The 72089-nt window shown below is 43.9% G+C and overlaps 1 long non-coding RNA gene across 2 annotated transcripts; it reads left to right on the top strand.

The window, feature by feature from the left end:
• Positions 1-24350: 24350 nt before the first annotated feature.
• On the top strand, positions 24351-62541 carry LOC137423122 (uncharacterized). Of its 2 annotated transcripts, none has more exons than XR_010983641.2 (3): positions 24351-24383; positions 60164-60215; positions 61037-62541. It is a non-coding gene; the product is annotated as an uncharacterized LOC137423122 (long non-coding RNA). The 2 variants fall into 2 exon arrangements; XR_010983640.2 differs by lacking the exon at positions 24351-24383 and adding an exon at positions 54202-54315.
• The last annotated feature ends 9548 nt before the right edge of the window (positions 62542-72089 follow it).

The raw sequence follows: 72089 nt of genomic DNA, 5'->3' as shown, positions 1-72089 counted from the left end.
TCTGCAGAGAGTGAGGAGGCTGCAGACTGCCGATCTGAGGGAGGAGGAATGGAGCGGCAGAGAGTGGAGTCATCAGCAAAGAGATAGAGAGGATTTTCAAGAGAGTCAGATAGATCATTGATGAAGACCAGAAAAAGCACGGGGCCCAGAACACTGCCTTGGGGAACTCCAGCCTGAACAGGAAGAGGAGATGAGAGAAACCCATTCAGGGCCACACGTTGACGACGACTAGAGAGGAAGTCCGCCAGCCATGCGTGGAGATTTCCATGGATACCAAAGGAGGAGAGTTTGGTGAGCAGAGCGGGGTGCCAGACCGTGTCGAAGGCACGTGATATGTCGAGGGAGACAGCTCTAATTTCCTGTTTGGCATTGAGGACCTCCATCCATTGTTGAGACAGCAGAAGCAGCATGTCCAGAGTCGAGTGACCTGGTCTGAAACCAAATTGATGATCAGAGATCAAGCCATTGGAGAAGAGGAAAGATTTCATATCCGAAGCAATGATGGATTCCATGACTTTGCTGATAATTGGGAGAAGGCTGATTGGTCTGTAGTTGCTAGGATCTGTTTTTGCACCTTTTTGTGCAAAGCGGTGATGTTGGCTGATTTCCAAGCAGATGGCAGTTGACCTTGAGCAAAAGAGAGGGTGAAGAGAACAGAGAGAGGGTGAGATAGAGCGGCAGAGCAGGATTTTAGGACCCGTAGGCTGATGCCGTCGGGTCCAGTTGCAGAATCAGAGTCGAGGGTTGACAGAAACTTTTCCACCTTGTCAGGAGGAAAGGACACGGAGTCCAGGAGCAGCAGGGTACGACTGGGTATGGTGGGTACAGAGAGGGATGGGTTTGGGACACAAGATTTAGAGGCAAACACAGAGTTGAGGCATTCAGCTTTTTCACGTGCGGAGTCAGCTGTGTAGCCGTTTGAGGTAAGGGAGGGGATGGAGGGGGAACAAACACCAGAAACGGATTTGACCAGACGCCACCAGGATTTGGAAGAGGGAGACAGATAAGAGAGTTCGGTCTTGAGAACGGAGAGATATTGTTTCCTGGCTCTCCTGAGGGTGGATACACACTTGTTTCGGGCTTTGTGAAAGGAAATGAGATTTCCTTCCATTGGATTTGCTTTCCAGGAGACGAAGGCAAGTTGTTTCTGGGCAACAGCCTCACCACAAGATTCCGTGTACCATGGACGGGAGGAAGGGTATGACAACTGAAGACGAGATGGGATAAATCTGTGCATGAGAGAGAGCAATTTACTTTGGATGAATTCCCAGGATGAGTTGATGTCAGAGGTGGTAGAGATGGGAGACCAGTCCAGATGATTGATGGCTGCTTGAAGACCGTGCCAGTTGGCCTGAGTGAAATGCCAGACTCGTCGATGCTGAGCAGGCTTCCTGAGGATGGTCAGAGAGATGTCCACTTTAACAAGGACATGATCAGATGATCCGATTGGAGCAGAAGAAGTGCAGCAGACATTTTCAGGGAAGTTAGTCATAACCAAGTCCAGAAGAGAAGATGTTCCGTTGACTGAGATCCGGGTCGGGAAATTAACAGATTGTGTCAGTCCCAGTGAGTCGCAGAAGTCCTTTGCTGAGGAGCCATGGCTGGTGAGAGAGGTACCCACACCCAGCCAACTGGCATGATGACAGTTGAAATCACCACATATGAGGAAGAGAGAGTTGGGATGAGTAGATAGAAGTTGGTCCACATTATCAGACAGCGAGATGTAGATGGAGTCATCACTGTTTGGTGGACGGTACAACACACATATGAACAAGAGGTGGGAGCGAAGGGGAAGCCGTAGCCAGAGGTATTCCTGGGGGTGAGGTGGAGAGAGTGCAGTGCAGGGCGAGTGAGGAAGAGAGTTTTTGATAAAGATAGCAACCCCGCCTCCAGGACGAGGCTCAGGTCTATCATACCGGAGGAGGGAGTAGCCCGGGAGAGATACTAAGGAATCAGCGACATCATAAAGGAGGAAAGTTTCTGTTAAGCAGATCACGTCTGGTTTGACAGAAGCAACCTGTATGGAGAGATCAGTTAAGTTTGAACGAAGGCCCCGGATGTTTGAGGTCCATACCGTTAATGAAGAGGAAGGGGGAGCATCAGATACAGAACAGGGGGGAGGAGGGGTAGGGTAAGATGTGGAAGAGGTGGAAGAGGTAGGGAGAGCTGTTGAAGGTGTGTCAGAGATTTCAGAATAGCTCGGAGAAAGGGAAGGATGGGGCGGACAAAAGGTTTGATGGTGATTGGGTGAGGCACAATGAGGTGTTATTTGAGGAGGGGGAAGAGCGAGGCAGAAGGTTTGGGGAGATGGAGGTGAGAGTTGGAAGGGGGAAGAAGCGGGGAAGACGCTTTGAGGAGGGGGAGTGAGAGGGGGGAAATTGAGAAGCAATGAGGGTGGGGAGATTTGAAGGGGAGGGGTGAGGGGGGAGTTTGGGAGGGAAGGGACAAGGGGAGGGATTTGAAAGGGATGGGATATGGGGGATATTTGGAGGGGAGGGGTGAGGGAGGAGTCTAGGAGGGGAGGGGCGAGGGGGCGTCTTGGCAGGGAGGGGTGAGGGGGTAGTTTAGGAGGGAGGGGGCAAGGGGGGAGATTTGAAAGGGATGGGTGATGGGGAAGATTTGGAGGGGAGGGGTGATGGGGAAGATTTGGAGGGGAGGGGTTATGGGGAAGATTTGGAGGGGAGGGGTGAGATTGGATTTTAGAAAGTGTACGATTTATGGGAAACGAACATTTATTGCAAAATGAGTTTCTTGTGACCTTCGAGTTAAAAATACGTTTAAGGACGCTGGATGGAGGATGGAGTGCAGGAGAGTTTAGGGAATGTAGAAAAAAGGCACTATAGGAGATGGATATTTTTTTTGGGATGAATTGATTTGGTGAGCAAGTCGAAAACAGCCTTTTAAAGAAGAAGAAGAAAAAGGTGTTATAAAATATGACGGAATACATAACTTGAGGGGAAAGTGTAAACATTGAAGGTTAATAACAGTGAAAACTATCTGGGGAAATGGGGGAGAAACACGTGGTCGAAGAACGAACGAACGAATACTTGTGTGCTTCCCTGTTGTTGTACCTAAAGGTGGTACTTGCGTGCTTCCCTCTCTCTCCCCATATTGTCTCCCACTCCCTTTATTATATGTTTTATGCGTCCGTTTATGTTTTTTGTGTTTAATGTGTTAGCTCTTACACGAGCCTCGATCTTGTATACAAAAAAAATACAAATAAAATAATAACCTAGAGAGGGCATTGAATCAACAGCACGGCCATGTTCTCAGCCAATGATGCTATCCCGCAGCCTTGTGCCACACGCGAAAGAAGTTGACAGGTGTGTGTTTTGAGTGAGGGGGTGTAACATCATGGAGTGTACACGACGTTCACCAAGCTTATATTTAAGATTGTTACATTTACAGGACAGCAATCTCGCCATGTAGTAAGGGCATTTTATGAGATATTTCACAAATCTGTTAACTAAATTGTTACCAAAAAATTTCTTCACCAATATGTTTGTAAAGGTGTGTAATAACATGTGTTAAAATGGTGAAGTTCAACTCCCGTGGGAAACCCAGAAAAAAAGCTGTTGAATTCGGGTACCGAAAAATTATTGTCGAGAATTTTTATTTTTTTAAATCGGCCCTTAAGTAACTTATGAGGGGTCAAATAAGGGTTTTTCATGATTCTGAGTTGATTGTTAACATTTATATTTTCACTTTTACATTTACACACAAAGTAGCTTTTATTTCACATACATATATAATACTCAAGAGTTATTTCTCATTTACAATGTCAGAAGTTTCAACAGTCATTGTCTATGTCTTCTTCAGACTCAACAACATCATGACTGCAGTTTCTGCATGTAATGCCATTACAGACTCCACAGGCCGAGATGCACGTGACCCCATTCTTCTTGCAGCTGCATCGCCGGTTGCTGCAATCTCCATGACAATTACAGCTCGTGAACTGCAATAGCTCCTCAGGAGCCGTGGGGTCCAGTGTTGGAACTGGCTCATACCCATGCACACAATGGTGTCAAGAGTGCCAGAAGTATCTGGAACATCATCTCCACTCCTACTATTAAGGAAGCAGTATTTGTAGTTTTGTGTCTCCGTGTAAGACTCAGTGTATCCCAGCCGGTGGAACTTGTTGAGCATCCATTTTGACCCAAATCTATGATCAAGTTGTATGGCAAGCCCCATTTGGTGTGGCAATACTCCAGACCGAGGTCGACAGGCCTTAATAAAATTCTGCCCCCAAACGGCAACTCTTTCGTCTGTCTTGACAATCGGTCTCAAGAACATCTGAAGGCTTGCAGGAACAAGTGTCAGCTGACTATCGATGTCAGTCATACTGTGTGTGGTGGGGTATGACTTTGGACCTAAATCAATCAAGGCAATATCATTGGATATGAACTTGAGTGCCGTCTTTATGATCTGAGTCTTCTCATCTCCATGGTCAAGATTAGCATGATGCACTCGCAGAATATTGTCGGTGCCATCTTTGAGACAGAGTACATCTGCCCTTCTTTCCTGTGTTGTGAAATACAAGGTGTCTTCGTATTTCTCTAGAAGTTTTATCTTTAGCCAATGCTTTGAATAAGAAAGGCTCTTCTCTGGTGACTGATCAAACTCCTGCAGCTTTTCATGGACTTGGTCCATGTTCATTACCCCATGCTCTAATTCTGAGTCTAACCATTCGCAGAATTCAATAAAAACTGCCTCTCGCTCCTCATCAATACTCCTCTGTCCTCTCTTCCTTTTTCCTTCCTCATCAGTCTTGGACAAACTGTCACCTCTCGCAAACATAAGTTTGCATCGCAAATGGTACAGTGTTTCTTCTGCTACCAAGTCGTTGATCCCTTCCAGGCGTCCAGTGACTTCAGTGCCCCAGTCATCCCCGCGACTCCGTGCTGTCTTCAGCAAGCTTGCCTTCAGTGTATCTGCAGTCAAATTATCTGGCACTCTGTATTTCTTTCTAGCTTGTGCTGGATTATTTTTGTAGAGCTGGGCTGGTTGGTTGCAAAGAATGCATACATCCTTATACAGGAGGTCAACTGACTGTGATCTTCTAGAACTGCAGCCAGTTGATGAACTGAACTCACAAGTAGTGCGTCTTCTCTTCAACTTTGATGACTCTTTCTCTGCCTTTGATGCTTGAGCTGACTTCTTGGTGGTTGCAACAAAGTTGTTGTACAGATCATTTTTACACTTCTGGTGGTACCTCAGTTTTCCTTCCTTTTGAGCCTCCTTCATATGTTCCACAACAGTAACATTTTCGACAGTTTCTGCTTGTTTCAATAAAGTTGAGTATCCCTTTGGAGTTGCCTGTATGAGCCTTTCAGCTGGTGTATCCGAGCGTGCACAGATGAAGCAATTGAGCACAGGTGGAGTAACGTCTTCATCCATATTGCTAGACTCCATGTCCTGCAAAGTAGAAAATGAGATATATTTAGAAATTATTTTTCCACAAAGGAGTGTCTGTGGTGAAATATAAATGTTAACAATCAACTCAGAATCATGAAAAACCCTTATTTGACCCCTCATAAGTTACTTAAGGGCCGATTAAAAAAATAAAAATTCTCGAAAATAATTTTTCGGTACCCGAATTCAACAGCTTTTTTTCTGGGTTTCCCACGGGAGTTGAACTTCAACATTTTAACACATGTTATTACACACCTTTACAAACATATTGGTGAAGAAATTTTTTGGTAACAATTTAGTTTACAGATTTTCATATGTTTCCCTTACTAATGCTGCTTCAGTGTTGAATCTCTATCTCTTTTTGCCGTATTTCCCGTTAAAGCCTTTAATTTAAGAGTAGAACTCTACCATATTTACCTCCACCAGCGAAGGTGGAATAAGGTTATGTTTTCACCCCTGTCTGTTTGTCTGTTTGTTACTTTCAAAATCGAAGATTTTTCAAGTATATTGGTTGGTCTTGTGCATTATTCTGTCTGTCTGTTTGTCTGTCTGTTTGTCTGTTGTTTGTCTGTCAATCACCTACAGATCACAATTTTAATCCGATCTTCACCAGATGGTACAGTTCGTCATAAGGAAGAAGAAGAAGGCTATTGATTTTGAGGTCAAGGGGCAGGTCGTCTTGAGGTCGCATTTCTAAAATTGTAGTTTTTCATCTGATTGTCTTGCGAAATTGAACAGTATTTGCATATTGAGGCACTAAATTGGAAAATCAACTATTCCTGAGGTCAAAATGTCAAAGGTCAACTGAAGGTCTAACTTCTAAAATCATGAATTTTCATCTGAAAAATAATCACTTGTCATTTTAACTTGAGAATTAAACAGCAACTACATAGTGCATCACTGATTTGGGAAAGGAACTATTTTAAGGTGAAAAGGCCAAAGGTCAACTTAAGGTCAAACTTCTAATATCATCAATTTTCATATTATATAAAAAATCATCATTTTTAATCCGATTGACCCGAGCTTTGATTAAGATCGTCAATTATAATCCTAATGAAATGGGCAATTGGATGTATCCATGGCAACCTTTTTTGTGGGGAGGGGTGAACTTTGCAAGTATCATACTCTGCATGACGTCTTCTTGTTTGTTTGTCTGTTTGTATGTCTCCTTGTCTGTTTGTCTGTTTGTTTGTCTGTTTGTCTGTTTATCTGTTTGGCTGTTTGTATGTCTGTTTGACTGTTTATCCGTTTGTCTGTTTGTATGTCTATCTGTCTGTCTGTCTGTTTGTATGTCTGTTTGGCTGTTTGGCTGTTTGTCTGTTTATATGTCTGTTTGTCTGTTTGTCTGTTTGTATGTCTGTTTGACTGTTTATCCGTTTGTCTGTTTGTATGTCTGTTTGGCTGTTTGTATGTCTGTTTGGCTGTTTGTCTGTTTGGCTGTTTGTATGTCTGTTTGGCTGTTTGTATGTCTGTTTGGCTGTTTGTATGTCTGTTTGGCTGTTTGTATGTCTGTTTGGCTGTTTCTCTGTTTGGCTGTTTATCCGTTTGTCTGTTTGTATGTCTATTTGGCTGTTTGTATGTCTGTTTGGCTATTTGTCTGTTTATCTGTTTGTCTGTTTGTATGTCTGTATGGCTGTTTGTATGCCTGTTTGGCGTTTTTTTCAGTTTGTATGTCTGTATGGCTGTTTGTCTGTTTGGCTGTTTATCCGTTTGTCTGTTTGTATGTCTGTTTGGCTGTTTGTCTGTTTGTATGTCTGTACAGCTGTTTGTATGTCTGTTTGGCGTTTTTTTCAGTTTGTATGTCTGTTTGGCTGTTTGTCTGTTTGGCTGTTTGTCTGTTTGTATGTCTGTTTGGCTGTTTGCCTGTTTGTATGTCTGTTTGGCTGTTTGTCTGTTTATCTGTTTGTATGTCTGTATGGCTGTTTGTATGTCTGTTTGGCGTTTTTTTCAGTTTGTATGTCTGTATGGCTGTTTGTCTGTTTGTCTATTTATCCCTTTGTCTGTTTGTATGTCTGTTTGGCTGTTTGTATGTCTGTTTGGCTGTTTGTATGTCTGTTTGGCTGTTTGTATGTCTGTTTGGCTGTTTATCCGTTTGTCTGTTTGTATGTCTGTTTGGCTGTTTGTCTGTTTGTATGTCTGTACGACTGTTTGTATGTCTGTTTGGCGTTTTTTTCAGTTTGTATGTCTGTTTGGCTGTTTGTCTCTTTGGCTGTTTGTCTGTTTGTATGTCTGTTTGGCTGTTTGTCTGTTTGTATGTCTGTTTGGCTGTTTGTCTGTTTATCTGTTTGTATGTCTGTATGGCTGTTTGAATGTCTGTTTGGCGTTTTTTTCAGTTTGTTTGTCTGTTTGTCTGTTTATCTGTTTGGCTGTTTGTATGTGTGTTTGTCTGTTTGGCTGTTTGTATGTTTGTCTGTCTGTTTGTCTGTTTGACTGTTTATCCATTTGTCTGTTTCTATGTCTGTTTGGCTGTTTATCCGTTTGTCTGTTTGTCTGCTTGTTTGTCTGTTTGTCTGTTTGTTTGTCTGTTTGTCTTTTTCTATGTCTGTTTGGCTGTTTATCCGTTTGTCTGTTTGGCTGTTTGTATATCTGTTTGGCTGTTTCTATGTATGTTTGGCTGTTTATCCATTTGTCTGTATGTCTGTTTGTCTGTTTCTATGTCTGTTTGACTGTTTATCCGTTTGGCTGTTTGTATGTCTGTTTGTTTATCCGTTTGTCTGTTTGTATGTTTGTTTGTCTGTTTGTATGTCTGTGTGGCTGTTTGTATGTCTGTTTGTCTGTTTGTATGTCTGTTTGTCTGTTTGTATGTCTGTTTGGCTGTTTGGCTGTTTGAATGTCTGTTTGTCTGTTTGTATGTCTGTTTGTCTGTTTGTTTGTCTGTTTGGCTGTTTGAATGTCTGTTTGGTTGTTTGTCTGTTTGTATGTCTGTTTGTCTGTTTGTATGTCTGTTTGGCTGTTTGAATGTCTGTTTGTCTGTTTGTATGTCTGTTTGGCTGTTTGGCTGTTTGTATGTCTGTTTGGCTGTTTGAATGTCTGTTTGGTTGTTTGTATGTCTGTTTGGCTGTTTGTATGTCTGTTTGGCTGTTTGTATGTCTGTTTGGCAGTTTCTATGTCTGTTTGGCTGTTTATCCGTTTGTCTGTTTGTCTGTTTGTATGTCTGTTTGTATGTCTGTTTGTCTGTTTGTATGTCTGTTTGGCTGTTTGTATGTCTGTTTGAATGTTTGTATGTCTGTTTGGCTGTTTGTATGTCTGTTTGGCTGTTTGTATGTCTGTTTGGCAGTTTCTATGTCTGTTTGGCTGTTTGTCCGTTTGTCTGTTTGTATGTCTGTTTGTCTGTTTGGCTGTTTGTCTGTTTGTCTGTTTGTATGTCTGTTTGTCTGTTTGTATGTCTGTTTGGCTGTTTGTATGTTTGTTTGTCTGTTTCAATGTCTGTTTGGCTGTTTGTATGTCTGTTTGGCTGTTTGTATGTCTGTTTGGCAGTTTCTATGTCTGTTTGGCTGTTTATCCGTTTGTCTGTTTGTATGTCTGTTTGTCTGTTTGGCTGTTTGTCTGTTTGTCTGTTTGTATGTCTGTTTGTCTGTTTGTCTGTTTGTATGTCTGTTTGGCTGTTTGTATGTTTGTTTGTCTGTTTGAATGTCTGTTTGGCTGTTTGTATGTCTGTTTGGCTGTTTGTGTGTCTGTTTGGCAGATTCTATGTCTGTTTGGCTGTTTATCCATTTGTCTGTTTGTCTGTTTGTCTGTTTGAATGTCTGTTTGTCTGTTTGTATGTCGTTTTGTCTGTTTGTATGTCTGTTTGGCTGTTTGAATGTCTGTTTGGCAGTTTCTATGTCTGTTTGGCTGTTTGTCTGTTTGTCTGTTTGTATGTCTGTTTGTCTGTTTGGCTGTTTGTGTGTTTGTCTGTTTGTATGTCTGTTTGTCTGTTTGTCTGTTTGTATGTGTGTTTGGCTGTTTGGCTGTTTGTATGTTTGTTTGTCTGTTTGAATGTCTGTTTGGCTGTTTGTATGTCTGTTTGGCTGTTTGTGTGTCTGTTTGGCAGATTCTATGTCTGTTTGGCTGTTTATCCATTTGTCTGTTTGTCTGTTTGTCTGTTTGAATGTCTGTTTGTCTGTTTGTATGTCGTTTTGTCTGTTTGTATGTCTGTTTGGCTGTTTGAATGTCTGTTTGTCTGTTTGTATGTCTGTTTGGCTGTTTCTTTGTCCGTTTGGCTGTTTATCCGTTTGTCTGTTTGTCTGTTTGTATGTCTGTTTGGCTGTTTGGCCAAATCTTTAAAAAAGTCATTCTTCACCATTGGGAGATATAAGGCTAAAAACGATATATATCGTGATATTTCAATAACCTGTGGATGGATGATGACAAAACTAGGTGGATGAGTTGGTTATATGATGAGAACAAGCCGATTAGCTGTTGGTTCTGGTTCGAATCCATATCTGGTCTATCAGTAGAATCCAAAATTTAAACTGTTCACTGTTCAACCTGGTGGAGGTATGCTTTATACCGAGTGCCATTCTCGTTTTCGATGTAATAGCAAAGCAACTTGCGAGGATTTCTGCACAATTTGCTGTAATCGAAGCCTTTCGACATCTGAGCGGAATTGGGCAAGGAGAGACTTGCACCAAATATATCCGTGCACTCATTAGTGACCCTAAATGTAAAGGAGGGGGGTGACCTTCAAAGTTGCTATTATGCCACCGAGGAGCCGCGCAAGAATGCTGGGACATTGAGGTCATGATGTAAGAATTAATTCTGCCACGTCGCGGCATACCCTAACAATAGATAAAGCTCATTGGCTAGGTCAATGACCAAATGGGTGAAGCCACTGATTAACCTGTGCTATATGAGCTGATGCACAGTCTCACTGATTGGTTTGGAGAGCTACGTATTAAAGGTTACACAGCAAAGAGTCGAGCAGTCAGAGTGGATGGACGCGCAGGTAAACAATGCGCTGCTTGTGGGGACGTGATGTGATATCGTGATCATAATGCTCTTGGAGGGTGACTGTTGTGCTCGGGCTTTGCCTGAGCTATTTTACATCGAAATTGTGCTCTCCTAGTTCACTGATATTCCTGCCTGCAGGGTGCTGTGGGTGTGCTGATTTGTGTGGTCGCACATTGCTAATGCTGCTGCACCTGCTCCCGAGCTTGTACGTAATAAGGTTTATGTTTTAGCTGAATATTAATTTTCCTTTTTGAGGTCAACATAGGCCAAAAGGTCACCATCGGCCAAAGGTCAACCAACATGTTAAGGCGGAATTTATAAAATCCTTAATTTTCAGCCGATTGACTTGTAATTTGAACTGGATTTGCATATCCGGTCACTTAATTCAACCACCAATTATTTTTGAGGTTTAAAGGTGAAAAGGTCACCATAGGCCAAATTTCTAAATCGTCAATTTTCATCTAATTCACTTGAAATTTGAAGACGATTTGCAGACTTGATCATTGAATTCAACCACCAATTATTTTTGAGGTTTAAAGGTGAAAAAGTCACCATAGGCCAAATTTCTAAATCGTCAATTTTCATCTAATTCACTTGAAATTTGAAGACGATTTGCAGACTTGATCATTGAATTCAACCACCAATTATTTTTGAGGTTTAAAGGTGAAAAAGTCACCATAGGCCAAATTTCTAAATCGTCAATTTTCATCTAATTCACTTGAAATTTGAAGACGATTTGCAGACTTGATCATTGAATTCAACTACCAATTATTTTTAAGTCAACATTTGCCAAAACGTCAATATACGCCAAAGGTCAACAACTTAGGTGAGATTTCTAAAATCCTCAATTTTCATCCAATTGTCTTGAAATTTGAAGAGGATTTGCATACTTGATCATTTAATTCAACCACCAAAATTTTTAAGTCAACATATGCCAAAAGGTTAACACAAGCCAAAGATCAACAACTTAGGTGAGATTTCTAAAATCCTCAATTTTCATCCAATTGTCTTGAAATTTGAAGAGGATTTGCATATCACTTCACTGAATCCAACCACCAATTATTTTGAGGTCTAATGGTGAAAAGGTCAACATAGGCTAGCCAAATTTCTAAAATCATCAATTTCCATCTGTTTGACTTGAAATCTGAAGAGGATTTGCATACTTGATCATTTAATTCAACCACCAAAATTTTTAAGCCAACATATGTCAAAAGGTCAATATACGCCAACGGTCAACAACTTAGGTGAGATTTCTAAAATCCTCAATTTTCATCCAATTGTCTTGAAATTTGAAGAGGATTTGCATATCAGATCACTGAATTCAACCACCAATTATTTTTGAGGCCTAAAGGTCAACATAGGCCAAAGGTCAACAACTTATTTCAGGGATTTCGCAAGTATTGTACTATGCACGACATATTTCTTGTTTGATTATACTTGTTTCTATGCTATCTGAATTTAAATGCATCATTGCTGTTCATTAGATTCTATCTAATTTGACATGAATGTCAGACTAACTTTTTGTATGTAGTTACATTAGCTAAGTTTAAAAAGGTAATGGAAAAAGAAACTTGTGATTTCTATCTTTTGTATAACTGTCTCAACTTCTGCTCTTTAACGCTGTTGATCACCATGGAAGCACCGTTGGCTTATTTTAGTAACAAAGGTTTTTTAGTCAGTATAATGACTCAGCAGTCTTTGTGTTTAGTTCAAAGGTTAGTCATATGCACTTAAGGCAAGTGGTGGAAAGTCCTTCAGCTCTTGAGAGGTAGTCTGGGTTTTGCATTAACAGTATCACAGATATTGCAACGGATTGCAAATAGATGAGGCACTTCACTTGAGATAGCAGTGTATTCTCAACCTGAAGGATTAGGAAGATGTGGATGACTGCACAGAGACATTGAAGATAAATGAATGGATGACCATAAGTAGATTGAACTTATAAAGCTAGATAGATCAAGTTGGTCAATGAATGTGCAAAACCTTGTGAAGCTGGAGAAGGGCAGATGGCAAAAAATAGCAGGAGCTGTGAGGCGAGGAAATAGGTGGTCGAAAACTAATAGGCCACCACTGTCTGCGATGAGAATGTAGCAGGCCCTGTGCAATATGGTGTTATTTTCTGTGTGTTGAGTCTGAATCCTTGTGATTGGTTCACTCATTCACCATCATTATATGCAGGGATTGTAAAATACATATCATTGCTGACAATTACTTTCTGATTTATATTTCTCCTCTGGACATTATTTATTTATTTTTTCATTGCTTTTATTTTCACCTTTTCTTCTTGTTCGTTTTAACAATTTTGGTTTTCATATTTTCAGCACCCTGCATGGTCCTTTGGCTTAAGTCTGGGATTTATCACAAGTTTTGAGTTGAGCATTTTGTCTTGCTGGTTATGACTGAAAACAAAAACATCAGCCTCTTGTGTGACCTTTCATTTTGACACAATATGCAAATTCTTAACATTTCAAGTCAATTGGATGAAAATTGACGATGTGTGCAACCTTGACCTTTGACCTTTTGATCTAAAAAAAAACAATGGCCTCTTACCTTTTGATTAGTGAACCAATTCAGTGACCCGACATGGAAATTCTTTAAATTTCAGGTTAATCAGGTGAAAATTGGTGATTTTATGCAACCTTGACCTTTGACTTTTTTATCTATAAAAAACACTTGGCTTGTAGCTTTTCATTGGTGAACCAATTGAGTGACCCGATATGCAAATTCATTTAAATTTCAGATCAATCAGATGAAAATTTACGATTTTATGTGACGCTGACCTTTTTATTTTTATTTTTTATTTTTTTTGTTTTGTTTTGTTTTGTGTAGAGAATCGAGGCTCGTGAAAGAGCTAACATCTATCACACAAACAAATCAAACAGACAAACAAAGTCTATAAAAAGGGGAGCGGTAGACAAGATGGGGAGAGAAGGGGAAGCACATAAACACCACATTTGTGAGCAGGGACATCGGGAATGTGTGGGAGGGAGAGGGCTTGGGGGGAGGCGGCGTGGGAAGGGGAGTGGGGGGATGGGAGAAGTGGAGAACACAAGGACACCAAGGACTTCCAGGAAAGAAGTTGGTATTTCAAAAAAGTGTATTTGGGGTGAAATTAGCAGGGGTAGAAAAGATCAAGGTGGGGGATGGGGGAAGATAAGAGATGATGGTGAACAGCTGTTTTAAAGACCTGCAGGGAGGAGTGGGATTGAAGAGAGTGAGGGAGTTTGTTCCAGAGGTGGGAGAAAAGAGGAATGAAGGAGTGAAGGTGAGCAGAGAGTCTTGATTTTGGCAGTTTAACCATAAGAGTGTTGCAGGCAGATCTTGTGCGACCTGTAAGAATATTTGGGGGACAGAGCCCAGAGAGCTGGAGGAGCAAGGCCGGAGAGGAGTCGGTAGAAGACAGAAAGACCACCAACCTGCCTGCAATGAGTAAGTGAAAGGCCCTCGGAGGTAGCTTCATCGCGGGAGATTCCAATGATTCTGAACGCTTTGGTTTCAACAGCGTGAAGATGAGCTAGGTGTGGGGCAGGAGCACCAGTCCAGAAGGGAGAGCAGTATTCCATTGAGCTATGGATGAAAGCCTTGTATGTGGTGAGGAGCTCAGGTGTGCCAAGGAAGGACTTCGCATGACGGAGGATGCCCAGGCGGCGACTGGCTTTGGAGGAAAGATTTGAAATGTGGGTTTCCCAGGAAAGGTCATGGCAAATAGTGAGACCCAAAAGCTTGAGTGACAGAATTTCGTGGAGAGGATTATTCAGAAAGAGGATGGGAGGGTTGTCCAGTCGGTCTTTTCGGAGAGACATCGTAGGAGTGTGAGATTTGTCAGGATTGAAAGACATGTTCCACTTGTTTGCCCAGTCTGTGATTTTGTCCAGGTCTGCAGAGAGTGAGGAGGCTGCAGACTGCCGATCTGAGGGACGAGGAATGGAGCGGCAGAGAGTGGAGTCATCAGCAAAGAGATAGAGGATTTTCAAGAGAGTCAGAGAGATCATTGATGAGGACCAGAAAAAGCACAGGGCCCAGAACACTGCCTTGGGGAACTCCAGCCTGAACAGGAAGAGGAGATGAGAGAAACCCATTCAGGGCCACACGTTGACTACGACTAGAGAGGAAGTCCGCCAGCCATGCGTGGATATTTCCATGGATACCAAAGTAGGAGATTTTGGTGAGCAGAGCGGGTGCAATCTGATTCTACAGTACCAGACCGTATCGAAGGTACGTGATATGTCAAGGGAGACAGCTCGAATTTCCTGTTTGGCATTGAGAACCTCCATCCATTGTTGAGACAGCAGAAGCAGCATGTCCAGAGTAGAGTGACCTGGTCTGAAACCAAATTGATGATCAGAGATCAAGCCATTGGAGAAGAGGAAAGATTTCATATCCGAAGCAATGATGGATTCCATGACTTTGCTGATAATTGGGAGAAGGCTGATTGGTCTGTAGTTGCTAGCATCTGTTTTTTCACCTTTTTTGTGTAAAGCGGTGATGTTGGCTGATTTCCAAACAGATGGCAGATGACCTTGAGCAAAAGAGAGGGTGAAGAGAACCGAGAGAGGGAGTGAAAGAGCGGAAGAACAGGATTTTAGGACCCGTGGGCTGATGCCGTCAGGTCCAGTTGCAGAATAAGAGTCGAGGGTTGACAGAAACTTTGCCACTTTGTCATGAGGAAAGGACACAGAGTCCACTAGAACCTGGGTACGATTGGGTACAGTGGCTATAGAGAGGGATGGGTTTGGGACACAAGATTTAGAGGCAAACACAGAGTTGAGGCATTCAGCTTTTTCACGTGCGGAGACAGCTGTGTAGCCGTTTGAGGTAAGGGAGGGGATGTAGGGGGAACAAACACCAGAAACAGATTTGACCAGACGCCACCAGGATTTGGAAGAGGGAGACAGATAAGAGAGTTCGATCTTGAGAAAGGAGAGATATTGTTTCCTGGCTCTCCTGAGGGTGGACACACACTTGTTTCGGGCTTCGTGAAAGGGAATGAGATTTCCTTCCGTTGGATTTGCTTTCCAGGAGACTAAGGCAAGTTGTTTCTGGGCGACAGGCTCACCACAAGATTCCATGTACCATGGATGGGAGGAAGGATATGACAACTGAAGATGAGATGGGATAAATCTGTGCATGAGAGAGAGAGAGAGAGCAATTTACTTTGGAAGAATTCCCAGGATGAGTTGATGTCAGAGGCGGTAGAGATGGGAGACCAGTCCAGATGATTGATGGCTGCTTGAAGACCTTGCCAGTTGGCCTGAGTGAAATGCCAGACTCGTCGACACTGAGGAGACTCCCTGAGAATGGTCAGAGAGATGTCCACTTTAACAAGCACATGATCAGATGAGCCGATTTGAGCAGAAGAAGAGCAGCAGACATTTTCAGGGAAGTTACTCATAACCAAGTCCAGAAGAGAAGATGCTCCGTTGACTGAGATCCTGGTCGGGAAATTGACAGATTGTGTCAGTCCCAGTGAGTCACAGAAGTCCTTTGCTGCGGAGCCATGGCTGGTGAGAGAGGTACCCACACCCAGCCAACTGGCATGGTGACAATTGAAATCACTACATATGAGGAAGAGAGAGTTGGGATGAGTAGATAGAAGTTGGTCAATATTATCAGACAGCGAGATGTAAATGGAGTCATCACTGTTTGGTGGATGGTGCAACACACATATGAACAAGAGGTGGGAGCGAAGGGGAAGCCGTAGCCAGAGGTATTCCTGGGGGTGAGGTTGAGAGAGGGCAGTGCAGGGCGAGTGAGAAAGAGAGTTTTTGATAAAGATAGCAACCCCACCTCCAGGACGAGGCTCAGGTCTATCATACCGGAGGAGGGAGTAACCCGGGAGAGTTTTTTTTTTTTTTTTTTTTGTATACTGAATCGAGGCTCGTGGATACTAAGGAATCAGAGACATCATGAAGGAGGAAAGTTTCTGTTAAGCAGATCACGTCTGGTTTGTCAGAAGCAACCTGTATGGAGAGATCAGTTAAGTTTGAACGAAGGCCCTGGATGTTTGAGGTCCATACCGTTAATGAAGAGGAAGGGGGAGCATCGGATACAGAACACGGGGCATCGGATACAGAACACGGGGGGGGGGGGGGGGGGGGGGAGGGTAGGCTAAGATGTGGAAGAGGAGGTAGAGGTAGGGAGAGCTGTTGAAGGTGTGTCAGAAATTTCAGAATAGCTCGGAGAAAGGGAAGTATGGGGCAGACAAAAGGTTTGATGGTGATTGGGTGAGGCACAATGAGGTGTTATTTGAGGAGGGCGAAGAGCGAGGCAGAAGGTTGGGGGAGATGGAGGTGAGAGTTGGAAGGGGGAAGAAGCGGTGAGGACGCTTTGTGGAGGAGGGGTGAGAGGGGGGAAATGGAGAATAAATGAGGGTGGGGAGATTTGAAGGGGAGGGGCAAGGGGGATGTTTATGAGCGGAGGGTTTAGGGGGGAGTTTAGGAGGGAAGAGACAAGGGGAGAGATTTGAAAGGGATGGGAGATGGGGGAGATTTGGAGGGGAGGGGTGTGGGGGGAGTGTAGGAGGGGAGGGGCGTTGGGGAGTCTAGGAGGGGAGGGGTGTGGGGGGAGTTTAGGAGTGAAAGGGCAATGGGGGATATTTGAAAGGGATGGGTGATCGGGAGGATTTGGAGGGGAAGGGCAAGGGGGAAGATTTGAAAGGGATGGGTGATGGGGAAGATTTTGGAGGGGAGGTGTGATGGGGAAGTTTTGGAGGGGAGGGGTGATGGGGAAGATTTGGAGGGGAGGGGTGAGATTGGATTTTGGAAAGTGTACGATTAATGGGAAACCAACATTTATTGCAAAATGAGTTTCTTGTGACTTTCGAGTCAAAAATACGTTTAAGGACGCTGGAGGGGGGTGGGGGGGGGGGGGGGTGGAGTGCAGGTGAGTTTAGGGAATTTCGAAAAGAGGAACTGTAAGAGATGGAATTTTTTTTTTGGAATGAATTGATTTGGTGAGCAAGTCGAAAGCAACCTTTTAAAGAAGAAGAAGAAAAAGGTGTTATAATATACGACAGAATACAGTACTTCAGGGGAAAGTTTAAACATTTGAAAGTTTAACAGTGAAAACTATCTGGGGAAATGCGTGTGAAACACGTGAATGACTAACTATTGGAGAAAGGACCTTTTACCTTTTGACCAAATTAATGAATTTGCCTTCTCCATATTCTCATAATAAAGTTTTTTTGAAAATTTGATGACAAAACTCAAATGGTAAATTGAAATTTCAGGTCAATTGGATGAAAATTGATGATTTTATCTGATCTGTGACATTTGATCTTTTGACATTTTGACAAAATTATTAATTTGCCTTCTCCGTGTTATCATAATAAAGCTTTGGTGAAAATTTGATGACGATAGTTTAAATTGTTGAAGAAGTTATGGCCCGGACAGACGCATATACACACACACACATCCAGCAGGCCCAGCTAGGACCCAAATGGGTTTTCGTCGGGTAGGTGGGTTGGACTGGATTTGGGTTTTGAGTGGGCTTTTAATTGGACCCTATGTGGGTCCCAGGTGGGTCAAGCCAATGTTATTTTCAGAAGTTAAAAAAAATGGCAGCTATATACAGCATGTTTCAAAAAGATTGATACAACTTTGACTTCCTGCCATTTCTTTGCTTTTTGACCTATACCGTTTTCCTTTTCAGGGTTTGGTGATGTTATCGTGGTATTTGTTGTCTGTGGGTTCTAGCTCCGTAGCTCAATTATGCCATTGACAGTGGAGCAGAAGACAAAAGTGGTGGCTCTGTGGTATGAGACTATATCATATGTAGACATCCGCCAGAGGTTCTGCTGGGAATACGACCTCAGAACACACGATGGACCCACAAATTGTGACATTCAACGTATTGTGAAACATTTTGAGCACAAGGGTACAGTGCAAAACAAGAGCAAGGGCAACAGTGGCAGGCCAGCATCAGTAACAAAGAGCCAAGTGTTACGGATCCCGGATTTAGGTGAATTACTATTCATGTCATTGCTTATTAATGTTTATTCTATTAAAGGTTGTTGTGGTTAAATGGTTAGAGAGGCTCCGGATAACAGGAGACCGGAAACGGGAAAGTGAACCGGAAGAAAAAAAACAAGACACGAGGTCCTGGAGAAGCGGCGATCTTCTTCCTCCTCGCCCAGCTCCGACGCGAGCGGTGTCGATATTGAGCAGCGTGGGGAACGCTGCATTTGAAAGCCCGTCTGGCGAGAGGAGTTACCTGTGTGGGGTAATTACCGGTTACGCGTCAAGTTGCCGTGGGTTCGTGCACGGAACCAAGCGTCCGGCACAGTTTGCCTCAACGTCTACAAGGACGCGTACGGGTCGCACCTTGGGCCTCGCGCGCTTTGCGAGCCATGCTTTGCTTTGCCCGCTTTGCTTTGCAAGGAGGTGTGCGCTGCAGCAGCTGTTTCCGGTACGCGACGTGCACGTTTGGAGCACGTCAGCCAGGGGTTCGTTCAACCGCCCGTGTGCGGAGAAGTCGACCTTCACCTTGGTCTGGAGGGGCCCAGAGACATTGTGAGGGACAGTGACCAGTGAGGGGTCGTGAGTGGGGAAAGGGGGGAAATATATGAGATGGCCAACTTAGTAATATTGCGGCTTGATTGTTGATTGTGTTGATGGATTGAGAATATATTATTAATTAATCCGGATCCTTGGTGTGGGGTTGCTTATTGACCTGAATTGTTTGTGTCTTTCCTATTGATTGCATTACGAACGCGTATAAATCAGAGATCTTTCTGGCGGGGTCCTCCCACGGCCCAGGGGTCACCAAGACCAGGTAGTTACCGGGAGGACCACGTAACAGAATTGGGGGCTCGTCCAATTGAATTCCGGGATCTAAAATTGTATAACATAATAAAATAATAATTTTTATTAATTAAAATTTATTAATTAATTGGTAAATTTTTGAGAAATTGTGGTAAAGTCTTGGGTGAAGGTTAACAGGGGTTAACGATAGTCACCATAGCGTTTGTTGCACAGAACTTTGCGGTAACACCTAGTGAGGCACAGTTCCGAGCGTTACTAAAAGCAGACCTCTTGAAATTGGCCAAACATTTTAACTTGGAGGTCCGAACTAATTTGAGGAAGGCAGAGTTGCAGACCACGGTGATACAATCTATGGTGGGATTAGGAACATGGGACGAGTTAGCCTGGCAGTGGCTACCCGAAGAACCAGAAGACGTTGAGCTCCGGAAACTGGAGTTGCAATTACGGAGCCAGGAACGGATCAAAGAAGAGGAAAGGAAAGCAGAAGAGAGGAGAGAAGAGAAACAAGCAGAGGAAAGGAGAGTGGAACGAGAACTCCAGGAAAGGTTAGCAGAAGAAGAAAGGAAAGCAGAAAAGGAAAGAGCAGAAGAAGAAAGGAAAGCAGAAGAGAGGAGAGAAGAGAAACAAGCAGAGGAAACGAGAGTGGAACGAGAACTCCAGGAAAGGTTAGAAGGGAGAAAAGCAGAGGAGAGGAGAGCTGCAAGGGAACTCGAAGCAGAGGAGAGAAAAGCGGAAAGGGAATTAAAGGAACGTGACATGGAGCTTCAGCAAGAAATTAAATTCAAGGAGCTGGAGTTAATGAGAGAACGGGGAGAGGTACTACCCTTGCTGACTGGGCCGACACCTAGCCAGAACACCTGGAATGTGGGCAGACATGTGAGGCTGGTTCCACCTTTCAGTGAAAAGGAAGTCACTCAATTTTTTCCACACTTTGAGAAAGTGGCTCGACAGTTAAACTGGCCGGAGGAGGCCTGGACCATACTAGTGCAAAGTGTGCTGGTGGGTAAAGCTCAAGAGATTTATTCGGCGCTACGAATGGACCAATGTGCAGATTATGAGGTATTGAAGAAGCACATCCTCAAAGCCTATGAGTTGGTTCCTGAAGCTTACCGGCAAAAATTCAGGAATGTCAGAAAGAGGGAGAGTGAGACCCATGTGGAGTTTGCCAGAGTGAAAGAAAACATGTTTGATCGGTGGTGTGAGTCAAAAGGAGTCGGGAACGACTTCGAAGCATTGCGTGACTTGATCCTGGTGGAGGAATTTCAACAGTGTGTCCACGAGGACATCAAAGTGTACCTGCAGGAAAAGAAAGTACCGAAGTTGTGGGACGCAGCCACCATGGCAGATGATTATGCCTTAACACACCGGATAGGGGTCCACGAACCTAACTCCTCGCCTAGATTTCCGCAGGGGAGTTGTGGAACAGCAGGTGCGGAGAACGACAATACATGGCGGCGGCCTCGAGATGATTATGGGGACAACGCTGATACCCGAACTGTTCGAAATCAGAGGGTGACGGGCCCAGGACAAACTTATTTTTCGGGGGGCCCGAGGCAGACCACGAGTTTTTCCTCCGGACCTACTTGCGCTTTTTGCAAGAAACCTGGACACTTGATGTCCAGTTGTTACCTCATGAAAAGGGAAAACCCAGAGCGGAGTCCGACTATTACAACTCCGAATGCGATGGCAAGCGTAAGAAATTGCCCACAGAAGAGTTACCAACCATTTATTTATGAGGGGTTGGTCTCCTTCGAGGGAGACTTGACTAACCCAAGACCTGTTAGGGTATTGAGGGACACAGGAGCCCATCAATCCTTAATGCTTGAAGGCATTTTGCCATTGTCAAAGAGTACCGCAACTGGGGATAGGGTTCGGTTACCAGGGATCGGTGGCTGTGTTAGTGCCCCACTTCATGTTATCCATTTGGAATCCGATTTGGTGTCAGGACCGGTCACCGTCGGTTTACAAGCCACGCTTCCTGTAGAGGGAGTATCTGTGATTACCGGGAATGATTTGGCCGGGGGGCAAATTTATGGTAACCCGAGGGTGGGTAAAGAGCACCGCAGGGGAAATAACACCACCCCAGCTCGGGATGGCGACAAAAGTGCCAAGTTATTTGTAGGGGGACTGAACTTCAACACAGAGGAAGAAGTTCTGACCTCTGTCTTCAACAGATATGGGCCGCTGGTGGAAGTGTGGGTGGTAAAAGACAGGGAAACGCAACGGTCAAGAGGGTTCGGCTTTGTCACGTTTGCAAGCACAAAAGATGCCAGGGAGGCAGAGAAGAATTGGAATGGTAAGGATTTGGAGGGTCGGACCATAACAGTAGGGAAGGCATTTCGTAGGCGTCGAAAGGTCTACAGAAGAGGACCACTTGGCGGTAGTTTTGGTGTTGGCAGCAGCCGATATTACGATGGAGGCTCCCAGAGTTACGGCATCTCCCGAAAGAATGATTGGCAGAGGACTGGCCGAGAAGGAGACCGCCAGTCAGGTGACTGCTGGGACAAGGGGTCCCACCGTAACTGTTGGGAGTCGGGAGAAGTTGAAGCACTCTATATACGGCGGAGCCGCCGAGCCTGGGCTCCTACACGGGCTAACCGTGAACGCCACGTTCTTAAAAGGCGTCCCGGTAGGGAACGTTCCTGCACGGACTAACCGTGAACTCCACGTTCTTAAAGGCGTCCATGTAATGAACTTTCCTCCCCGGACTAACCGTGAACCCCACATTCCTTAAGGCGTCCATGTAGTGAGTACTCAGCTGGGCCTCCATCCAAGAGCAACTAGAAGTTGTTGACGCTTGGTCTAGAGGGAATTACCTTGGAATCTCTGGGGGGTTTTGGTGAAAGTTTGTTGCTTTATTTTTGACATGCGATAATTGTGCCCGGGGGGAACTGATGATTTGGGGTATCGGGTTTGTTTATCAAAGTTGGCCGGCCCAGAAAGTTTTCGCGGGGTTCAAACTTTCTTTCTTGAAGGGGGGGAGTGTTACGGAATCCGGGTTCAGGTGAATTACTATTCATGTCATTGCTTATTAATGTTTATTCTATTAAAGGTTGTTGTGGTTAAATGGTTAGAGAGGCTCCGGATAACAGGAGACCGGAAACGGGATAGTGAACCGGAAGAAGAAAAAAGACACGAGGTCCGGGAGACAGCGGCCATCTTCTGCTCCTCACCCAGCTCCGACGCGAGCGGGGTCGATATTGATTAGCGTTGGGAACGCTGAGTTTGAAAAGCCCGTCTGGCGAGAGGAGTTACCTGCGCGGGGTGATTGCCTGTTACGTGTCAGGTTGCCGTGGCTTCCTGGAAGGAACCAAGCGTCCGGCACTGTTCGCCTCGACGCCTCCGAGGGCGTGTACGGGTTGCACCTTGGGCCTCGAGCGCTTTGCGAGCCGCGCTTTGCTTTGCCCGCTTTGCTTTGCAAGGAGGTGTGCGCTGCAGCAGCTGTTCCCGGTACGCGACGTGCACGTTGGAGCACGTCAGCCAGGGGTCCGTTCAACCACCCGGGTGCGGAGAAGTCGACCTTCACCTTGGTCTGGAGGGGCTCAGAGACATTGTGAGGGACAGTGACCAGTGAGGGGTCGTGAGTGGGGAAAGGGGGGAAATATATGAAATGGCCATCTTAGTAATATTGCGGATTGATTGTTGATTGTGTTGATGGATTGAGAATATATTATTAATTAATCCGGATCCTTGGTGTGGGGTTGCTTATTGACCTGAATTGTTTGTGTCTTTCCTATTGATTGCATTACGAACGCGTATAAATCAGAGATCTTTCTGGCGGGGTCCTCTCACGGCCCGGGGGTCACCAAGACCAGGTAGTTACCGGGAGGACCACGTAACACAAGCCAACATCGACGCCGTGTGGGATTCTACAGTGGACAGTCCCAAGAAGTCCCACCGCCGGCGCTCCCAGGACATGGGCATCAAAGCAACATCAGTCTGGCGTATCCACACTATGGAACTGAAGCTTTTCCCATACATCATCTCTATTAGGCATAAACTGAGTCAAGATGACATGAGAAGGAGACTTGATATGTGCATCTGGCTCAGTGACAGGATGGAGCGGTACCCAAACTTGATCGACCTGACGTGGTTCAGTGATGAAGCCCATTTCCACGTGAACGTTGCCATCAACAACCACAACAACATTTTCTGGGGGGCAGAACCAACTGAGACCTACAGGAAAGTTGCACAGAACTTTGGAGTCAGGATCAATGCCTGTCTGAACCGCGGAGGGGCACACATCGAGAACATCAATTACAAGAATTTTGTGTAAATGCCAATTTAAGACCTTGGGCTCTCACTAACTCTAGCAGTGACTTACGGAAATATCAATCAGTGATAGAATATACCATGCCATAAGCTTTCAATAAGTGTTTGGTTCATGTTCCTGAGGTTTTTGTTTCTTTGTAAACAAACGTATAAAGTTGTATCACTCTTTTTGAAACACCCTGTATATTTTCTGTATATTGTATTAATTTCTTTAAAATCATATTAAAATCGAATGCCTGCTGTTATTTTAACTGTGGAAGCTGTTTTTATAACAACAAAAAACAAATTAAGCAATATTCATGCAGGTGTGTCTGTATACATGTAAGTTAACACACATGAGGATCGACTTCTGTCATTTGTGAGCAGAGTGACATCAAGTCTTCCTGTAATCTGACCTCTTTTTTTCCTGGCGTAATCTCGCGAGATTTTAATCCATACAAAGTGACATCAAGTCTTCCTGTAATCTGACCTCTTTTTTTCCTGGCGTAATCTCGCAAGATTTTAATCCATACAAAATGACATCAAGTGTTCCTGTAATCTGACTTCTTTTTTTCCAGGCGTAATCTCGCGAGATTTTAATCCATACAGAGTGACGTCAAGTCTTCCTGTAATGAGACTTCTTTTTTTCCAGGCGTAATCTCGCGAGATTTTAATCCATACAGAGTGACGTCAAGTCTTCCTGTAATGAGACTTCTTTTTTTCCAGGCGTAATCTCGCGAGATTTTAATCCATACAGAGTGACATCAAGTGTTCCTGTAATCTGACTTCTTTTTTTCCTGGCGTAATCTCGCGAGATTTTAATCCATACAAAATGACATCAAGTGTTCCTGTATTATCTGATTTCTTTTTTTCCAGGCATAATCTCGCGAGATTTTAATCCATACAGAGTGACGTCAAGTCTTCCTGTAATGAGACTTTTTTTTTTCCTGGCGTAATCTCGCGAGATTTAGGGTAGGTGCCAATCGGATCAAGAGACGTCCATGTTTATGGCTCGCTTTGAAAACGGTACTACGTACAGTGGTGCTATTTTACATCAGTGATTAACTCCATTAATTGTTCCTGATTTAAGTACAACAGTTTTTAAACCAGTTCAACAACAGTTTTTAAACGTGAGTTTGTTGTTGTCTGAAGTGAATCATTCCGTTTGAAGAAACATTGTAGTTTCCAATCAGCAGCCATGTTGTAGACCCTGATGTAGATCGATAATACTTGAATCGTCAATTTTATGATACTTCGGATGGTGGTTCAATGTAGAGGGTTTAAAGTTTGATTTTTAATAAATCTATAGGCCTACATACTATACGAGGTGTGTGTGTGTGTGTGTGTGTGTGTGTGTGTGTGTGTGTGTGTGTGTGTGTGTGTGTGTGTGTGTGTGTGTGTGTGTGTGTGTGTGTGTGTGTGTGTGTGTGTGTGTGTGTGTGTGTGTGTGTGTGTGTGTGTGTGTCAGTCAGTCATGTGTGTCGCCATTTTTCTCAGGGATGGGTGAACGATCTTATCTTCGTCAAACATTCAGAGGTTCACACCCTTGGTAGTCTGGAAGCAGGAATACCACAGCAAGATGTTCTAAGACATTTCAAATGCCACAGGAACATCACTGATTTATTAAAGTATTTACCATTATTATCTTGTTTTGACAGATCCAAGTTAGGAAGTTCTTTCAGATCACTTCAAGGAAAGCCTCTCTAAAAATACACTCCATTTGATATATCTCCTGCCAGTAAAGCAGATGTGATGTAGCTCATGCAGGCCTGGGGATTTCAGATCTCATCGGTAACCGTTTTGCGGTTCCGTGATTTAAGTTTATGGGAACCGATTGGAAACAAAATTCCGGTTCCGTGCCCAAACCTAATGGGAATTGGGAACCGATTTTTTTTTTCCTTTAGAATTTGTAAAGCAAAACATTTGTAATACAAAATTAAAAATGTAGTCTCCAATAATAAATCCTGTCATTTACATGTATGCAATGTAATTAACGCATGTTCATTATATTGAGGTTGATGTTTATTATCAGAGAAGAGCAAATTCTGTCAATTTGATTGTGTATACCCTTATGAAATAAAGTTGAAAAAAAAATTATTTTAAGTTATATGATGATTCTCCATTTTTTTAGAACTGACTTTAACAATATTTTCTGTCATGAGTTGTAACGCAAGACGACAACGGACACCGTTAATGCTTCAACTATTAGGTAAACCAACAACGAATCGACCCCCCCCCCCTCCCCCCTCATCTGTTCAGTCTGCACAATTTGAGAACCCCTCAATTTGAGAACCCCTCCATGTCTAGCATAGCACTGTACTTACTACTACTGTACATACTAGTTGATTCTCCCTTATTATTAGGTTTATGATACTCACAGCTTTTCAGAATTTCTCCACCACAGAATTAGAGAGAAACAAATCAAAACCAAATACTTATTTCAAGTCAAACTGAACAGTTTAATAACATAGTACAACTTCCATAAGTTTCAGTGTAACAACTTGAAGGTCACAGGACAATAAATGGATTGTATTGCAAACTGTGCGATGTTCCGCAAGTCCCATGTCCATATAATACATCGGAACAACGTGAAAAAGTTCGTATTTAAAATCGTGTCCTATAAACTTTAAGTAATATCAAACGTATAATATCAAAGTAGGACTTCATATATAAATTTCAACATAGATTTTCTGGACCGAATTGCATGGTCGTCTTGACGAAATCATTGAAAACTGTTGGCCCCTCTACTTTCAGGTAACATATACATGTACTTTGAGATTTTGTATGTCATATTAGGGTTTAATAGTTTTATGGAGACCAGTTTACATAATATGCAGCACTGGACCACGGCTCGAATACAGTACATTAGTGATTTCGGATTAGAAGCATTTTATTGTGAAATGTCACTCGACACTGTCAGAATCGGAGGATGATTCTCTGTCGCCATCAGTCTCCGTTGTCACTCTCAGAGTCTCCGCTGTCGATGGGGACAGCCACAACGTCGGCGTCATCTCGAACAAGCTCACTCAGCGAATCTGTGGCACCAGTGATGTATGCAGAAACTGGTAAGAACATGTCTGTTGCAGATCTCTGACTCAGACTGTCAACAGGTAACAGGTTGAAACAGACTGTTGATGTAGCATGATATCGGCCTCGTTTTAGATGCGGACTTTCAAGGTACAGCTTCACGGCCTTCTTCCCCAGCTTGGTCTCGTAGCTGAGATCGAGTCTGCATAGAAGTGGCGTGTTGATCTTAACCATGAGCAGGTCATTGAGTCTCCGGTTTGTCGGACTCAACCTGCTCTCTGACAGATGATGGTTGACAGTGGAAAATCCCCTCTCCACAGTGGCGCTGGAGAATATCACCGACAGACATAACTCTATTATTAAGAGAAAATGCACAAACTTCTCTTGGTAGTCTGTAAAAATCCGCTCCCAGAAGGACACCTTTCCCTGATAGAACTTAAATTTGTTTGATTTGAGAGCTTTAACTCCATTCAACTCCATTGGACTTCCGTTTCCGGTCCCTGGAGCAAGGAAGCGTGTTCGACCTCTGGACGGCAGCAAAAGTTAAAGTATTTTTTCCATTCGTGTATTCGTCAATTTCTACTCGTTTTTTATTGTGCATGTGTTGCAGGGTGTTTTCCAGTTGCTGTTGATTCGCAATTCCTGCAAACTTTTGTATAATTTAATCGTTTTCTGTCTCACCGCGTGCGCGGCCTAGTTTATCTCGGCCTCCCTACCCCCATAGGTGTTCTGTGAATTTAAGTTCTTTCCTTTGCTGTATTGCTTATTTCTTAGATTTTCTCTTCTCCCCCTAACTTCCCCGAACATCGACCACTTGTCTAACGTTTTAAATCTCTTCAAAGTCTCTTCACGTGTCTTCTCGTCTCGGGAAGTCACGTCACGTGACGTCACGTCTCTTCAAAGCTGTGCATGCGCGCACGCTTTCGAAGTTAACAAGTAACTTTTCACAATTGTGTTTTTGTCGTAATACCGGCTTTACCACAGGTCGAAACTTTATCTTTCTTTCGGTGTGTATGTAACTATTGGTGTGTCTCTAATAGTATTCTTGGTGTCGGTTTTTCATACCTGTGTACAGAATCGTCGGTGCAGTTCGTGTCGCATATTCTGACGCCTCGTGTAGTACTAGGAGGCTACCGTGTCTGACCTTGGCTTGAGGCTTTGTTTCTGTCTCAGCGGTTTCTTCGATTGTGCTCACAATTCCTTTCGGTCTCTATTTTTCACGTTCCACGTTCGGTCTCTGTCTCTGTTTTCATCCCAACTCCAAAAAAAAAAAAAAAAAAAAAAAATGTATTCCCTTCTCTGTTCTTATCCGTTTCGTTCTTATTTGTTCGTTCGTTCTTTGACCACGTTGTTCGTGATCACATGTTCAGTTCATGTCATTAAAAAATGTTTCATCTGTCCCCTGAAGAATGGTATTCTGTCATATACTATAACACCTTTCTCTTCTTGTTCTATAAAAGGATGCTTTCGACTTGCTCACCAAATCTATTCATTCTAAAAAAAAATTCCATCTCTTACAGCTACAGTGCCTCTTTCATTCATTCCCTAAACTCTCCAGAACTCCACCCATCCTTCAGCGTCCTCAAACGTATTTTTGACTCGAAAGTCGCAAGAAACTCATTTTGCAAGAAATGTTCGTTTCCCATTAATCGTACATTTTTCAAAATCCAAACTCACCCCTCCCCTCCAAATCTTCCCCATCACCCATCCCTTTCAAATCTTCCCCCTTACCCCTCCCCTCCAAATCTTCCCCATCACCCATCCCTTTCAGATCTCCCCCCTTGCCCCTTCCCTCCTAAACTCCCCCCACACCCCTCCCCTCTGAGACCCTCCCTCACTCCTCCTCTCCTAGACTCCCCTCTCACCCCTCCTCCTCAAAGCGTCCTCCCCGCTTCTTCCCCCTTCCAACTCTCACCTTCATCTCCCTCAACCTTCTGCCTCACTCTTCCCCCTCCTCAAATAACACCTCACTGCGCCTCACCCAATCACCATCAAACCTTTTGTCCGCCCCATTCTTCCCTTTCTCCAAGCTGTTCTGAAATTTCTGACACACCTTGAACAGCTCTCCCTACCTCTTCCTCCTCTTCCACATCATACCCTACCACCCCCCCCCCCTGTTCTGTATCCAATGCTCCCCCTTCCTCTTCTTTAACAGTATGGACCTCAAACATCCGGGGCCTTCGCTAAAACTTGACTGATCTCTCCATACAGGTTGCTTCTGACAAACCAGACGTGATCTGCTTAACAGAAACTTTCCTCCTTCATGATGTCTCTGATTCCTTGGTATCTCTCCCAGGTTACTCCCTCCTCTGGTACGATAGACCTGAGCCTCGTCCTGGAGGGGGGGGGGGGGGGGGTTGCTATCTTTATAAAAAACTCTCTTCCTCACTCGCCCTGCACTGCCCTCTCTCCATCTCACCCCCAGGAATACCTTTGGCTACGGCTTCCCCTTTGCTCCCACCTTTTGTTCATATGTGTGTTGTACCGTCCACCAAACAGTGATGACTCCATCTACATCTCGCTGTCTGAGAATATGGACCAACTTCTATCTACCCATCCCAACTCTCTCTTCCTCATATGTGGTGATTTCAATTGTCACCATGCCAGTTGGCTGGGTGTGGGTACCTCTCTCACCAGCCATGGCTCTTCAGCAAAGGACTTCTGTGACTCACTGGGACTGACACAATCTGTCAATTTCCCGACCCGGATCTCAATCAACGGAGCATCTTCTCTTCTGGACTTGGTTATGACTAACTTCCCTGAAAATGTCTGCTGCTCTTATTCTGCTCCAATCGGCTCATCTGATCATGTGCTTGTGAAAGTGGACATCTCTCTGACCATTCTCAGAGAGCCTCCTCAGCGTCGACGAGTCTGGCATTTCACTCAGGCCAACTGGCATGGTCTTCAAGCAGCCATCAATCATCTGGACTGGTCTCCCATCTCTACCGCCTCTGACATCAACTCATCCTGGGAATTCTTCCAAAGTAAACTGCGCTCTCTCATGCACAGATTTATCCCATCTCGTCTTCAGTTGTCATACCCTTCCTCCCGTCCATGGTACATGGAATCTTGTGGTGAGGCTATTGCCCAGAAACAACTTGCTTTCGTCTCCTGCAAAGCAAATCCAACGGAAGGAAATCTCATTTCCTTTCACAAAGCCTGAAACAAGTGTGTGTCCACCCTCAGGAGAGCCAGAAAACAATATCTCTCCGTTCTCAGGACAGAACTCTCTTATCTGTCTCCCTCTTCCAAATCCTGGTGGCGTCTGGTCAAATCTGTTTCTGGTGTTTGTTCCCCCTCCATCCCCTCCCTCACCTCAAACGGCCACACGGCTGACTCCACGCGTGAAAAAGCTGAATGCCTCAACTCTGTGTTTGCCTCTAAATCTTGTGTCCCAAACCCATCCCTGTCTGTCTCCCTCGACATATCACGTGCCTTCGACAGGGTCTGGCACCCCGCTCTGCTCACCAAACTCTCCTCCTTTGGTATCCATGGAAATCTCCACGCATGGCTGGTGGACTTCCTCTCTAGTCGTCGTCAACGTGTGGCCCTGAATGGGTTTCTCTCATCTCCTCTTCCTGTTCAGGCTGGAGTTCCCCAAGGCAGTGTTCTGGGCCCCGTGCTTTTTCTGGTCTTCATCAATGATCTCTCTGACTCTCTTGAAAATCCTCTCTATCTCTTTGCTGATGACTCCACTCTCTGCCGCTCCAATCCTCTTCCCTCAGATCGGCAGTCTGCAGCCTCCTCACTCTCTGAAGACTTGGACAAAATCACAGACTGGTCAAACAAGTGGAACATGTCTTTCAATCCTGACAAATCTCACACTCTTACGATGTCTCTCCGAAAAGATCGACTGGACAACCCTCCCATCTACTTTCTCAACAATCCTCTCCAAGAAGTTCTGTCGCTCAAGCTTTTGGGTCTCACTATCTGCCATGATCTTTCTTGGGAAAACCACATTTCCAAGCTGGCCTCCAAAGCCAGTCGCCGACTGGGCATCCTCCGTCGTGCGAAGTCCTTCCTCGGCACACCTGAGCTCCTCACCACATACAAGGCTTTCATCCGCAGCTCAATGGAATACTGTTCTCCCCTATGGGCCGGTGCTCCTGCCTCACACCTAGCTCGGCTTCACGCTGTTGAAACCAAAGCTTTCAGAATTATTGGAATCTCCCGCGATGAAGCTATCTCTGAGGGCCTTTCACTCACTCACCGCACGCAGGTAGGTGGTCTTTCTGTCTTCTACCGACTCCTCTCCGGCCTTGCACCCCCAGCTCTCTCTGTGCTCTGTCCCCCAAATATTCCTACAGGTCGCACAAGATCTGCCAGCAACCCTCTGATGGTTAAACTGCCGAAATCTCGGCTCTCTGCTCACCTTCACTCTTTCATTCCTCTTTTCTCCCGCCTCTGGAACAAACTCCCTCACTCCCTTCAATCCCACTCCTCCCTCCAGGTCTTTAAAACAGCTGTTCACCACCATCTCTTATCTTCCCCCATCCAAAACCTTGATCTTTTCTACCCCCGCTAATTCACCCCAGATCCATCTTGTTTGAAATTCCAACTTCTTTCCTGGAAGTCCTGGCAGTGTCCATATGTTTTATACCTCTCCCACCACCCCCTTCCCATGCCCCCCCCCCCCCAAAGCCCTCGCCCTCTCTCAGATCTCTCGATGTCTCCATGTCTCTCGGTCCCTGCTCTCAAATGTTGTGTTTGTGTCCTTCCCCCTCTCTCCCCATCTTGTCTACCGCTCCCGATGTTATATGTTTTATGTGTCGGTTTGCCTTTCTGTGTGATTAATGTTCGCTCTTTCACGAGCCTCGATCTTGTACACAAAAAAAAAAAAAAAAAAAATCCCTCTCTGTACCCACCGTACCCAGTCGTACCCAGCTGCTCCTGGACTCTGTGTCCTTTCCTCCTGACAAGGTGGAAAAGTTTCTGTCAACCCTCGACTCTGATTCTGCAACTGGACCAGACAGCATCAGCCCACGAGTCCTAAAATCTTGTTCTTCCGCTCTTTCACTCCCTCTCTCTGTTCTCTTCACACTCTCTTTTGCTCAAGGGCATCTGCCATCTGCTTGGAAATCTGCCAACATCACCGCTTTGCACAAAAAAGGTGCAAAAACAGATCCCAGCAACTACAGACCAATAAGCCTTCTCTCAATTATCAGTAAAGTCATGGAATCCATCATTGCTTCAGATATGAAATCTTTACTCTTCTCCAATGGCTTGATCTCTGATCATCAATTTGGTTTCAGACCTGGTCACTCTACTGCTACTGCTTTCTCAGCAATGGATGGAGGTCCTCAATGCCAAACAGGAAATTAGAGCTGTCTCCCTTGACATATCACGTGCCTTCGATACGGTCTGGCACCCCGCTCTGCTCACCAAACTCTCCTCTGTTGGTATCCATGGAAATCTCCACGCATGGCTGGCGGACTTCCTCTCTAGTCGTAGTCAACGTGTGGCCCTGAATGGGTTTCTCTCATCTCCTCTTCCTGTTCAGGCTGGAGTTCCCCAAGGCAGTGTTCTGGGCCCTGTGCTTTTTCTGGTCTTCATCAATGATCTCTCCGACTCTCTTGAAAATCCTCTCTATCTCTTTGCTGATGACTCTACTCTCTGTCGCTCCATTCTTCATCCCTCAGATCGGCAGTCTGCAGCCTCCTCTCTCTCTGCAGACCTGGACAAAACCACAGACTGGGCAAACAAGTGGAACATGTCTTTCAATCCTGACAAATCTCACACTCTTACGATGTCTCTCTGAAAAGACCGACTAGACAACCCTCCCATCTACTTTCTGAATAATCCTCTCCAAGAAGTTCTGTCACTCAAACTTTTGGGTCTCACTATCTGCCATGATCTTTCCTGGGAAAACCACATTTCAAATCTGGCCTCCAAAGCCAGTCGCCGACTGGGCATCCTCCATCGTGCGAAGTCCTTCCTTGGCACACCTGAGCTCCTCACCACGTACAAGGCTTTCATCCGCAGCTCAATGGAATACTGCTCTCCCCTCTGGGCTGGTGCTCCTGCCTCACACCTAGCTCGTCTTCACGCTGTTGAAACCAAAGCATTCAGAATCATTGGAATCTCCCGCGATGAAGCTAACTCCAAGGGCCTCTCACTCACTCACCGCAGGCAGGTTGGTGGTCTTTCCGTCTTCTACCGACTCCTCTCTGGCCTTGCCCCCCCCCAGCTCTCTCTGGGCTCTGTCCCCTAAATATTCCTGCAGGTCGCACAAGATCTGCCTGCAACCCTCTTATGGTTAAACTGCCAAAATCAAGACTCTCTGCTCACCTTCACTCTTTCATTCCTCTTTTCTGTCGCCTCTGGGACAAACTCCCTCACTCTCTTCAATCCCACTCCACCCTCCAGGTCTTTAAAACAGCTGTTCACCACCATCTCTTATCTTCCCCCATCCAAAACCTTGATCTTTTCTATCCCCGATAATTTCACCCCAATTCCACTTTTTGAAATACCAACTTCTGTCCTGGAAGTCCTTGGTGTTCTTGTGTTTTATACTCTCCCACCCCCCCCCTCCCCTTCCCACGCCTCCTCCCCCCAAGCCCTCTCCCTCCCACACATCTCCCTGCTCTTAAATGTTGTGTGCTCTCAAGTGTTTGTGTGCTTCCCATTCTCTTGTCTTCCGCTCCCTCTTTTTATATATTTTGTTTGTCTGGTTGATTTGTTTCTGAAGTAAATGTCAGCTCTTTCACGAGCCTCGATTCAGTATACAAAAAAAAAAAAAAAAAAAAAAAAAAAAAACCTTGAGAGCGAGGCCAAGGTTGAAATTGTGTTCCTTCAGGTGTTCACTGAAATGATCAGCCAAAGTCTCAGTGCAGCTTTGCCGTAATCTGCGTTGTCACAGTCCCAAGATGTGTGGTCAGCCAGTTACATAGCCTGGATGACTGGTTCGTGCAGGGATGTGTATCTTTGGTCGATGGCTGTAACTATTGCTGGTATGAGATCCTCCTTGATTTTTGTGACAAGATTCTTCCCCTGTGTAACTTTTTTGAGAACAAACGTCTCCTGGACCCTTGCAATGCACTTGTCGGCACGTGTTTTTTGTCTCTCGGTCATTTTGCTCCTCTCCTTAAATTGTGTTGTAGCTGGTAAATTTGTTGCGGTGACCGTCAGTTCTGCTTCATCTCCACCTATTTCCACAGAGAATGGAAACGCCGGCTCCTCTGTGTCAGTCAGCTCACGAAGTCCACGTTTGCATCCGTCCAGAGAATCTAGAATGTCTGTGACGAGGATGCTTTGGCCTTGCATGGTAAGGCTGACATGTGAGGTGAGGTTCAGATCACGACGGTACAGATCGAGAGAGGTGAGGTAACCATATGTTACCCACTGATTGTGGTAACCTTTCAATGTAGCTTTGACTTCTGGCTCACAGGTTTTGTTGTCAGCCTCAATCATATTCTCTGCGAAGAGTAGTAGAGGCAGGAAATTTACTATCACGACCCTGATGCTGTGATAGTGGTGGGCCTGAAAACGTGTACCTTTGATGTTTACAAAGCTCAGCCATGTGATTGACAGCTTTTGTGCTATCCTCATGATGAGACGTTTGTTTTTTCCACTATTGCGGAAAAGGTAGTAGATGCTGACCATCATCTCGTCGAGGAGTTTGAATGCTGCATTGGACAAGAAGGCGTCGCCAATAGCCAACTCGAGCCCGGTGGTTGACACAATGTACAATCAGCAGCCATGGTCTTGGCCTCTCTGCGTCTTGTTTGAGTACATGTACACGCCCCGGAAATGCGCCCCATGTTCACACTCGCCCCATCAGCACAAACAGATATCAACAGTTTGTGAAGCTTTGTTTCAGGCACTTCAAAGTCTTTCAAAAAAGCACTGTCAAATGCCTTTTTCATGCCAGCAGCATCTACTCCACCAAATTCTGCCATTCTTTGGCACTTCAAAAACAGCTCTACCTGCTGCCCCCTGACCACCACCTTAGTGTAAACCAGCTCCTTCTCCTCTTTGGTTTTTCTTGCTTCGGATCCATCCATTTCATCAGAATTTTTTTTTGCTGATAATAGTATTGCTTTTATGTCTTTCTTTACACCTTCAGCCAAAAAGTGAACAAAGTCCGCACATGCATGGTGATCATCTTTGCCTGTCATAAATGGTACCCCCATTGCGCCTTTGCATTTGGATAGCAAAAGGGAAGTCTGTGAAAGGCTTCTCCGCCAAAACCAAATATAGAGCTGTATTGAACAGGAAAGTGTAATTCTTTTCAGCTCCCAAGGTCATCATTTTCATTAGTGGATTTGGCTCAGATGGTGGGTTCTCAATTCGACTTTCTTTGGAGGACGTTTCAGAAGATGCGGTTTCAAATTTATCTTTAGCCCCATTTGATGTAATGATCCACTGCGAATGTGCTCTGCATTTCCCTGCAAGAAAAAAGAAATAAATAAAACAAAACTGGTGTGTTTATTGTATACAATTGCTTAAAATAAAACAAACTATAGAATTATAATTATTTATAATGACTATCGTACTTATTTAATTTTTTAATTTTAATTTTTTTTGTATACTGAATCGAGGCTCGTGAAAGAGCTGACATTTACTTCACAAACAAATCAACCAGACAAACAAAATATATAAAAAGAGGGAGCGGAAGACAAGAGAAGGGGAAGCACACAAACACTTGAGAGCACACAACATTTAAGAGCAGGGAGATGTGTGGGAGGGAGAAGGCTTGGGGGGAGGAGGTGTGGGAAGGGGGTGGGGAGGGGGGGGTGGGTGGGAGAAGTATAAAACACAAGGACACCAAGGACTTCCAGGACAGAAGATGGTATTTCAAAAAAGTGGAATTGGGGTGAAATTAGCGGGGGTAGAAAAGATCAAGGTTTTGGATGGGGGAAGATAAGAGATGGTGGTGAACAGCTGTTTTAAAGACCTGGAGGGTGGAGTGGGATTGAAGAGAGTGAGGGAGTTTGTTCCAGAGGCGGGAGAAAAGAGGAATGAAGGAGTGAAGGTGAGCAGAGGAGTCTTGATTTTGGCAGTTTAACCACAAGAGGGTTGCAGGCAGATCTTGTGCGACCTGTAGGAATATTTGCGGGACAGAGCCCAGAGAGAGCTGGGAGGGCAAGGCCATAGAGGAGTCGGTAGAAGACGGAAAGACCACCAACCTGCCTGCGGTGAGTGAGTGAGAGGCCCTTGGAGGTAGCTTCATCGCGGGAGATTCCAATGATTCTGAACGCTTTGGTTTCAACAGCGTGAAGATGAGCTAGGTGTGGGGCAGGAGCACCAGTCCAGAAGGGAGAGCAGTATTCCATTGAGCTGTGGATGAAAGCCTTGTATGTGGTGAGGAGCTCAGGTGTGCCAAGGAAGGACTTCGCACGACGGAGGATGCCCAGTCGGCGACTGGCTTTGGAGGCCAGATTTGAAATGTGGTTTTCCCAGGAAAGATCATGGCAGATAGTGAGACCCAAAAGCTTGAGTGACTTTTTCAGTGACTTGAAAAACATCAAAGGTGTTTCAAACGATAAAATGGTGCATTGTGCTTCCTTTCTTGACGTACACCATTTAAGAAGGATAGAGCACGGATATTTATATATAGAGAGGAGAGAGGGTAGAGTGGGAGAGAGAGAAGGGAGAGAGGAGGCAGAGAGGAGGGAGAGACTAGAGAGAGAGAGGGGAGGGAAGAGAGAGGTGACGGGATTACAGAGTTGGGCAGGGAGGGGAGAGAAAGAGTGGGGGAGGTAAATAGAGGGGCAGGGAGGGGCGAGAGGAGTTGAAAGAGGGAGAGGGAGGAGAAGGAGGTGAGAGAGGAAGTGGTGGGGGAGAAGTGTCCTGTATCCATTCTGCCCACCACATTCCTCCCGACACTCATTGTTTGTCCAAGTCTCCTTCAATTTTGTCCTTCAACTCCACTGTTGGTGATCCTCCTCTCTACTGTTCCTTTTATCCTGTTGTGTCTTGATTCTTTCATTATTCCAGCTCTTCCATGAGCCTTGACTGCATACAAAAAACTGTCATTGGTTGGCAACCATTGCACAGACTAGATGGATTGGATGGTTTCTTTATGTGTTAAATTTCTTGGAAGGAAAGTCATCTGTTACATATTGCGAAGCATGGTGTCTATCTGTGCGCCATCTTCCATTTATGGAGGCCGCTTCCCACGCTGCATTTGAAAAGTTCAACATTCACTTTTGAAATTATGGAAGAACAGGCATGTATGATGTTGATGCCAAGTATTATTTCTCAAGCAGGATATTTTGTCCTCTTTTTTTAGACAAATCCACCCTCCACCACCTGATGTTGCACCACCATTTTGAGGTGGGCGATATTAGTAGCTCAAAGTTTTAGCTCTGAGAGAAACCAAGAATGTAACACAATTAACATTTAAAAATTTCAAAAGTCCATGAAATAATTTAAATTCATAGATTAACTTCTTTTTCCATCACTGGGGACATATACTTTGGCTTGCTTTGTACATCACTGGGCACAAAGTACATTTGCTTGCTTTTTACATCACTGGACACCGGTACTTTTGCTTGATTTCCCAGTCACTGGGCATGGGTACTTTTGCTTGATTTTCCAGTCACTGGGCATGGGTAATTTTGCTTGATTTTCCCATCACAGGGCACAGGTACCTTTGCTTGATTTCCCCATCACTGGGCACAGTTACTTTTGCTTGCTTTTCCGTCACTTGGGACAGGTACTTTTGCTTTCTGTTCCGTCAATGGGAATGGGTACTTTTGCTTGATTTCCCCATCACAGGGCACAGGTACCTTTACTTGCTTTTTCTGTGACAGGGGATGTATGCTTTTGCTTGATTTTCCGTCAATGGAAATGGGAACTTTTGCTTGCCTTTTCCGTCATTGGGGATGTGTATTTTTGCTTGATTTTCCCATCACTGGGCACAGGTACTTTTGCTTGATTTCCCCATCACTGGGCACGGGTACTTTTAGTTTATTTTTCTGTGCCTGGGGATGTATACTTTTGCTTAATTTTCCGTCAATGAAAATGGGTACTTTTGATTGATTTTCCCGTCACTGGCCACAGGTAATTTTGATTGATTTTCCTGTCACTGGGCACAGGTACTTTTGCCTTATTTCCCCGTCACTGGGCACAGGTACTTTTGCTTGATTTCCTCGTCACTGGGCACAAGTACTTTTGCCTTATCTCCCCGTCACTGGGCACAGGTGCTTTTGCTTGTTTTCCACGTCACAGGGCACAGGTACCTTTACTTGCTTTTTCTGTGACTAGGGATGTATGCTTTTGCTTGATTTTCCTTAAATGGAAATGGGTACTTTTGCTTGCCTTTCCCGTCAATGGGAATGGGTACTTTTGCTTGATTTCCCCATCACAGGGCACAGGTGCCTTTGCTCGATTTCCCCGTCACAGGGCACAGGTACCTTTACTTGCTTTTTCTGTGACTGGGGATGTATGCTTTTGCTTGATTTTCCTTAAATGGAAATGGGTACTTTTGCTTGCCTTTCCCGTCAATGGGAATGGGTACTTTTGCTTGATTTCCCCATCACAGGGCACAGGTGCCTTTGCTTGATTTCCCCGTCACAGGGCACAGGTACCTTTACTTGCTTTTTCTGTGACTGGGGATGTATGCTTTTGCTTGATTTTTCGTCAATGGAAATGGGTACTTTTGCTTGCCTTTCCCATCAATGGGAATGGGTACTTTTGCTTGATTTCCCCATCACTGGGCACAGGTACTTTTGCTTGATTTCCCCATCACTGGGCATGGGTACTTTTAGTTTATTTTTCTGTGACTGGGGATGTATACTTTTGCTTGATTTTCCATCAATGGAAATGGGTATTTTACTTTCTTTTTCTGTGACTGGGGATGTCTACTTTTGCTTAATTTTCCATCAATGAAAACGTCCAAATTTTCGAAAATTTTTTTGCTTGATTTCCCCGTCACTGGGCACAGGTACTTTTGATTGATTTTGCCGTCACTGGGCACAGGCACTTTTGCTTGATTTTCCCGACACTGGGCACAGGCACTTCTTGCTTGATTTCCCTGTCCCTGGGCACGGGTACTTTTGCTTGATTTCTTCGTCACTGGGCACGGGTACTTTTGCTTCATTTCCCCGTCACTGGGCATGGGTACTTTTGCTTGATTTTCCCATCACTGGGCACAGGTACTTTTGCTTGATTTCCCCATCATTGGGCACAGGTACTTTTGCTTGATTTCTTCGTCACTGGGCACTGGTACTTTTGCTTTATTTTTACCATCACTGGGCACAGGCACTTTTGCTTGATTTCCCCATCACTGGGCACAGTTACTTTTGCTTCATTTCCGTGTTACTAGGCACGGGAACTTTTGCTTGATTTCCCCATCACTGGGCACGGGTACTTTTGCTTTATTTTTACCATCACTGGGCACAGGCACTTTTGCTTGATTTCCCCATCACTGGGCACAGTTACTTTTGCTTCATTTCCCTGTTACTAGGCACGGGTACTTTTGCTTGATTTCCCCGTCACTGGGCACCGGTACTTTTGCTTGATTTTCCCATCACTGGGCACAGGTACTTTTGCTTGATTTTCCCATCATTGGGCGCAGGTACTTTTGCTTGATTTCCACATCATTTGGCACAGTTACTTTTGCTTGATTTCCCCATGATTGGGCAAAGGTACTTTTCTTGATTTCCCCGTCACTGGGCACGGGTACTTTTGCTTGATTTTCCCATCACTGGGCACAGGTACTTTTGCTTGATTTCCCCATCATTGGGCACAGGTATTTTTGCTTGATTTCCCCGTCACTGGGCAGAGGTACTTTTGCTTGTTTTTCTGTCACTGGGGATGGGTACTTTTGCTTGCTATTCCATCAATGGGAATGGGTACTTTTGCTTGATTTCCCCATCACAGGGCACAGGTACCTTTACTTGCTTTTTCTGTAACTGGGGATGTATGCTTTTGCTTGATTTTCCGTCAATGGAAATGGGTACTTTTGCTTGCCCTTCCCGTCATTGGGCACAGGCACATTTGCTTCATTTCCCTGTTACTAGGCACGGGTACCTTTGCTTGATTTCCCCATCACTGGGCATGGGTACTTTTGCTTGATTTCCCCATCACTGGGCACGGCTACTTTTGCTTAATTTCCCCGTCACTGGGCACAAGTACTTTTGCTTGATTTCCCCATCATTGGGCATGGGTACTTTTACTTGATTTTTCCCATCATTGGGCACAGGTACTTTTGCTTGATTTCCCCATCATTGGGCATGGGTACTTTTGCTTGATTTTTCCCATCATTTGGCACAGGTACTTTTGCTTGATTTCTCTGTCACTGGGCACAGGTACTTTTGCTTGGTTTACCCGTCACTGGGCATGGGTACTTTTGCTTGATTTCCCCATCATTGGGCATGGGTACTTTTGCTTGATTTCCCCATCATTGGGCATGGGTACATTTGCTTGATTTCTCTGTCACTGGGCACAGGTACTTTTGCTTGGTTTACCCGTCACTGGGCACGAGTACTTTTGCTTGATTTCCCCATCATTGGGCATGGGTACTTTTGCTTGATTTCCCCATCATTGGGCGTGGGTACTTTTGCTTGATTTTCCCGTCACTGGACACGAGTACTTTTGCTTGATTTCCCCATCATTGGGCATGGGTACTTTTGCTTGATTTCCCCATCATTGGGCGTGGGTACTTTTGCTTGATTTTCCCGTCACTGGGCACGAGTACTTTTGCTTGATTTCCCCATCATTGGGCATGGGTACTTTTGCTTGATTTCCCCATCATTGGGCGTGGGTACTTTTGCTTGATTTCCTTGTCACTGGGCATAGGTACTTTTACTTGATTTCCCCATCATTGGGGCAATGGTACTTTTGCTTGATTTCCCCGTCATTGGGGCATGGGTACTTTTGCTTGATTTTCCCATCACTTGGCATGGGTACGTTTGCTTGCTTTTTCCGTTACTGCGGACAGGTACTTTTGTTTGCTTTTTCCGTCACTGGGGATGGGTACTTTTGTTTGCTTTTTCCGTCACTGGGGATGGGTACTTTTGCTTGCCTCTTCCATCATCGTCATCAGTAAGGGTACTTTTGCTGGATTTTTTCGTCACTAGGGACTGGTACTTTTTCGTGTCCCCAAATAAATGCATGTTGCACTATTTTGTATGAATTGGGTAAATATTGTAACCACAGCATGTGCAATGCTGGATGATGCCTCATTTAAGAATTATTGGATCCAGTTAATACCGATAGATCTACAAATATCGATATTCACACAATTTTGAGTTGTGTGCTTTTTTGATCGACACAGGCTGTGTGTGTCTACACTCAGGGTTGCTGGTTATCTCACCAAGCAGAAGTTAAAAAAAAAAATGCAGTCTATTCCATCCAAAGTATAATTACCTGTTCGTCGATTTACTTCACCGAGAAACCTTAGTCAGTCTTAACAATTAGTGAGTGTTATGCTGTCTGAAAATAATAGTCACTAACTATTAAGACAAGAGTTTATTGTTTAACCTTGTTAACTGTCACTCCTTCACCCCACCCCAAGCCCTCCTCCTTCCAAATTTACAGTTTTTCCTCCTGAGAGTTTCCTTCTGTATCCATCTTGTCCACCTCATGCATCCTCTTCTCCCATCCCTCCACACACCCATTGTTTGTCCAAGTCTCCCTCTATCTTATCCTTCAACTCTGCTGTTGGTTCTTGGCCTCCTCTCTCTACTGTGCCTTTTGTCTTGTTGCATCTTTATCTGTTCAATACACTTGTACTAGCTCTTCTACGATCCTTGACTATGTATACAAAAAGAAAAAATAGAGAAAAAAGGACACTCCTTGCAAACTCCATAAATATTCCACACTCTATTGGGAATGAATTCCCTTACAACAGCCCGGAGGAATTGGGTTATCTGCTCGTTGGATACAGAAATAAATGTATGATGTAGGTCAGTTTTTTTTTTTTTTTTTTTTTTTTGTTATTATTTGCAACTTTTGTGAACTTGTTCTGAACAATCCAGCATTGATGTACGTACGGTGTCGTTATTATCCTGAAAAGTGATGTACCCAATAAGATCTTCAAGTAAAATCACAGAATGGACCAAGTTCGTGATACTGCCCAGCTTTTGAGATGATGTTCCCTTCATCAATAAATTGAATAAGGAACGTCATATATGTTACTCTGCATCCAGCAGCCTGGACCATTGGAATGTTTTTGTGAAATACTGAACTTCTTGAGGTCCCTGCTGCTCATTCTTCACATATGTTGTAAATCTGATGAAAGGTTATCAATTTAAAAGCATGTTCTCTCCCACTGATAATTACTTTATTGCTTTTATAAACAAACAGTAATGGACGAAGAAGAAGAAGACATCTTCAGATGCATAGGGCTACCGAAGCAGGTTCCTAGGCTATTGGGCACAATCCTGGACGGGTAGCATCTCCGATAGGTGGGCTGAGAAGTGGCTCACTCTTCCCAGTAAGCTGGTACTCATTTTGCCGACCTCGCAAGGATGACAGGCTGAGTCAACCCACCTGGTGTAAATTCAACAACGCAATTTGAACCCCCATCAGCCAGCTTCACTTCTAATGTGCCATGATATTCACATTTATAGAAGTTGATTTATGTGCATTGCTAAATACAGACTTGGCATTTAATATGGAATGTTTTTTTTGTGGGGGTGAACTTACTTTTCAAGATGTCTTAAAACCAAAAGTTCATTGGAATTATGTTGAAATTATTCTAGATTTTGTTAATGTGACCTTTAAAGGAAAGAAAAACCACATTTGACATTTCGAAACAAATAAATTGATCCTTGAAAGTGATGTAAACTGATATCGAACTCAATTCATGGACAGTACTGTGTTAAACTTCTGTACGTTTTCCAGAAGTATCTCTTTATTTTGCACATTAGCCAAAATTTTTTTTAACAAAAACAAAAGTTAAATTACGACTGGGATTACGGACAGTAAAATTACAGTTCAGTACTTTGCGTAACCCCCACGAGCATTCAGGAGAGCACGTACACGTTGAGGCATGCTGTTCACGAGACTTGCCAAGGTTTGGACAGGAATCCCTTGCCATGCAGTGACAATAGCCTGCTGCAATTCACGCACAGAGGTCGGCTGCTGGTCCAAGTGGTCGATTTGACGCGTTAATTCTGCCCACAAGTTCTCTATCAGATTCATATCCGGGGACATGGCAGGCCACTCCATATGCTCTACACCACGGTCAGCAAGAAAGTGTTGGATCATGCGAGCACGATGAGGCCATGCATTGTCATCTTGGAAGACAAAGTTTCCTCGAAAGGCTGCACGAGCAAATGGAAGCAATGTTTCATCCAGAATGGCCCTGTACTTGAACTGGTTCAGGTTTCCATTCAGAACAACCAGGTCAGTTTTGCCCCCTGCATGAAAAGCAGCCCAAACGGTCACCCCACCACCTCCAGCTTGGACTCTTGGCACTATACAATCTTTGTTGTAGGCTTCATGCACTTGTCTGCGCACTCGGACGCGGCCATCTTGACGATAGACCAGAAATCTAGACTCATTACTGAAGATCACGTGATTCCAGTGTCCTGGCTGCCATTGACGGTGCTCTCTGGCCTACTGCAATCGGCGCTGGCGGTGTTGTCTGGTCAGGCGTGGCTTTCTCAGGGGACGCCTGGCACGATAGCCTGCTTGAACCAGTCGTTGGATGACTAGCCTTCTGGATACAGGCACATTTGTCAGTTGCTGCCACTCAGCCCTAAGCCGATTAGCTGACTTGGTACGGCCATTGCGGACTAACCGGTGCAGCTGGCGATCATCCCTCTTTGTGGTTCTGTGGGGACATCCTGGCCTCGGTATTGGAGTAGGGACACCCCTCTGATAATTTCGTTTCAGAATGTTTGACACCTGACCTTGAGTGATGCCATACTGCCGAGCAATAGCACGCTGTTTCATGCCGTAATTTCGTAAAGCCACCACTCCATGACAAACAGCATTGTCGAGTTGACGGACCATCTCCAGAGGAAGCGGCAATAACTTTTGGAGACGTGCAGCAGTTGTTTTCCACTAATACAGAACGCAACAACCCTTGTATACCCGACTGTGAAGCCAATCATCAAATCACCTGTCCGTACATTTTGCCACGCCACCTGTGATATAATCCTGTTGTTAACTTCTTGCTGCGACAGATAATCAGTGACATGGTTCTTTTAACAAATAAATCACCAAAGTGTAAAAGAAACTCACCAGATTGATATACTGAGTTAAGAAAGCAAACCCAAGTCAAGAAAAAAAAATATTCCATATTAAATGCCAAGTCTGTATTTCAATGATTTACACCGCTATTGTACTTTTGCAGCAAAATCGTTTGAATGGTTCTCGGGTCTTGATTTGCAATCAGACATCTGCAATCAGAGTCGTCCCTTTTGTGGGTGGCTTGATGCAAGTAATTTAATTCTGAAACTACAGCACATTCTTTGTGTAGATGTTTTCCTCATTGCATCCACAGTAACCTCGAACCCCTGTGCTATGTACATTTATTAAGGTAAGATTATGTTTGTGCTTGGTAAGGTCTTTTCGTGAAATATTAATTTGCATGGCAATCAATCATCTAATAATTTAGAATAGTTATATTTACTATCTGTGCCCTCTCCCAATATGCTCCACAATCCCATTCCATCCACACCCCTTACTTTTGTTTCCTCACAACCTCCTTTCTCTTCTCCGCAAACTTCTCCCACATGTCCATATAATCCGTTCCCGCATATTCTATCATCTTCTCTTCTCTACCGTTGCTCAACTTTAATTTTCTAGATACTCCTCTGACTTCAGTATGTAATAGATAAATGGTTCCTTCTCAGCCCACCTAGAAAGCCTGAATGTTGCGTCAGGTGACATCTTTGCTCTTTGGTAGATTGCAAATGGAAATATCAGGTGTTAGGGGATTTCCTTTGTAGCTGAATATTTACTGAACTCAACTGAAGACATTTAAGAAGAGCCAGGAAATGTACAGACAAGGCAACTCCAAGGAAGGGTACCTTGCATGATCTTGTTTGAATCACATGTCCCCAGAATGAGATTTCACTGCAGATTGTTTCCCTGGTTCAATTCTGTCAGGGTGCTGCATGAGAAAGGATTGAATTTTTCGATGGAATGTTAAATTGCCTGTCATTTTTACTTGTTCTAGTAATGGTTCTATCTTGGTTCCATCACGAGGTATCACATCACATCTATTGCACGATAAGACTCACAGTGTATCGTAAGGACAAGACAAGGTCGGGGGGTCTTGCCGTTACTATACACAGGGGGCTTTGCCATTCATTAATTCGGAATGGAAGTTCATCCCAGACAGGCAATTTTAAGCATTATGCTGTCCTGATGAGCTCTAACAATGGTGAAAAGTACCTGCAGTTATGCTATTTTCTCTCCTTGTGGCATTTTGAACCATTCCCATATGACTGGATTCACACTGTGAGATGCCATCTAGGGGTCACAGTTTAGCACAACGTGACGGTGACGTCATGATGTTGCTGTAAGTTGGTGAACAGATTATAATCATATACAGGGTGTCCATAAAGTCTTGTACAACTTATAACTTAAATAACTTTAGTGGATCTGGGGTGAATTAACGGGGGTAGAAAAGATCAAGTTTTTGGATGGGGGAAGATAAGAGATGGTGGTGAACAGCTGTTTTAAAGACCTGCAGAGAGGAGTGGGATTGACAAGAGTGAGGGAGTTTGTTTCAGAGGTGGGGGTATTAGGAATGAAAGAGTGAAGGTGAGCAGAGAGTCTTGATTTTGGCAATTTCACCTGAAGAGGGTTGCTCGCAGATCTTGTGTGACCTGTAGGAATATTTGGGGGACAGAACACAGATAGAGCTGGTGGAGCTAGGCCGGATTGGAGTCGGTAGAAGACAGAAAGACCACCTACCTGCTTGCGGTGAGTGCGTGAAAGGCCCTCACAATCAGCTCCATCACGGGAGATTCCAATGATTCTGAAAGCTTTGGTTTCAACAGCGTGAAGACGAGCTAGGTGTGAGGCAGGAGCACCGACCCAGAGGGGAGAACAGTATTCCATTGAGCTGCGGATGAAAGCCTTGTATGTGGTGAGGAGCTCAGGTGTGCCAAGGAAGGACTTCGCACGATGGAGGATGCCCATTGGCTGGATTTGGAGGCCACATTGGAAATGTGGTTTTCCTAGGAAAGATCATGGCAGATAGTAAGATCCAAAAGCTTGAGTGACAGAACGTCTTGGTTCCAAAACGAAAAAAAAAGAAGAACTTCTTGGAGATAATTGTTGAGAAAGTAGATGGGAGGGTTTTCCAGTCGGTCTTTTTGGTGAGACTTAGTAAGAGTGTGACATTTGTCAGGATTGAAAGACATGTTCCACTTGTTTGACCAGTCTGTGATATTGTACAGGTCTGCAAAGAGTGATCATCAACAAGCACATGATCAGAAGAACCGATTGGAGCAGAAGAGGAGCAGCAGACATTTGCAGGGAAGTTTGTCATAACCAAGTCTAGAAGAGAAGATGCTCCATTGACTGAGATCCGTGTCGGGAAATTGGCAGATTGTGTCAGTCCCAATGAGTCGGAGAAGTCCTTTGCTGAGATGCCATGGCTGGTGAGAGAGGTACCCACACCCAGCCAGCTGGCATGATGACAGTTGAAGTCGCCACATATGAGGAAGAGAGAGTTGGGATGAGTGGATAGAAGTTGATCCATGTTGTCAAACAGCAAAATGTAAATGGAGTCATCACTGTTTGAAGGACGGTACAATACACATATGAACAAAAGGTGGGAGCGGAGAGGAAGCCGTAGGCAGAGGTACTCCTGGGGGTGGGGTGGAGAGAGGGCAGTGCAAGGAGAGTGAGGAAGAGAGTTTTTGATAAAGATAGCAACCCCACCACCAGGACGAGGCTCAGGTCTATCATACCGGAGGAGGGAGTAAACAGGAAGAGATAAGGGAATCAGAGACATCTTGAAGGAGGAAAGTTTCTGTTAAGCAGATTACATCGGGTTTGACAGAAGCAACCTATATGGAGAGATCAATCAGATTTGAGTGAAGGCCCCAGATGTTTGAGCTCCATACCGTTAAGGAAGAGGGAGGGGGAGCATCGGGTGCAGGACAGGGAAGGGGAGGAGTAGCGTAAGATAAGGAAGAGGAGGAGGTAGGGAGAGATGTTGATAGTGTGTCAGAGATTGCAGAAGAGTTAGAGAAAGGGAAGGATGAGGAGTACAAAAGGTTTGATGGTGATGGGATGAGGCACAGTGAGGCGTTGTTTGAGGGGGGGGGGGGGAAGAGCAAAGCCGAAGGTTGGAGGAGGTGGAGGTATGAGATAGAAGGGAGAAAAAGTGGGGAGGAGGCAGCTTTGAGGAGGAGGGGGGAGAATTGGAGAAAGATGGTAGGGATGGAGATTTGAAGGGGATGGGTTTGGGGGGAGTTTTGAAGGGGAGGGGTAAGGGGGGAATTTTGAAGGGGAGGGGTAAGGGGGGAATTTTGAAGGAGATGGGCGAGGGGGGAGATTTGAAGGGGAGGAGTGAGGGGGTACATTTTAAGGGGAGGGGTGAGGGGGGAGATTTGAAGGGGAGGGGTGAGGGGGGAGATTTTGAGGAGAGGGGCGAGGTGGGAGTTTAGGAGGGGAGGGGGGAGTTTAGGAGTGGAGGGGTGAGGTGGGAGAATTGAAAGGGAGGGGTGAGGGGGTGTTTAGGAGGGGAGGTGGGAGGGGGGAGTTTAGGAGGGGAGGTGTGAGGGGGGAGTTTAGAAAGTGGATGATTAATGAAAAACGAACATTTATTACAAACTTGGTTTATTGTGATTATCAAGTTGGAGATCCATTTGAAAACGATAGAGGAGGGGTGGAATGAAGGTGAGTTTAGAGAATGTAGGGAGGAAGAACTGTAAGAGATTGAATTTTTTTGAAGTGTAATGAATTGAAGAGGAAATTGAAAAAAGCTTTTTAAATAGGAAGGGTTTCTCATTGAGTTGACATCTTCTGATAAGGCATCTTCTAAATCAGTGGTACACCAAAGTCAAACACCATAATTACCGTACTTGATTACTCAACTATCAATTTGTACTAGCATGACGAGGCTCCCTTTTACTCTGCTTTGAATGTGCGATGGTTCTTGGATGATGTCCGCCCAGACAAGTGGATCGGTAATTGTGGGCCAATTGCTTGGCCACCTCGTTCGCCTGACCTGTCCACATTGAACTACATTTTATGGGGCTATGTAAAACTGTTGTTTACTCAACAAAACCACATTCTCTGGATGAAGTTGGGGCTACGATCACAAATGCAATTCATTTATGACTCAGCAACAACTGGAGAATGTTTTCAACAAGTTGGATAATTGCATTGAAATACGAGTATTGTATTACAAAAGATGGCAGTTATCTTGGAGCCTAAATATTTTAATTGAATAATGTAGAGCCTTTATGAATTTTGCATTAATTTGCCCTTTACCGTTTGTTTCGATCATTTCTCCATAAAAAGTTATAAAAGTTCAAAGTTGCACAAGGACTTTATGGACACCCTTTGTGTAGATGCAGTGCCCTCCATAAGGATTGGAACAGTGAAGTCAAATTTGTTATTATTGCTATATACCTGTTGGAACCCATCTGTGGATCGGTCCCATCGGCCGATGGGTCTGCGCCATCTGCGGATGTGTTGTTCACCTTGAAGGAATGTGTATGCATCAATGGTGGATGAGTATGTTTATTTGAACCTAAAAATAAGCAATTGATGTCATAAATGTTTATAAAGCAGTCCGTGACATGTGGTTTGTCGATAACCGTTTGTCGATAAGATAAAAATAAGATAATATTTTTAGGTTCAAATAAACATACTCATCCACCATTGATGCATACACATTCCTTCAAGGTGAACAACACATCCGCAGATGGCGCAGACCCATCGGCCGATGGGACCGATCCACAGATGGGTTCCAACATACCTACTCAAGAAATTCGAATTTGAGATCAAAATATGAATATGAGGCAAGGGTATAGAACCTTGGCTTATAGTCCAATGAGTTTGGCACTTTTTATGTTCAATCCCCCCCATTTTAGGTAAGCATAAGTTTTGGAAAAAAATGACTGACAGGTGTTTGTTGTTGCTCAGGTGTTTTTGTTGCATTGATTGTTCACACATAAAAGAGCTGTGAATGTCTAGTCTTGATTTTAGCCTTTGCTTTTACCTTGGGAGTCTGCATTTGGAGTCAGTAAGCATAAACCAACATGAAGACGAGAGAACGCCTATGAAAGAAAATCAAGCAATTTGGAAGCTGAAAGAACAGAATAATTCACATGAGAACCATAGCACAAAAATTGGGCATAGCAAATACAACAATTTTGAATATCTTGAAAAAGAAAGAAACCACTCGTGTACTTCGCAATAGACAATGGCCAGGTCAGCCAAGAAAAACAACTACAGTTGATGACAAAAATTATCAGAGCTGTGAAGAAAAACACTAAAATAACTGTCAGTGACATCACCAAGAACCTCCAGGGGTGAAAGTATCACAATCTACCGTTCACAGAACGAACGTCCTTGACAGCAGAAATACAAAGGCTACACCGCAAGATGAAAACTTCTCATCAACACCAAAAATAGAAAGGCCAGATTAGAATTTGCCAAGTAGTTTATAATTTTGCCAGTGAGTTCTGGAACAAAGTTTTATGGACAGACTAGCAGAAGTACCCGGCATTGCCGGGCGGGGGAGGGGAGGGAAGGGGGAAGGGGAGGGGAACAGGGGGGAGGGGAGGAGAGGGGGAGAGGGGGAGGGGAGGGGGGAGGGGAGGGCAGAAAGGAAGGGGTAGGGGGGAAAGGGAGGAGCATGGGGGAAAGAGAGGGTGGAGGGGGATGGGGAAGGGGTAGGGTGGAAAGGAAGGGGTAGGGGGGAAAGGGAAGGGCATGGGGGAAAGGGAGAGGGGAGAGGAGGGGAAAGGGGAGTGGGGAAGGGGAGAGGGAGAAGGGAGTGGGAAGGGTAGGGGGAGGGGGGAAAGGGAGGGGGAGCGGGAGGGAGGGGGACGAGGGAAGGGGAGGGGTAGGGGTGGGGGGAGGGGGGAGGGGAGGGGAACCGGGGGGGAGGGGGGAGGAGTGGGAGGGTGGGGGAGGGAGGAGTGGGGGGAGGGAGGATTGGGAGGGTGGGGGGGAGGGAGGAGTGGGAGGGTGGGGGGGAGGGAGGAGTGGGAGGATGGGGAGAGGGCAAGGGGGGTGGTGGAGGGGGTGGGGGAGGTGGAGGGGAGGGGGAGGGGAGGGGGGAGGGGGAGAGGGGTGGGGAAGGGGTAGGACAGAAAGGAAGGGGTAGGGGGGAAAGGGAGGAGCATGGGGGAAAGGGAGGGGCATGGGGGAAAGGGAGGGGGAGGGGAGGGGGAGGGGAAAGGGGAGAGGGGAGAGGGGAGGGTGGAGGGAGAAGGGAGGGGGGAGGGGGAGGGGGGATGGGGGGAGGGGAGGAGAGGGGGGAGGGGGAGGGATGGGAGGGGGAGAGTAGTGGGAGGGTGGGGGGAGGGAGGAGGGGGAGGGGAGAGGGGAAGGGGTAGGGCAGAAAGGAAGGGGTAGGAGGGATGGGGAGGGGGGAAGGGGAGAGGGTAGGGTGGAGGGGAGGGATATAGATGGTTACTGGCAATTGATCACATCCACAAATGATGTATTAATCCACACAATTTATGTACTTTACATAACGTTAATAGGAATACATGGCCGTGTAGATGGGAAATACAGTTTGTTTGAATTAAATCACAAATATCAGATGAAAGTGAAAAAAAACCTATGTGGTGTGAATGGCAATGTTCCTCGCTGAAATGTGAAAAAACTGAATTACGTGCGAACGCATAACTGTGAGATTATGGCGGCAAAGTTGGAACATCACGTGATCCCAGCAGAAGTACCCGGCATTGCCGGGTGGGGGAGGGGAGACCCGTACATTCCCAACCCGTACATTCGCCCTCTCGACTCAAGCTCTTATTCGATTCGTATTCGAAATCGAAAGGGGAAAGGGGAAATCCTTCGTATTCGAATTCGTAAACACGAAATATGAATTAAAATTTAATTCATATCGCACAAAATCGACACAAAACACGATCGCATAAAGGTGAAAAACGCAATGGCTTTTCGCCCTGAATCACGTGCAAACGTGTGACGTGTGACGGGATGGAACATCACGTGATCGCTCTGAGCGAATCAGCGAGCTGCTCGCACTGGCTGAGATTAGCGGGTACTTCGCTGAAATGCGCTGAGGTAAATATGAATAAAAAATATGGATCTCGTCAAATATGGTCTCGGCCATGTTCGTCCCAGGCTCAATGGCCATGTCTATGCCAAATATCAAGCACGTGAGCCTCTCCGTTTCGGAGTCTATCGGTAACATTTCACACACACACACACACACACACACACACACACACACACACACACACACACACACACACACACACACACACACACACTGTGTTTTATATATATATATGAGACCAAGATAATGTGATGGAAAGGCAAAAGTGTGGAGAAAGGAAGGAAATGCATTTGATCCAAAGCATACTACCTCGTCTGTGAAGTATGGTGGAGGAAGTATCATGGCTTGGTCTTCCATGGCTGCCTCTGAAACTGGCTCACTCATCTTTATTGATGACGTCACTAATGATGGCAGCAGCAGAATGGATTCGGAAGTGTACAGAAACATTTTGTCTCCCTATGTACAAGAAAATTCCTCCAAAATTATTGAGCAGCGCTTCACCATGCAGCGAGACAATGATCATAGTACACTGCCAAAGCAACCAAGGAGTTAATCAGGGGAAAAAGTGGAAGGCTTTAGACTGGCCAAGTCAATGTCATGATTTAAATCAAGTGGAGCATGTATGTCACTTGCTGAAGAGGAGACGAAAGCCAGAAACCCCCCAAAACAAACAACTGAAAATGGCTGCAGTAAAGGCTTGGCAAAGCATGTCAAAGGAGGATACCAAGAGTTTGGTGATGTCAATGGGTCACATGCTCGATGCAGTTATTGTATGCAAGGGATATGCAAACAAATATGAAACTATTATACTCCTTAAATTTACTTTAAGTTAATCTGTTTCAATACTTGTACTTATCTAAAATGGGGGGGGGGACTGAACATAAAAAGTGCTATTGTTTTACAATAGTAAAACAAATTTACATATAAATACCAATAAATAAAAGCTGACCTGTATTCTTGCCACACATTCATCTTTTTATCTGAAATTCCAAATATCTTGAGAATATGGCAATATTAATAAATTTGACTTCACTGGTCCAATACTTAAGGTCACTGTATATATATATATATATATATATATATTGATGTTAGTGTTTTCCCCCACTTTGCATTGTGTTCTAGCTTTTCCATGAGCCTCGACTTTGTATACAAAAAAACTAAGACATATAGGGTAAAGGGGTAGGGCTCAAACACGCCAGCATGTTAAATATATAATGAATAAATGGTCCTTTTCTTTCCATTCTCACTTTTCATTTTAAGCTGTGTGATCAGCTAACCACGTTTTACAGACTTTGACGTATGTTTTATTAAAGCCAGAGTTATTTCTTTGGTAACTATTGAGTCGTGTTCGTGTAGTATAGCAAGCTTCCTGACTTACCATGACAGCTGCATTAAATTTCAGTTGTTCTGTTACTCTGTAGTGCATTTTTGAACCATACATTGGATCTGTCTGTGCCAGAAGCTTGCATTTTTGCTTTGCTGTGCATGCAAGTTTCAAAAACATTGCCCATGCTCAAGGGCACAACAGTCTAATGGCTTTCATTTTGCAGCATAAGAATCTGAACGCAGTTAGCAAGAACGAGTTCAATTAAACATAGTAACAAAATCTTGAATCGAACAATCAGGGCTTGTGGTTATCGATAAACAAAATATAGCTGAGTGCAGGTATATCCTGGAATGCTCTGTTTACAGCATACTTCTTCTTCAGTGTTGTTTGTCATAATGAGAAATTATTTTTATTTTTATTTTTTATTTTTCATTTTTTTTTGTGTACAGAGTCGAGGCTCGTGAAAGAGCTAACATTTATCAAACAAACAAATCAAACAAACAAGCAAACAAAGTATATAAAAAGGGGAGCGGTCGACAAGAAGGGGAGGAAGCACACAAACACAACATTTGAGAGCAGGGACATCGGGAGATGTGTGGGAGGGAGAGGGCCTGGGGGGAGGCAGGACAGGTATAAAACGCAAGGACACCAAGGACTTCCAGGAAAGAAGACAAAAGTCACCTCAAAAAAGTGGATTTGGGGTGAAATTAGCGGGGGTAGAAAAGATCAAGGTTTTGGATGGGGGAAGATAAGAGATGCTGATGAACAGCCGTTTTAAAGACCTGGAGGGAGGAGAGGGATTGAAGAGAGTGAGGGAGTTTGTTCCAGAGGCGGGAGAAAAGAGGAATGAAGGAGTGAAGGTGAGCAGAGAGTCTTGATTTTGGCAGTTTAACCATAAGAGGGTTGCAGGCAGATCTTGTGCGACCTGTAGGAATATTTGCGGGACAGAGCCCAGAGAGAGATGATTAAAAGATGATTATGATGATAAAAGATGATGATTAAAAGATGAGAGATGCCCAAATTAATATGATTGTTTTTTTGTTTTTACACAGTCTTATGTATGCAAGTTGGATTGGGGGAGCATTGGTGGTGGTGTAGGGTGAGATATTTCATTTAAGAGGAGTAGCTAAGAAAGGAAAGGGAAAAGGAAAGATCAATAAGAAAAGAGAATGAAATGCATGAGTTGCAGTGAAAATAAAATATGAGGAAGAGAAGGGAGGATGAAAAAGGGATGCGTGGGACATTTTGCAAATGCGATCTCAAGATGTCCCATGGAATGGCATTTAGGGGAGTTCTCAGGATAAAAACGATAATCATGAAAGCATATAATTTTCAAAAACATCGTTTTTGTTTGTAATATCTTTTCAAAAATAGATGTTTTGACACTATTGAAGTGAAATCTTGTCTCCATTCTGTTTCAATGAATACTGTAATATTAATTAACATGTTTACCAATGAATCCAGAGTGGGATTGTCATAGTCAAACAAAAATAGGGATTATGTACCAGAAACTATGATGTAATTGTTTTGCATGCTTCCTGTTTTTGGCAAATGTTGCATTGCTTCATAAAATATGATTAAGAATGAGAATGAACTACAAAGGCACTCATCGACGTCGCGACGTCAACCTGATATGCATCCGCCTCCATTATTACATCATTATAACACTTGGACCATGTTTGATTTAAATCCCTTCAGCTGTTCTCAAGTATCACATTTTTACCTGACATGACCTCTGACCTTTGACGCTGTAATCTAATCAGCTGAGCTCATATTTTTTTTATCATAATACATACTTATATCAAGTTTGGTCAAAATCCCATCACTGGTTCAAGAGGTAGCCCAGTAACAAAATTTTTACCAAACAGGTCCTTTGACCTTTTGATCCCATAATATAGTCAGTTCATCTTTGCATCATTAAACATACATGTACAAAGTTTGACTTAGATCCCTTCAGCCGTTCTCAAGTTATCGCGGTAACGAAAACCCATCATGGACGAATGAATGGATGCTTGCCTGCACGCACGGATCGACAGCTGACGGACAGCCAGACGGACAACCAGAAAGCACTCAGTTAAAATATCCCATGGTGTCTTCCATGAAGAATAGGAGAGTAATTGCTGGTATCTTGGCAAAATACCAATCTCCAGATGGCTCAACCTGACTCCATCCATATATGGAAACTTTCTCCCTTACATGGCTGCCCACCCTCTAGTCTGGGCCATTGGCTCATATAAGGAAGTTTTCCCATCCTGACAGGAAGCAATCAATCATTTCCTTGGGGATGGTCTCTGTACTGCGGGGTGTTACCATTAGTTTACCGCCCTCTCATTCGGCCTGCACCACCCTCTTCAAGAACCTGTGGCAGGGGCACGTGGCGTACCAAACAAAGTGGTGTTTAGCATCATTTGGTGGTCTCTTACCGATGGGATCCTCTCCTCCATCCTGCATGTGTCTTCTTCTGGAGCTTTTGGGTATTTCTTGTAATTTTGAATGTTGCTGGTATCCTGCGGATACTCTGCCCTTCCTGCGCACTGTCCTTAGATGATAGCCTGCCCTCCTCATCTTCACCCTTGCCTGCGAGCTGTATCATTCCCTAGACACTTCCTCTTTTGGTCTGATGCTCTGACTAAATGTTTGACTATTTTCTGTCGAGATGGATGGTATATTTTTTGTATTAAGTTATTACCTTCGCAAAAGCGGAAGGTTACGTTTTGATCGCTGTGTATTTATTTGTATGTCTGTGTGTGTGTGTGTATGTTATTCGCATAACTCAAAAAGTATTCAACCGAATTGCATGAAATTTGGTGGGATGATTGGTTATTATACGGGACACATTTGATTAGATTTTGGGAGCAATCGGGTCAAAGGTCAAGGTCAAGGTCACGAAAAGGTCAAAATCGTATTTTTGTTGTTCTGTTCCCTACACTCCCATGCCAAGTACAGAACAGTAGCTGCGGCGAAGGTATGCGCTCTACCGAGTGCCCGTTCTAGTTTGTTCAATAATTGTCTTTTTACCTTCGCAAAAGCGGAAGGTTATGTTTTGATCGCTGTGTATTTATTTGTATGTCTGTGTGTGTGTGTATGTTATTCGCATAACTCAAAAAGTATTCAACCGAATTGCATGAAATTTGGTGGGATGATTGGTTATTATACGGGACACATTTGATTAGATTTTGGGAGCAATCGAGTCAAAGGTCAAGGTCAAGGTCACGAAAAGGTCAAAATCGTATTTTTGTTGTTCTGTTCCCTACACTCCCATGCCAAGTACAGAACAGTAGCTGCGGCGAAGGTATGCGCTCTACCGAGTGCCCGTTCTAGTTTGTACGTGCTTTCGTGTCATGTGTCTCATCAAATAAATAATTTATTTATTAAGGCAGTTTGTGTATTCATGATTTCAAATATTGTGCCTCGCTATGTTTTTACAGTTTAATTGGATATCCCTTCGAGGAAAAATATTATCGAGTTACTAACTTATAACCGAGTTGGTTTTAGACTGGGTTCAGCGAAAGAAGCAACATAATCCGTTCGGCGTCGTCTCGTGGAAATTACCATTAAAACTCGGCTATTCCTTGGAGTATCTCATCTCATTTTGATTGAGTCTCATCTCATTTTGATTGACATCTGCTCGACATCTTGGGAGTTAATCTCCGGTGGTCTCACATTGCTCATCAGGGAGACAGAGTCTGTTACAATATGATACAAATATTGACATGTACCCGATGCACTCCAAGTAAATTTGTTTGTGCAGAAATGGATATCATGTCATTTGTTACCTTGAGCAAGATTATAATGATGAGGAATAAGCACAAATACTGGAGATGCCATCTCTGTCTCTGTCTCTCTTTCTCTGTCTCTCTCTGTCTCTGTCTCTCATATGAATTTATTTTTTTTGTATACAAGATCGAGGCTCGTGAAAGAGCTAACATTAATCGCAAAAAAAAAAAAACGGACACATAAAACATATAATAAGGGGTGTGCGGTAGAAAAGATGGGGAGAGAGGGGGAAGCACACAAGCACAACAACATTTGAGAGCAGGGACATCGGGAGATCTGTGGGAGGGAGAGGGCTTAGGGGGGGAGGAGGCGTGGGAAGAGGAGGTGGGGGAGGGATGGGAGAAGTATAATACACATGGACACTGCAAGAACTTCCAGGAAAGAAGTTGGTATTTCAAAAAAGTGGATCTGGGGTGAATTAACGGGGGTAGAAAAGATCAAGGTTTTGGATGTGGGAAGATAAGAGATGGTGGTGAACAGCTGTTTTAAAGACCTGGAGGGAAGAGTGGGATTGAAGAGATTGAGGGAGTTTGTTCCAGAGGTGGGAGAAAAGAGGAATGAAAGAGTGAAGGTGAGCAGAGTCTTCATTTTTGGCAATTTCACCAGAAGAGGGTTGCTGGCAGATCTTGTGCGACCTGCATGAATATTTGGGGGACAGAGCACAGACAGAGGTGGGGGAGCTAGGCCGGAAAGGAGTCGGTGAAGACAAAGACCACTTACCTGCCTGCGGTGAGTGAGTGAAAGGTCCTCACAATCAGCTTCATCGCAGGAGATTCCAATGATTTTGAAAGCTTTGGTTTCAACAGCATGAAGTCGAGCTAGGTGTGAGGCAGGGGCACCAGCCCAGAGGGGAGAGCAGTGTTCCATTGATCTGCGGATGAAAGCCTTGTATTTGGTGAGGAGCTTAGGTGTGCCAAGGAAGAACTTCGCACGACGGAGGTTGCCCTGTCGGCGACTGGCTTTGGAGGCCAGCTTGGAAATGTGGTTTTCCCAGGAAAGATCATGGCAGATAGTGAGACCCAAAAGCTTGAGTGACAGAACTTATTGGAGAGGATTGTTCAGAAAGTATATGCGAGGGTTGTCCAGTCGGTCTTTTCAGAGACATCGTAAGAGTGTGAGATTTCTCAGGATTGAAAGACATGTTCCACTTGTTTGACCAGTCTGTGATTTTGTCCAGGTCTGCAGAGAGTGAGGAGGCTGCAGACTGCCGATCTGAGGGATGAGGAATGGAGCAGCGGAGAGTGGAGTCATCAGCAAAGAGATACAGTCATGTGAAAAAGTAAGTACACCCGATGTAAAGTTTTGACTTTTTCAACACATTTCAACATACAGCTATTTGATCTTCATTTCAACAATATTGATAGATAAAGGTGATATAATATAACAATTATCATGAAACATTTACATTTTGTAGTCCATTGTATAATTTAAATAAACATAAATGCAAATTTCGCATGTGGAAAAAGTAAGTACACCCCTACATTTATCACTACTTCAAATATCTAAAATTAGAATCAGGTGCACCAGCTCAGGTGCAAATGATTAGAACATCGTTGGAGAGGATCTTGGCGGAACCTGTCTTATTTCAACCTCAGACATTTAGTTTGGTTTTCTCTTTGTTGTTGAAGTGTGCGGCGTCACCATGCCGAGATCAAAAGAGCTCTCTGCGGCCTTCAGAAAGAAGGCTATAGATGCCTACGAGTCTGGGAAGGGATTTAAAAAGATCTCCAAACAATTTGAAATCAATCATTCGACTGTCCGGAAGATCATCTACAAGTGGAGAAGATTCCAAACAACTGTCAACTTGTTCAGGCCAGGCCGCCCCAGCAAGTTCAGCCCGAGAGCAGACCGCAAATGCTGAAAGAAGTCTCTAAGAACCCCAGAATGTCATCACGGGACCTACAGGTAGCTCTTGCCACTGTTGATGTCAAAGTGCACGAGTCTACCATGAGAAAGAGGCTGCACAAATTTGATCTACATGGGAGGTGTGCTAGGAGGAAACCTTTGCTGTCCAGAAAGAACATCAGGGCAAGACTAAAGTTTGCCAATGAACACCTCGGCAAAGACCAGCACTTCTAGAACAATGTGCTCTGGACAGATGAGTCAAAGGTAGAGCTATTTGGCCACAGTACTAGAAGACATGTTTGGCGAAAACCAAAGACAGCATTTGACCACAAGAACCTGACACCAACTGTAAAGCATGGTGGTGGAAATATTATGGTTTGGGGCAGCTTTGCTGCATCATGGCCTGGGCAGCTCACCATCATAGAATCCACTATGAATTCTTCATTGTACCAGAGGGTGCTTGAGGATAATGTGAGGCCATCTGTCGGAAAGTTGAAGCTCAACGAAGATGGACCTTGCAACATGACAATGACCCTAAACATACCCGTAAATCCACCAAGGAATGGCTGAAAAGAAAGAAATGGAGGGTTCTGGAATGGCCAAGTCAAAGCCCGGATCTAAATCCCATCGAGATGTTGTGGGGGGATTTGAAACGAGCTGTGCATGCAAGAAACCCTTCAAACATCGCACAGCTGAAAGAATTCTGCATGGAGGAGTAGGCAAAAATTTCTCCCAGTCGATGTCAGAGGCTGGTAGACAGTTATGAGAAACGCCTACTTGAGGTTGTTTCTGCCAAAGGGGGCAATACCACCTATTAGAGCCAAGGGTGTACTTACTTTTTCCACATGTGAAATTTGCATTTATGTTTATTTAAATTATACAATGGACTACAAAATGTAAATGTTTCATGATATTTGTTATATTATATCACCTTTATCTATCAATATTGTTGAAATGAAGATCAAATAGCTGTATGTTGAAATATGTTGAAAAAGTCAAAACTTTACATGGGGTGTACTTACTTTTTCACGTGACTGTATGGAGGATTTTCCAGAGAGTCGGAGAGATCATTGATGAAGACCAGAAAAAGCACAGGGCCTAGCACACTGCCTTGGGGAACTCCAGCCTGAACAGGAAGGGGAGATGAGAGAAATACATTCAGGGCCACACGTTGGCGACGACCAGAGAGGAAGTCCAGGAATTACCTAGGAAACATCCATTTTGTGCCAATAAGTCATGTGGATAACTCACACTAAGTACAACTAACTATGGGGGATCTATTAATGCATGATGCCAGACCAAAACCTGATATATTCAAATATACCATGGGGTCCTCCTGTCCACAACTGAGTTCAGCCAAAATAGTTGGTAAACCGCACTCTAAATGGTTATCGGAAGTGCACCCACAACATTTTATTATCTACATGAAGATGGTAGATTGTTGACCTCCTCCATCCCCTCTCTCCATATTTTCTTGTGTGTGTTGAGTTACAAACTGATGCGTCCACAAACTATGACAGATACACTTCCAAATATTTTCGAAGTTCAGGTTCTGCCAGTGGACATGTTTTCCTGATTGTAAAGAAGTTGGAGTTTTGTTTGAAGATGGCGCGAGGAACTTTCAAACAAAACCTGGTGGTATAATGGTTATAACATCTTCTGTGTCTGGGAGATCGGCGGTTCAAACTTTACCCCAGCCGAGTCATACTAAAGACTTTTAAAGTCGTATGTGATGCTTCCTTGCTTGACGTCCAGCATTTAAAAAGATAGAGCATGGAAAAAAAACTATAGGTTGGCAACCATAATGCAGGTAATGATGGGCCTAATGGCACCCTCCTGTATTGAAGTTCCTTGGAGGGAACTCATTAAAAAAACAACCTCACTCGGAAGATTGGATAGTCTCATCTCGTGTGTTCATTCTGAACAAAAATATCATCGTTAACTGAACACGCTACTATTATGGCCCATATACCCTTTTCATACATGGGCCCTATTATGTCACATACAAAGCCCTTATATCCGTCACTTTATTGATTCCTCGCAAAAGTATCCAGCGTTTCCAGGTAACAATGAATTGCTTCCTGACGGGAATATGATGTTCGGAATCTGTGTCCATTATCTAGAGGGAATTTTAAAAATAGATCGCAGGTACAGTGGACTCTGATGCAGTGGAGTGACACCCTATCCCAAGGAAGTTACACTCACAAACTCCTTACGAAGTACCAGGCTATGATTCTGCAATTTAATAAACCATTCGTGCAAGACAATGACATTCTTTTCCTCCTTCAGCTGACAGTTTCGTTCAGTTTCAGTAACACACACACACACACACACACACACACACACACACACACACACACACACACACACACACACACACACACACACACACACACACACACACACACACACACACACACACACATCTCGTATACGGTATAGCGAGATGCGCATGTCTATCACCAGCACCAATCTCGTATAGCAAGATGCGTTTTGCCTGACAAAGTTAAATAATAATAAAATTTTTTATTAACCGAACCAACAATGCCACGTACGCAACCATCCATTTCGTCAACCATTACATCAACCAACCATCCATGAACATGTCTGTTTCGGCGATCGACACAGTTTGCGGGATTGTTTTCTCACACGCCGTCCCTCTCTCTGGTTGCCTCTCCCTCTCTCGCCCCCTGCTGGCAGTTTGTGTTGGGCGTGGCAAGATGGCGGATGTGTGCAACTGCTCTGTGTTGTGGTGAGTCCTCTGCATGGATTTCTCCTCTCCTGCCCCCCCCCCCCCCAATCCCTCTCATTTTCTACCCTGTGTGCTTTGATGTTTTGTTTTCATCCTAATGTTTTGTTTTCATCCACACCTTTGTCATTGAAAGCGGGCCCATTTTGGGTGCGTCCTACCGGCTTCGACGACGTTTTGTAAGCCTTTTTGTGCTTATAATGCACGTATGTTATTTATTTTAGTTTGATTAATTTAGGGTTGATGCCTTCTTGTCCAGTTCAGACAAGTGGGGGGTAAATTCGCTGGTATGGCGAATACACGCTCTCGTTACGAGGCGTTCGAAAATTTAACACGGAAGCATGCATTCGCATGTGTTCCGCCTGAAGGAGCTCCTACTGAGGACATTATCCTTGCCGTTAGATCTATCATAGGAGACGGTAATGTTTGGGCAGCATCAAGAATGAACCAGAAGTTTGTAGTGTTATGACAGAGGAAAAGTTCGTTCATGACATCGTTAGTACCGGTCTAACCATAAAAGGGGGTCATTTTATTACAATATCCCATATAAATACTCCAGCTACCAAGATAACAATATCCAATGTACCACCGTTCATGCCAGGTGAGAAAGTCCTATCCGTTCTGTCTTGTTATGGTAAAATTGTTTCCCGAATCTCAATGATTCCACTCGGATGCCGCAACGATCGTGTCAAACACGTAATGAGCTTCAGGAGGCAAGTGTACATGATTAATTTCATTTCAGGGTTTTATCTCCTTTAACTCGATGGAGAAATCCTCGGTGTATAGTCTAAGACTCCACGTGTTAACACTCTCATTCCTGACAGACCTGCAGAGCCACGAGCTCATTGGAAAACGCTGCTTCAAGCTGGCCATTCCGCAACAATCAAATGGCACATGATGTATAAGGAGCCAATCGTCAAGCACTCTGGGGATTTGTAATGGTGGCTGGCACACTACATCTTGCCTTGCAATGTTCTGTCCCATCGCATATGTTCCGAAAATTCAGAATTGTGCCCCTTTTGCAATTCCCCCGAAACCATTTTTCATGCCTTCATTGAGTGTTCGAGACTGTCCTCCCTTTTTAAAATTTTATTACATGTGGCTCAGGGGCTCGGTTTGATTTTCACACATTGTGTTTTTTCTCACCATATGGTTATATTAAAACATGTGGTTTTAATATTTCTCACCCATGTAAAAATGAATGTTTTTTAGGGAACTTCTTGTGCTCTGAAGCAAAGCTTGCCATTTATTTATCAAGAAAACGGAAATTGCAGAACATTGATATTTTAGCTGATGACGTTTTAAAGATTTTTAAAGTGTGGGTTACATCTTGTGTCCATTTTGAGTATGAAACCCATGATTCTGCTGTCTTCAAAAAACGATGGTGTGCCAAACAATCTTTTAGTAAGGGCATTTTATGAGATATTTCACAAATCTGTTAACTAAATTGTTACCAAAAAATTTATTCACCAATATGTTTGTAAAGGTGTGTAATAACATGTGTTAAAATGTTGAAGGTCAACTCCCGTGGGAAACCCAGAAAAAAAGCTGTTGAATTCGGGTACCGAAAAATTATGTTCGAGAATTTTTATTTTTTTAAATCGGCCCTTAAGTAACTTATGAGGGGTCAAATAAGGATTTTTCATGATTCTGAGTTGATTGTTAACATTTATATTTTCACTTTTACATTTACACACAAAGTAGCTTTTATTTCACATACATATATAATACTCAAGAGTTATTTCTCATTCACAATGTCAGAAGTTTCAACAGTCATTGTCTATGTCTTCTTCAGACTCAACAACATCATGACTGCAGTTTCTGCATGTAATGCCATTACAGACTCCACAGGCCAAGATGCACGTGACCCCATTCTTCTTGCAGCTGCATCGCCGGTTGCTGCAATCTCCATGACAATTACAGCTCGTGAACTGCAATAGCTCCTCAGGAGCCGTAGGGTCCAGTGTTGGAACTGGCTCATACCCATGCACACCTATTGTCCATCCATAGTCACTGGGGAACTCGATCTGTGTGCTCTGCTTTGCATCATTAGCATGGATTCTCTTCATCCAGCCATTCCAGTTGGAGTGTGGGAACTCAGGATCGTTGGATTTGATCACCCACCCCGCTGCCCAGAGTGTGTCACCTGGAGTGAGGAGTGGCTGATCATGAGCCAGGGAGGAGGAAAGCTCAGCGAGGGGGAGAAACATGATCGCGTTCGTTCCTATCTGTTTCCTGTTCGTAAATGGAATAATCTTTACTTCAGTTCCTCTCAGGATCTTAGCTTTGTCGAGTGCCTTCAACTTCACCCGGGGGAAAGCTGCTGTTGTCTGTGGATCTGGCAAAGGTGGTGCCGGAGAGGTGACTTCGATCCAACCCATTGAGTGAAAGGGAGTGTTTCCGTGAATAGAGACAATGTTTAAATCTATATTGTCTCCAACAAACTGAGTGACTGCATTGTTTGCTTCCCCAACCTCCATAAAGACCACCTGATCATTACTTGACAATTCACTTTCACTGGCTGGCACTTTGGCTGTCATCACTGATTGATCCTCAAGCGCAGCATCAACCGCAACCTCATCATTGATCTGTTCATCGGTTTCCTCCACAATGGTGTCAAGAGTGCCAGAAGTATCTGGAACATCATCTCCACTCCTACTATTAAGGAAGCAGTATTTGTAGTTTTGTGTCTCCGTGTAAGACTCAGTGTATCCCAGCCGGTGGAACTTGTTGAGCATCCATTTTGACCCAAATCTATGATCAAGTTGTATGGCAAGCCCCATTTGGTGTGGCAATACTCCAGACCGAGGTCGACAGGCCTTAATAAAATTCTGCCCCCAAACGGCAACTCTTTCGTCTGTCTTGACAATCGGTCTCAAGAACATCTGAAGGCTTGCAGGAACAAGTGTCAGCTGACTATCGATGTCAGTCATACTGTGTGTGGTGGGGTATGACTTTGGACCTAAATCAATCAAGGCAATATCATTGGATATGAACTTGAGTGCCGTCTTTATGATCTGAGTCTTCTCATCTCCATGGTCAAGATTAGCATGATGCTCTCGCAGAATATTGTCGGTGCCATCTTTGAGACAGAGTACATCTGCCCTTCTTTCCTGTGTTGTGAAATACAAGGTGTCTTCGTATTTCTCTAGAAGTTTTATCTTTAGCCAATGCTTTGAATAAGAAAGGCTCTTCTCTGGTGACTGATCAAACTCCTGCAGCTTTTCATGGACTTGGTCCATGTTCATTACCCCATGCTCTAATTCTGAGTCTAACCATTCGCAGAATTCAATAAAAACTACCTCTCGCTCCTCATCAATACTCCTCTGTCCTCTCTTCCTTTTTCCTTCCTCATCAGTCTTGGACAAACTGTCACCTCTCGCAAACATAAGTTTGCATCGCAAATGGTACAGTGTTTCTTCTGCTACCAAGTCGTTGATCCCTTCCAGGCATCCAGTGACCTCAGTGCCCCAGTCATCCCCGCGACTCCGTGCTGTCTTCAGCAAGCTTGCCTTCAGTGTATCTGCAGTCAAATTATCTGGCACTCTGTATTTCTTTCTAGCTTGTGCTGGATTATTTTTGTAGAGCTGGGCTGGTTGGTTGCAAAGAATGCATACATCCTTATACAGGAGGTCAACTGACTGTGATCTTCTAGAACTGCAGCCAGTTGATGAACTGAACTCACAAGTAGTGCGTCTTCTCTTCAACTTTGATGACTCTTTCTCCGCCTTTGATGCTTGAGCTGACTTCTTGGTGGTTGCAACAAAGTTGTTGTACAGATCATTTTTACACTTCTGGTGGTACCTCAGTTTTCCTTCCTTTTGAGCCTCCTTCATACGTTCCACAACAGTAACATTTTCGACAGTTTCTGCTTGTTTCAATAAAGTTGAGTATCCCTTTGGAGTTGCCTGTATGAGCCTTTCAGCTGGTGTATCCGAGCGTGCACAGATGAAGCAATTGAGCACAGGTGGAGTAACGTCTTCATCCATATTGCTAGACTCCATGTCCTGCAAAGTAGAAAATGAGATATATTTAGAAATTATTTTTCCACAAAGGAGTGTCTGTGGTGAAATATAAATGTTAACAATCAACTCAGAATCATGAAAAACCCTTATTTGACCCCTCATAAGTTACTTAAGGGCCGATTAAAAAAATAATAATTCTCGAAAATAATTTTTCGGTACCCGAATTCAACAGCTTTTTTTCTGGGTTTCCCACGGGAGTTGACCTTAAACATTTTAACACATGTTATTACACACCTTTACAAACATATTGGTGAAGAAATTTTTTGGTAACAATTTAGTTAACAGATTTTCATATGTTTCCCTTACTATTTATGTAGCTTGGTCAATGGTGTTCTTGTAATTAATTTATAATCTGGAATCTTTGCTTCTATGTTACCCCCATCCACCATGCTCTTTCTCTACATGTGTTGCATGTTTGTTTGTTTTTTGAAGTACGCCATAACCCTTTTGTTTGGACATAATTGTCTGGAATCATATTGAATAATTTCTCTCTCTATTTCTCTCTCTACCACTGTATATCTATCACCGGCACATATCTTGTATAGTGAGATGCGTTTTACCTGACAAAGTTGAAAAAGAAACACCAGAACGAGAATGCCAGCTTCGCTTAAATAAATGCATCTATACACTTAGTTATAAAATCGCAAGATATGGGAAATTTTGCCACATTTCACTCCAGATTTGGACATTATTTCATACACAGCATCCAATCCTCATATCCAAATCCAGATTTTGATGACATGCTTAAATTATGTAATGATAATGGATCGTGTTTCCAAGGCAGGGCACGTTTGAGTAGGCCGAAACAAAATGGCGGCATAAGAACCCAGCGAGGTACAGTGGGCTGACCAAGATGGCGAGTCGCCATATTGGTAAACCACCACATCGGGGTTTTTTTTCCCCCTTATGAGCACCTCGTTAATCATCTCCAAAAAGGATGTTATAACACACCCAAACACCCAGTTTTCATCCTTATAATCTGTTTGATGTCCAGGTGTATGCATGCAAAGTTTGGAGCCGCTAGGTTTCATGGTTTTGGAGTTATGGTGGACAGACAGACAGATGGACACCTTTTATTGTTGTCAATTGATTGATTATTAGGATATTTAACGATAATTTTTGTGCATAGTAAGGCTTAATTGCATCAATGAAGATGAGTATTAAAAAATTTTCAAGTTATGTTTCTCGTGACTAGTCGGTCATATGTAATATGTGTGATGTTTCCCATTTATCTGTGTAGCAGTTCTGGAGAAGAAGATTTCTTTTTACAATTTTATTTTCAATCCAATATGGCTGCCAGACCAGGAAACCGATGGCATCATAGATTTAAATCTTCACTCACATCGGGTCAGAGATCAGACTTATGAAGTTTCAGAATTTTTAGATAAGGATTATGATTCAACCAATTATGGCTGGTATACCACTTCACTGATTACATCATTGTTATCACCCTATATACCCCATGGGGAGTTGATGACATATGCCAAGTTTAATTTGTTTCATTCAGAGATTTTGCAGAATTCGTCCAATTTTTTTTTTCTTTTATTCCAATATGGCTCCCATACCATGTGACCTATGACATCAGATTTAGCAATAAAATGCTGTATTATCCATGGGAAGTCACACCTATGTTTAAAGTTTTGCATCAATCAGACAAGTGGTTGCAGAAAAGAAATTTATTTAAGGGAAAATATATGTGCGATGACACACAGACACACAGACAGGGGCATAACTTTGAGGCAGATGATTTGTCTCCAGGCAACACATTTTGGTTCATGGAGGTTCTCAAACCTGGGGCATTCTGAACACTAATAGGGCAATAGAAGAAGCATAATGATGTTGGTGAGCTGCAGAATGCTGTTATCAGCCTTGCTGCTGTATTATATGGAACAATGGATGAATAAAATGAGGTGTCTGCAACAGTTATGGTTGTCTCAATTCTTGGTGAAAAAATTCCACAAGGGGGATACTTTTAACAACATTACCTACAAAAAAAGCAAAAGACATCGAGCAATAACCAATGCATCCACTCCATTGTTAACTGATGCTTGCATCCTCCAATCAGGAAATTATTTAAATTGATAACCAACTTAACAGATTTCAAATACTGTTGTCCTCACTGCAGCAATCTGTAAAGTTAAATGGACAATGGTATGTGTGTAAGATGTTTTTTTTAAATATCATTATTATTATAACGTACATAAGCATTATGCAGCCAAAATAAATGCTTCATCTTTTTACCTTCTCATACGTTATATTCAATTTCCAGATTTGAGTTGCAATAAAAATGAATTGCGATATATTAAGTAGGATGTGGCACATCCATCCCTGTGTTCCCTCTTGTTGTGCATAAAAGTTGAAAACATGATGTCCTTCCACATTTGAGAAAGGAGGTAGCTGCCATAAATACAGAGAGAGTACATTGTAGAGCAACTATATTAATCCTGGGCTTAGCTAGATTAAGCTATGAGGAGTGGCTGAAAGAGACAGGACTTTTCACATTACAGAAAGGAGGTGATTGCGAAGGGATTTCATGGAGATATTTAGGATAATGAAGGGTATGGACAATATAGGTGCAGAGGAATCTTTCATTAGAATGGACACTGGCAGGACAATAAGGCAAAGTCATGGAATAGTTCTAAAGTCGACTTGGATAGATATCTGCATATAGTGGGATTAGGGGGCAGCACTAAATATTGATATGATTGCACAGGCTTGATGGGCCAAATGGCCTACTCTTGTGTTGAAGTTTATTGTAAACATCTAATAGCATCTCTTTTACTCTTGCTTGCATCAGTTATAATTATTGGATTCTGAATGTTTTATTTATGAAACGTTAGAGGTCCCAGGGTAAAGTTTGCCAAATAGGTCGTATGTTGGTGAATTGGCTAACTTTGAAAGGTGGCCTCCTGTTTAGACTAAACGTTTGATGCATAACAGAAAGCATTTACAATATTATATTTTAACTGCATGAATGTTGTATTTATGACATGAACATCTCATTGATGAAGATTGCACGTTGTGTTGTTTTCTAGTTTAAAAGTTGATGCGAAGAGGTGTAAATGAATCCTCTCATCTCCTCTTTCCATCCTGGCTGGAGTTCCTTAAGGCAGTGTTTCTGGGCCTTGTGCTTTTTCTAATCTCTCCAACTCACTGGAAATTCCTGTTCATCTTTTTTCTGATGACTCCGTCTCCACCTTCTGCCGCTCCATATCTCAACCCTCAGATCGGCAGGCAACAGCAACCTCTTCACTCCATGTAGACCTGGATAAAATCACAAACTGGTCAAACAAGTGGAACATGTCTTTCAATCCTGACAAATCTCCCACTCCCACTCTGTCTCTCCGAAAAGACCGTCTGGAAAGCCCTGATTTTTCATAATTGAGGACCAAAAAGGAAATATAGGCCAAGCATGATATTTTGAAAGGTCGTGGACGGATTATGACAACACTTAGTGGATGAGTTGTGTAGATCACAACAACAAGTTGATTACATTTTTGTTAAGGTTCGAATCCAGATCTGGCCTATCAGTGGGATACAAAACGTAAACTGTTCAGGCTGGCGGAGGTTTGCTCTCTATCGAGTGCTGTTCTATAGTTCCCTCCCGTTGATATGCTTACATTTGAAATGCTTCTTTTGCCTCTGGATTTCACTTCTAATTTATAGTGTCGTTGATGGTGCAGGATGCCGTACGGGCATGCATTCATCACTGTCGCATCATTTTACCTTTATTTGCTTGCTTTGTGCAATTTATTCTTAATGCTGCTCTTCTCCAAGCCTTTGATTTGTAAATTGAAAAAAAATTATATTGCCTGAAACAGTGTGCATGTAAACGATGCCATGGTATATTTTACATGAGTAATCATTCAGCCTGGAACGTGAGGTCATTGCCAGTAAGTTGCACATTCGGTGTCTCTTCACAATGATCTGCGTGTTTGTGCTGCAATATTTATTATGCAATCAACTGCAACCCGAGGTGCAGTCTTTCGAAATACTTGGCATCATTACTTGCCTCCAGGACCTGTCATCACCTTGGACCAACTCAAAAGAGCAAGGCATTTCATGGCCATTCACAGTTCGTAAGAGCGTAGTAAGCTTCATCTCTTTTCTCTCTTCTGCAGGATCACCTCCTTGAGTCTGTCTTGACAAGCTCTTTCATCCAGTCCTTTTAAAGAATCAGCTCACCACCATATCAGGTTATCTCCAATCCAAACTCATAACGTTCACTCTTTTTGCTAACCCTTCTCTTTTGCCTTTCAACAAGTTTATCAATTCACTCCTTTGTCATTTTCCTGCAGTAGGCTGTAGCTTATTCACCCATTCATCCACACTCCATTGTGGGTGTCACCTCACAACCCCCTCCTCCCATCTCCTCTTTCATCCAACTCTTCCATATGAGCCCCGATGTCTATATCAAGGCGTTCAAGTGTAACTCAAGAATTTCAAAAGCAATATTCCTGACACTTTGAGAAATTCTGCAGTGTTTATCATACATAGTCATAATCACTGGGTAAAACCCGACCGACCTCAATACATCCTGACAATTTAAGGACAAAAACGAGGCTCGCTGTGGATCTGACAAAAACAAAAAAAACCATTAAGAGGGAAAAATAAATCACAAAAATGTACATAAATCCTTTGAATTTCACGAAAACCAAAAATCACATCTACTTTTCCATGTATCTAAAACTTAATTGAGAGGAAACTTAATTACTCATGGTAGCTGGTGGCCATTTCCCTTCGATGACAATCTGTATTATGACCATCCTCTTATGAAGTTATAATTACGAAAATTGAATTATGTAGTTAAAATGTAATAAATGAAGCAGTTTAAAATGTTATAACCAAAAAAAACCAAAACAACATTAGAGAATATTATAACAAGCTAAAATCATCTGGCTATCACTATTTGGAGACCCTCAATTTTATGAATCCATGTAGATCCTTTTCCTTTTCTTACAAAGGTAGCATGTCATCTTTAACGTCCACAAGCAAGTGCAAACAGGTAGAAATCTGGCAAACATCACCCTGAAAAAAAGAATGGCATATTCAACAATGCAGCACCTTACTAACATTGCATCAGAGGAACAGTTTGGAGTTTTTTTGTATTTTAATTTGTCTTTCAGACGTTCAGTTCCATGAGGTGTTCTATTTTATAAACTCCTCAATTCCTAATTTATAGACCTGAGATTTTCACTAAAGCCCACCCTCCATCTGGCAATCATGTGCACAAACGGCTTGAGGATGGATATGGCTTGTCCAAAATATGATAGATTTCACTGAAGATATTGTCTGAAAATGAGAAACTGCCACTGGTTGTTTAAAAAGGTTCTGAATTATCACACCCCTGCATTTGAGATGAAGTGATGGCACCATGTTGATGTGGTGGGGCAAAGCTGGCGATTAATATTTAACATTTGAACGTTATCATCACAGGGGAATGGCGTATTGCCCTCAATGGCAGTTGTGAACTAATGGTGCAAGGTGCCAAAGGACACTAAAGGTACCCTTTGTGGATGAAATACCGAACCTTTCACCCCACTGGTTGATCAGGACTTACCTTTGAAAGGAAACAGTGCAAATCCTGTTTTGGACTTTACAAATGTAAAAAGATCCAGGTGACCCTCTCAAGATGCTGTACCTGTCATCCACTCCTGCATTAAACACCAGAGAGAATCCTGATTATCAACTCTGACGCAGGACAAACCAACGTCAACGTCTTTTAATGCAGTCATGTTATTTTTTTTTACCTCTGTCGCCAAAGGTGGACGGAGGTTATGTTTTCACCCCTGTCTGTCTGTCTTTGTCTGTCTGTCTGTGAGCAGGATGTCTCAAAAAGTTAAAAATCGATTCGGAAAAAACTTGGTGGATATGTTTGGTGTGTGGGACAACGACGAATTGATTAGATTTTAGTGAAGATCCGATTCAGAACACTAAAATTAGTTCAGTGATTCTTCACCATTGAGAGATGTGGCCAAAGATAACATGATATTTCAAACAGTTTTGACAGTTTTGACAAAATTTAAACTGTTCAACCGGGCACACTAATGGGTGCCATGCTAGTACTTGGATTTGATTGGTAATTAACCTCACCAAAGGAGAGGGTATTGAATTTGTGCTATTTGTCTGTTTGTTTGTCTGTTTGTTGTACATTTCTTCCTTCATTTCCTTCAATGTCCACTTCTCCCTTCATTGACCTCCACACCCCTTCCGACCTCACTGACTACTACAACCACACTCTCTCCTCCTGCCTTGACCAGCTTGCGCCTGTAAAAACCAAAACAGTTTCTTTCACCCATTCTGCTCCCTGGTTTACCCCTGAACTCCACCTGATGAAAACTTGTGCTCGCCAACTTGAAAGACTCCGCAATAAAACGGGTCTCACAGTTCACTCCCAAGCCTACAAGGACCACCTACAACACTACAAAGATGCCCTCTCCCACGCCCGCTCTGCCTACTACTCTCAAATTATCCACTCTGGCTCCGGAAACCCAAAAGCACTCTTCTCGACAATAAACAAACTCCTCCGCCCCCTGAACACCACCACCCAGTCATTCACAGTAGACAACTGCATCTCCTTCCTCTCTTTCTTCCAACGCAAAATTGACAACATCTACAACAGCTTGACCACCGCCGCACCCGCTCCCCCTCCAACCACCTGCCCCCCCTTGTCCTGCCATCCCCTGTCTCGGTTCTCCCCAATCTCCCCTACTGACCTCTCTGAACTCCTCATAGGAATGAAAACTGCCACCTGCACTCTTGACCCCATCCCCTCCAGCTTTGTCAAAGCCTCCCTCCCTGCTCTCTCTCCACTTATCATTGCAACAATAAACTCCTCCCTGTCTACAGGCATCGTCCCACCTTCCCTCAAAATTGCTGCTGTTACCCCCATTCTAAAAAAACCTGGTCTAAACCCTGACACCCTAAACAACTTCAGACCCATCTCCAACCTACCCTTTCTGTCAAAAGTTTTGGAACGCGCTGTAGCCACTCAACTCAAACATCATCTCTCTGCCAATAACCTGTATGAAACATTCCAATCCGGATTCCGGTCCAACCACAGTACTGAAACTGCTCTCCTCAAAATCACCAACGACCTTCTCCTCTCCTCTGACGCTGGCAACCTCAACATTCTCGTCCTCCTCGACCTCAGCGCTGCCTTTGACACCATCGATCACACTATCCTCCTCACCCGACTTGAATCCACCTTTAACGTTACCGGCACTGCCCTCTCTTGGATTAAATCATACCTCTCTGACAGATGCCAGTTCATCTCCATCAATAACTGCAAATCCCCCACTGCTCCCCTCCCCCAAGGTGTCCCCCAAGGTTCAGTTCTTGGCCCCCTCCTCTTCATCCTTTACCTGTCCCCGCTCGGTCACTTAATCCGCCGTCATGGTCTCCAATTCCACTGCTTCGCCGATGACATCCAGCTTTTCATCTCCACCAAGTCCGTCTCCACCGACACCCACTCTATCCTGACAAACTGCATCACTGAAATAAAATCCTGGCTTCAAATCAACTTCCTCAAGCTTAACTGTGATAAATCTGAAATAATCATCATTGGCCCAAAAACGCTCACAAAATCCACCCATAACTTTGCCCTCAACATCGACGGTATCCCAGTATCCACCTCCCCTCACATCCGGAATCTTGGCGTCATCTTTGACCAAACCCTTTCCTTCGACAAATACACTAAACAGATCACAAAGTCAGCCTTCTTTCACCTGAAAAACATTGCCCGTCTCCGCTCATCCCTCTCCTCCACGGCTGCAGAAACCCTCATCCACGCCTTCATCACCTCCCGTCTGGACTACTGCAATAGCCTCCTCTATGGTTCACCCTCAAAAAT

This window comes from Myxine glutinosa, chromosome 3, assembly GCF_964187855.1.
Source record: "Myxine glutinosa chromosome 3, kmMyxGlut1.1, whole genome shotgun sequence".
NCBI classification, from domain to species: Eukaryota; Metazoa; Chordata; class Myxini; order Myxiniformes; family Myxinidae; genus Myxine; species Myxine glutinosa.
This window is presented reverse-complemented; position numbering and strand designations above follow the sequence as displayed.